This window comes from Petaurus breviceps, unplaced genomic scaffold, assembly GCF_028583685.1.
Source record: "Petaurus breviceps papuanus isolate PSGF00001 unplaced genomic scaffold, PetGlider_PUasm1.0 125, whole genome shotgun sequence".
NCBI lineage: Eukaryota > Metazoa > Chordata > Mammalia > Diprotodontia > Petauridae > Petaurus > Petaurus breviceps.
Window position 1 is genome coordinate 4,144,094 of NW_027185653.1, and position 72,089 is coordinate 4,216,182.

At 36.8% G+C, this 72,089-nt stretch overlaps 1 protein-coding gene and 1 long non-coding RNA gene across 2 annotated transcripts; both read left to right on the forward strand.

The window, feature by feature from the left end:
* The first annotated feature begins 25,523 nt into the window (after positions 1-25,523).
* Positions 25,524-27,196, forward strand: LOC138162832 (uncharacterized). The gene is made up of 2 exons (XR_011168727.1): positions 25,524-25,607; positions 26,296-27,196. It is a non-coding gene; the product is annotated as an uncharacterized lncRNA (long non-coding RNA).
* LOC138162826 (transmembrane emp24 domain-containing protein 9) lies at positions 25,615-27,196 on the forward strand. Its single transcript, XM_069090295.1, has one exon. The coding sequence runs from the start codon at positions 25,735-25,737 to the stop codon at positions 26,266-26,268; it is 534 nt and encodes a 177-aa protein (XP_068946396.1). The 5' UTR covers positions 25,615-25,734; the 3' UTR covers positions 26,269-27,196.
* Positions 27,197-72,089: the final 44,893 nt, after the last annotated feature.

Consider the following 72,089-nt stretch of genomic DNA (forward strand, 5'->3'; position numbering starts at 1 on the left):
TATTCTGGACCATTTTTTTTTCCAAATGAATTTTTAAATGATTTTTTCTAGCTCTAGAAAGTAGTTTTTTGGTAAAGTAATTGGTATGGAACTAAATATATACTTTAATTTAGATAAAATTGTCATTTTTATTATATTAGCTCGACACAGCGATGAATAATAGATATTTTTCCAATTATTTAGATCTGACTTTATTTGTGAGAAAAGTGTTTTGTAGTGGTGGTCATATAGGTCCTGGGTTTGTTTTGGCAGGTAGATTCCCAAATATTTTATAATGTCTACAGTAACTTTAAGTGGGATTTCTCTTTCTAACTCTTGCTGTTGAATTTCATTGGAAATATATAGGAATGACGAGGATTTATGTGGATTTATTTTATACCCTGCAACTTTTCCAAATTTATTTATTTTCTCAAGTAGTTTTTTACTTGATTCTCTAGGATTCTCTAAGTATATCATTATATCATCTGGAAAGAGTGATAGCTTGGTCTCTTGTTTGCCTAATTTGATTCCTTTGATTTCTTTTTCTTCTCTACTTGCTACTGCTAAAATTTCTAGTACCAGATTGAATAAGAGGGGTGATAGTGGACACCCTTGTTTCACCCCTGGTCTCATGGGGAATGCTTCTAGCTTCACCCCATTACATATTATACTTGCTGGTGGCTTTAAATAGATGCTACCTATTATTTTAAGAAAGACTCCATTTATTCCTATTCTTTCTAATGTTTTTAATAGGAATGGATCTTGTATTTTGTCAAAAGCCTTTTCTGAATCTATTGAGATGATCATGTGGTTTCTGCTAGTTTTATTGTTGATATGATCAATTATACTGTTGGTTTTTCGAATATTAAACCATCCTTGCATTCCTGGAATAAATCCTACCTGATCAAAATGTATTATTTTTGAGATAAGTTGCTGTAGTTTTTTTTTTTTACTAGTATTTTATTTAGAATTTTTGCAGATGTATTCATGAGGGAGATTGGTCTATAATTTTCTTTCTCTGTTTTATCTCTTCCTGATTTAGGTATCAGTACCATATTTGTGTCATAAAAAGAATTTGGTAGGACTCTTTCTTCACTAATTTTCCCAAATAGTTTGTAGAGTATTGGAATCAATTGTTTTTTAAATGTTTGATAGAATTCACTAATGAATCCATCTAGCCCTGGAAATTTTTTCCTAGGGAGCTGACTGATGGCTTGTTCAGTTTATTTTTCTGAGATGGGATTATTTAAGTAATTTACTTCTTATTCAGTTTATCTGGCAACTTGTATGTTTGTAAATATTCATCCATTTCCCTAAGATTGTCAAATTTATGTGCATACAATTGGGAAAAATAATTCCTAATTATTGTTTTGATTTCCTCTTCATTGGAGGCAGATTCACCCTTTTCATTTTTGACACTCATAATTTGGTTTTCTACTTTCTTTTGGTCATATTGACTAAGGGTTTATCAATTTTGTTGGTTTTTTCATAAAACCAGCTCTTGGTTTTATTTATTAATTCAATAGTTTTCTTAATTTAAATTTTATTAATCTCTCCTTTTGTTTTCAATATTTCTAATTGAGTATTTAATTGGGGATTTTGAATTTGTTCTTTTTCTAGGTTTTTCAATTGCATTCCCAATTCGTTGAGCTCCCTTTTCTCTAATTTAATCATGTATGCACTCAGGGATATAAAACTTCCCCTAAGAACTGCCTCTAATATATTTCACAAATTTTTGTATGTTGTCTCATTATTATCATTCTCTTCAATGAAATTACTGATTGTTTCTATAATTTCTTGTTTGACCCACTCAATCTTTTGTATTAAATTGTTAAATTTCCAATTAGAATTTAGTCTGTCTTTCCCTGGCCCTTTATTGCATATAATTTTTTTTTTTTGCATCATGATCTGAGAAGGATGCATTTAATATTTCTGCCTTATTGCATAGAAATGTGAGGTATTTGTGCCTTAGAATGTGGTCAATTTTTGAGTATGTGCCATGAACCGCTGAGAAGAAAGTATATTCCTTTTTATCCCCATTCAGTTTTCTCCAGAGATCTCTCATACCTATCCTCTCTAAAATCCTGTTCACCTCCTTAACTCCTTTCTTGTTTATGTCGAGGTTGGATTTATCAAGTTCAGATAGGGGGAGATTAAGGTCTCCCACTAGTATAGTTTTGTTATTTCTTCCTCTAATTCCTTTACCTTCTCCTCTAGTAATTTGGAAGCTACACCATTTGGTGCATATATATTAAGTAATGATATTGCTTCATTCTCTATGGTGTCTTTTAACAGGATATAGTTTCCTTCCTTATCTCTTTTAATTTGGTCAATTTTGCTTTTGCTTTATCTGAGATAAGGATTGCTACCCCTGATTTTTTTATTTTAGCTGAGGCATGATATATTTTACTCCAGCCTTTTACCTTTACCCTGTGTGTATCCCTCTATTTCAGATGTGTTTCTTGTAAACAGCATATTGTAGGATTATGGTTGTTAATCCATTCTGCTGTCCATCTCCTTTTTATGGGAGAGTTCATTCCATTCACATTTACAGTTATGATTGTTATCTGTTTCTTTCCCTCCTTCCTATTCCCGCCCCTGTTAATATTCATATTTCCCCCTGCTTCTTATTCCCCCCCTGTAATTGTTTTCCTTTTGGCCACTGCCTCCCTCAGTATTCTCTTATCAGCCCCCCTCTCTTTTCTTCTCCTTTCTCCTTACTTCTTCCCTCCCTACAAACCACTCCCACCCCCCTTTCGTTGTCCTTTCCCCCTCCTACTGCCTATGGGATATTTTTATACTTAATGAAGTATGTTATTTCTTCTTTGCACCAAGAGTGACAAGAACAAATCTCATGCAAAGCTCCTCTCCCTCCCCTCTTTCCCTCTAAAATGATACATTTCGCCATTTTTTCTCCATAGAGTCCTATGCTTAACTGGTTGTTATTCCCTCCTTGTAACAGAACCAATTAGGGAAAATCTCATATGATTCCCATCTCCCTCCCTTCTTTTCCTTTGCTATACAGTTTTTATGCCTCTTTGTGTGGTATAATTTACACTTTTCCACTTCATTCATTCTCTTTCTTCCATTGCAGTCCCTTTGTAGCCCTTAATAAGATTTTTTTTATCGTCATTTTGTGTATTTTATACTCATTCCCTCTACTTGTCTATACCAGTTTGCTCTCATCAAATAGTAGGGTGTGTGTGTGTGTGTGTGTGTGTGTGTGTTTTCCTTGTTTACCTTTCTAAGTCACTGTGGCATCTTGTAATTGGAGGTTGAATTTTCCATAGAGTTCTGGCTTTTTTATCAAGAAGGTCTGGAACTCTGTTATATTGTTGAATGACCGTCTCTTTGCCTGGAAGTATATGCTCTGTCGCACTGGGTATGTGATCCTTGGTTGTAACCTGAGCTCTTTTGCCTTCCAGAAAATTGTATTCCACTGCCTCCAATCTTTCATTGTAGACGCTGCCAAATCCTGTGCAATCCTCACTGTGGACCCTCGATATTTGATTTTTTTTTTCTTTCTGGCCACTTGAAGTATTTTCTCTTTTATCTGGTAGTTCTGGAGTTTGGACACAATATTTCGAGGACTTTTCAGTTTGGGATCTCCTTCAGCAGGTGTCCGGTGGATTCTCTTAATTTATATCTTACCCTCAGGTTCTAGTAGCTTAGGGGAGTTTTCCTTAACAAGCTCTCGGAGAATGTTGTCCAGGCTCACTTTTTCATCATGGTTTTCTGCTAGGCCTATGATTCTCAGATTATCTCTCCTGAATCTGTTTTCCAGGTCAGTTATTTTTTCTTTAAGGTATTTTACCTCTTTTTCTAATTTTTCATTCTTGTTTTTTACTTGACTAATTCTTGGTTCCTCATAGAGTTATTTGTTTCCCTTTGGTTAATTCTGGTTTTTAGCAAATCATTTTCCTTGGTTAATTTTTGGAGCTCCTTTTCCATATCACATGTTTTTCTTTTTAGAGAGATGTTTTCCTCATTATAATGGTTTTCTAATTCTGCTATTTTGAGAGAATTATTCATTTGTCTTCTATCTCTCTCATTTTGTTTTCAAAATTCCTTTTGATCTCATCTAGGAGACCTTCCTGTGCTTGGGACTAATTCCCTGTTGAAGTTTCAGCTGTGGGTGTGGAGTCCACATTGTCTCCCTCTGAGTTTGGTTCCTCCCTCTGAGGATAGTAGGACTCCAGAGTCTTTGTCTTTGTGGTTGCTTTCTACCCATTTTGTGGCAGGGTCCTAGCCATGCCCTTCCTCTAGGATCCCAAGCCTTTACTGTAGAGGGTTTTGCCCTGGGGCAAGAGCTACTATGTTTTCAGGGTCAGAGGGGGGTTTTGGAGCAAATGAGGTTCACTCTGTCATCCTGTTCTTTGGAGGTCCTGGAAGGGGCTTTTTTTTTTCTTTTAATTTCTGGGATATGAAGTGGTAGCTCCAGGGGTGTTTGCTGACCAGGACAGGGGCCCCTGTATTTGCTTCTTACCTTGCTCTTTCCAGTCTCAACCCTTTGGTGATAGGCCTGGTAGTGTCCCTTGTGGTTGGTGGGAAGACTTGCCCTATGAGTTGATCAGGCCCCTTCTGGGCCTGCCTCTGCAGGCTGCGCCTTCCAGGACTGCCTCTGTTTCTCTGAGGAAATTATTTTAATGACACAACTTCTTCCTGAAATAAAGCTTCTTCCTTCATATGGTGTACCATCAATATCCCTCTGATCATGTTGTGTGCATGTATGTCATGGAATGCTACAGTCTCTGGAGAACTAAAGGTGAGGTTCACCCAAAAGAATAGTTCAAAGTGAAGAAGAGGCAGTTATATCACTAAAAAATATCTGACATCAATATATATATATAAGATCAGAAATAAAGTTGATCTAGACATGTGAAGAGACTGATGGAGGAGAGAATTACAAGATAATATGTATACAGATTTTGATATGTGTCTAATGATTAGAGGGAGTATTCATGTATATGAAATTATAGAATCATAAAATGTTGAGCAATAACATAAAATAAAATATTTAATTAATATCAGTAACCAAAAACTCAAATAACTTGTTTTTTGCTTTTTTATCCATCTTTCTAATTATATAATTAATTGACCTTATTTTTCAAGTCATAGATGTCCTTGATAGATACCAATACTATCATGCAAGTAATTATCAGTAATATGCTGCAACCAACCCAATTTGTGATTTTTCCTTTGCTAGACTTTTGAATCACCTATAATTCTAACTCTTCTCTAATGACATCCTTCTTCACTAACAGAATACCAGTGAATTCAAAGATGTTTTTTTCCACTTAGTAGGATTTTTTTTTCTAATTACATGTAAAGATAATTTTCAACATTCATTTTTGTAAGATTTTGAGTTCTAGATTTTTCTCCTTCCCTCCCTTCCCTCCCCACTTCCCAATACAACAAGAAATAGGATATGTTATAGATGTACAATTATGTTAAACATATTTCCACATTAGACATGTTTTGAAAGAAGAAGAATAATTAAAGTGAAAAAAAGAGAAAGGAAGCTTGTCCAGAATATTAGTGGACTACTTCAAGGAGCTCTTTGCCAAAACAAAACAAAAAGTGAAAACAGTATGTTTTGATATGCATTCAGACTCCATAGGTTCTTTTTTCTGGATATGGATAGCATTTTCTAGCATGAGTCTTTTGAAAGTGTCCTGGATCCCTGCATTACTGAGAAGAATTATGTCTATCCTAGGTGATCATTGCACAGTGTTGGAATGTCTTCCTGATTCTGTTCATTTCACTCAGTATCATTTCATGTAAGTCTTTCTAGGTTTTTCTGAAATCTGCCTACTCACTCTTTCTTATAAGAGTATTCCATTATATTCATATACCCCAACTTGTTCAACCATTGCCCAACTGATGGGGATGCCCTCAATTTTCAATTTTTATCACCAGAAAAAGAGCTGCTATAGCTTGGTATATGTGGGTACTTTTACCTTTTTTATGATTTCTGTGATATAGACTTAGTGGTGGTATCGTTGGATCAAAGGGTATGCACAGTTTTCTAGTCCTCTGGGCATAGTTACAAATTGCGCTCCAGACTGGTTGAATCAGTTCACAACTCAACCAATATCTTCTCAAACATTTATCATTTTAATTTTTGTCTTCTTAAGCTAGTCTGGTAAGTGTGAAGTGGTGCCTCAGAGTTGTTTTTATTTACATTTCTTTAATAAATAGTGATTTAGGATATTTTTCATATAACTATAGATAGCTTTAATTTCTTCATAAGAAAACTTCATATACTTTGACAATTTTAAATTGGGAAAAAGATGAGCATTTGTAGCAACGAGTAGTTTGGGATCCTAGAAATCACTGCATGGCTTACCAAATTTTATACATCCTCATGGTTTTATATTAAATTCTTAGCCCTACTTTCTCTCCATCTTTCTGAAATGAATTGAAGCTTGTCCATAATACTGTTGGACTACTTCAAGGACCTCTTTGCTTAACTGCATGTCAATACCTGTACAGTATGTGTTTCTACTCTATTTTTTCCAGTGTGGATGGTTACATTTATCTTATTTAAATTATTGAGTTTGTATAGCATTCCAGGGTTCTGTGTAATTCAGACATTTTTAGTGAGAATGGGAACATTTGGAAATACTTATCACTGAGAGGGAATCCTTTTGTATATACTCAGTATAGGACATCCTGAATGACAAAACAGGCAAACATCTCTGTTTTATATCTTACCTGGGGTGGATTCTGACTATATCATTGAACAAAGTTACTTTTCTGTTGTGAATTCAACACGTTAAAGAAAAATATACTAGCAAAGTACTGCCTGGAAAAGATCTTTAGGTGACCTACTTTAAGGAATTTATCATAATGATTTGTCAGTAGCACATCGTTTATTCATATGGACAAAAAATAATACTTTAAAGGGGCTGGAAAACAGTTTGCTCTCATACATAGGTTAAATGTACCACTCTTACCTACATTCTTATTTACATCATTCACCTATCTATACTATAAATATGGCATCAGTTTATATATGACTTAATCTATCCTCTGTGCCAATTTATCACAAAGCTACAATTAGAAGAGGGACCAAATTAAGGCCGTTCTACTATATTATTTCCATGAGAACATTCATGGTCCAATATTCTGTCTTTTATTCTTCTCCATACTGTGAACCTAATCCACAGAAATCCATAAAAAGGATATAAAAGGTACCTCCTAACTAATTCATCTTTCAAGTTTTGTGAGGAATATTCCCTCAAATCATGCATGCCTTACTCCTTTATTCTTTCCTCAAATACTGATTTCTTTAAACTTTTCCTCAAAGCTCACTTTAGTTTGAATGGGAACTTCATTCACCCTTAGTTATCATTTAGAAAAAAAAAACTTAAATAAGCATTATTGCTGATTGGGGGAAGAGAAAAACTTTAGTATGTAAGATGTAAAACACAGATTACAGATGTACAATTAAATCAGGTTTTAAACACATGGGTGATTATTCAAGCTACATATTTGAAGGCTCATAAGATCTTTTCCCATGATGATTTACATCATTTAACTCTAGCTTTACCATTCCTGTACAACATATACATATGAAAGGATTATGCATGTTTAAGTAAGACATCTGCAACAAATAAAAGACTTTGGCTGGGCATATCTTAGTGGATATGAAACACAATGATTTATTTCTGAATATTGACACTACTTGCAAAATAAAATAGAATATCGGATTGATTAAGAACTTTTTAATTCAATCACAACAAAATTTTGTCTGAAATGTTTTTTTTAGGGCAGGGACTGTATTCTATGAATAAATTTCATAATCCTTCAGCTGACTTTGCACTTATAGATAAAGTCATAGTTTTCTTACTATGAGATACATTTGCACCTGTAAATTTAAATTTACAGGCAAAGGAGATTGAATAACTAATGTGTTATTGGTATTATTCATCAGGAATTCTCAAATTGATTAAAACGCTAAAGCTATAAGTCCATTTCTAAGTCGAGGGCTATCGCATAGTTCAGGGGCTATAGTAACCTATCATTCTTATAGTCAGTTTGGCTAGAATGAAGCATATGTATAGGGAAACGATGTGTGATAATGGTGGAATAGTAGTATAGTGTCAGTTTGTGATGGCCTAGGATTCTATGCTATGAAATATTAATATCGGTATATCTATAATAAGGAACAGTTGAAGGTTCTTGATCACAGGGACTATATGATCAGATCTGTCTGTAAGATAAATTAACAGTATGGAAGAAAGGTTGGAGTGAAGATAGACACTAGATGAGACGATCAGGTGAGGCTAAATACATTTCCTTGGCAGGAGGTAGAGTCAATATTAAGGTACCAGTAGTACGAAAAGAAAAGACAGGGTATATTTGAGAATCATTTTGAAAGTATAATAATAGGCCTTGATAACTGACTAGATGTGGGGGATTAGAAAGAAGAAAAGTCTAATATCATACCAAGGTTTCAAATACAGGTGATTAGATGAATGGTGGTGCCACTGATTGAAATCCAGAAATCAGACTGGGCATTCAGTTTCTAAAAGAAGATATTACTTGTATCATTCCACATGTAGGAAAGGTACACATAAAACATAGCATGTAAGCACACGGAGGGATCAGTTTAATCAGTGTTTTAATTAACACAACAAATTGAGACTAAGGCTTTAGGATGTCCCTTAACACCATTAAGGATCATCATAGACATTTTTTTTGTCCTGAAAGGACTTTCAAATTTATGTTTAGAACTGATTTGGTCTGATTTGACTCCAACACCAGAAATAGTTTAGTATTTCTAGAGACACCCTAAACAAAAACAACTTCCTCTGTTCCAGATCCAGATGTGTTTCTGAACACGGGCGTTTGTATTGTTCACTCCAGATTTACCTAAGGCAGTGTCTCCTGGTAGGTGTGGTGGAGCTGCTTTTCATAATTGCAGGGCAGGGGAAGAAGGTGAACAAGGATTGGCAGAAATGAAAAGAGGAGCCTGGGCTTATTGACTTTCCAAAGAACCAAAGGCAAAAGTCTTTTTTTTTTTTTGCTAAATGTAAGCATAGATCAAAAGAATAATACACCAGTGTCCTGAGGTTTTCCTTTAGAGTAAGGCTTAGGCTAAATCAGGGTCAGGGTACAGAGTGACAAAGTGACATGTCAATGTACAGGAGATAAAGAGCGTACAGGATAAAAGGGTAAGGATTACTGAATTCTGCAGGTTTCGGCACTATTATCCACTCATAGTAGCTCCAGATGGATTCTTTGGATCATAAGCTGATAATAGTTACACCTCCCTATCTTGCTGGATGGGCTACAGCTGTTATTAAGGGCATGGGTAGAGAAGACCTTGACCTAAGCATTCATCGTTGTGTATTTACCTCACTGTTGGACCTTAACTGGAGGGCTAGAGTCCACTCTAGTATTAGGTATTGATTCTATTCACTGAAGGGGGAGAAGGAAAATAATCCAATATTCTATTTTCTCCTAGAATTCTTTCTTTAATAGAAAGAAAGTATCAATTTCATTTTTCCCTTTGAACAGGGCACTAAAGTTCTTACCTGAAAAGGCACCTTCCTGAATCTCAGATCCCTTCAGCAATTGTCACCTAATTCTATCCCCAGGGAGGCCCATAAATTTTTTATTGGAGGCTTTAAAGACTTGCATTTTCCCATTAGTAGCTACTGTCTTAACTTGCAATATTACAGTTTGCAGATTACTCAGCCTTTAAAACAATTGTCATCCCCCTTTTCCCAAACCTAATGAATAAATTAGGAAATATTGGAGCCTTTAAATTAACAAAAGGTTAAATAAAATTTTATGATCTCCCTCACTGATTTTCTGGCTGGCACCACATTTTCAGTAATACATCATTATATAAATAGCCCTCTGATGCATTATTGTAATATTATTATGAGAGAGTTGTTGCTTGGAGGCATCTATTTAAATAAGACTTCCAGGCCCCAAGAGCCTGAAAACAGCCATTTAAATTGTGTGTTTTCCAGGCTTGCTCTACTAGAGGCCACAGTAGTTGAAACAAAGCAGGTGGCTTTAGGGATCCTTTTTCATTGAGTTACCAAGCCTGAGGCATCAAAAGCAAGTCCTTGGATTGTCAGGTTATATCATTATTACTAGTCAATGTATTTGAATGGCTGTAGTGTGGTTAAAGTTCTTAATTGTCACTACTCATCACTGTTGGAACTAGGAATTATAAGAATGGAGAGGAAAAAAATGGAGACTCATGAAGTTTTATTTTTTTCTAAGTCAAAGCACTTTTAGTATTTAGAGATGAAATTAAATATAAAGAACAAAAGATTCATTTTCCAACTTAGTTTCCTCTTAGTAAAAATGCCAAAGGATTCTTGAAAACTTAGTTTAAAGTTTTGATTGCATTAGCATAGGCAAAATGAAAAGTTAAGAAATGATCTAATGACTCTGTTACTGTAGTTAGTATGGACAATCCTGTTTAACCACCCCCTCTCCTTGCATGTATTAACGATTCCTGTGGCTTCAGTTTCCTGTGCAATTATTTCCATTTCCAACTACTCTTTTATTATATGGATGTAGACTACTAATAAATTTAGCCCCCAATAAAGAGATTTAAGTCAGTTTTCTCCATCCTGCACCATTCTCTAAAAAGCCTTCTCTATTGACTTATATGGAATAAATGTGTATGGAGCTGTTCCTGGGTTCTCTAAAGTTGTCAGTTCACACTGTGATTTATCCTAGTGAGATGGAAAAGCTTCAAGTATAAGCATGTGATAGAGCACATGCCTGTTTTTTGAGACTAAAACTAACCCTATTTGGAGAAGCTTATCATCATGTAAAAACATAATACTGAGACCTCATCTGTATTACAAAAATTTTATAATATAGTATTTTTTCTAAAGTCTTTGTTCTTTCTTAAATCAAAGGTCAAAATTTTCCTCAAATAGAAATCTCAGTCAAAATAAGGAGAGTACTTAAATCCCCAAAGGAAAAAAAAATTAAAATGGCACAATAAACACATAATGCCCCTTTGGGTTCCTCCCTCATTCTGTCCTAATAGTGAACCATTGCAACTTTCTGTGTATTTACTGGAATGCTGATTGAGTATGATGGAAGGGGACAAGGAGCTCAAAAAACAGGGTAACCATGGTAATCTCAGAGAAGAACGACTAGCTATCCAAGGTAGGGTTTTAGGTGCATCTTCAAAGAAGTCCAAGAAGCTGACAGTCATAGGTGAGAAGAACATTCTAGAAATAGGGGAGAGTCAGTGCAAAAGCACAGAGATGAGAGATGGATTAAGACTTTTGAAGCACAACAAATTGGCCATTGTATCTGGATTATAGAATGAATAGAGGAGAGTAAAGTAAAAAAAAAGAATGGAAAGGCAGAAAGGGCCCATGTTAGGGATGTCTTTAAATGTCAAACAGAGGAGATTATATATGATCCCAGAGGGAATATGAAAACACTGGAGTTTACTGAGTGGGGAATTGACATGGTCAGACTTCCGCTTTAGGGGGGAAAAAGGTAACAATTGAGTAGAGGACAGATTGAAGAGGGAAGATACAGGAAGGAGATTAATCAGAAAGCCATTTCAGTAATACAGGGGAAACTTGATAAGGACCTAAACTAGGATGGTGGTTTAGTGCCTCTGCTGCATCAATAGAAGTGCAAGACAATAAGATCAGGAAGAATTGTTTGCCTGGGAGGACACAAAAAGGATTTTTAATGTTATACATCCAACCTACCCGAGTTTTAGTAATGCTTTTGCTAACAACTCTGCCAACAACAAAGAGTTGATGATTACAGGATCCCACATGCCATTTTTATTGTACTTGTATCTTGTTTCACATTCAGAAACCAATAGAAATGGGATTGAGGGAGATCAAAATGGAGCTGTGGCCAAGTAGGGGAAGGGGTGCATAGAAGTCTGTATTTAACACTTAGTGATATATATATATATATATATATATATATATATATATATATATATATATATATATATATATCCCAGTAATATGTTAGGTATTTAAAGAAAAAAAAGCCTTCTTTTTCTAGGTCAGATTAGTCTTTTCCATGCCCTTCTCTCTTCTGTTCTGGCATAATTGTATTACTCATTATTATCACTATCTGGAGAGGTAAAAGAGAGGCCAACCATCCTCCCAGAGAAAAAGAGGAATGGAAAAGTATTGAGTCCAAGTTCATGTGGATTGGATGAGATAGCTAATTGAATAAAGGAGGATTATAGTTTTAGGAGTCAAATCCTCCCTTACTCTCGATCCCTTCTTCAAGAGACTACAAGAATATGCAAACCAATAGGGTATAGCATTTATATTTGCATAAAATGAATGAAAGGCTCTTTTTTAAAACAAAGTTCAAACTTTATTTTACAGCTAAATTTGAATTTTAAAGTTAGTAAACAGATTATTTTCCTTTTTCTTTTTATTCTAAAAGTAGCTAAGTGGAAAAATTCCCACCACCCCACATGCTTGTTAATTTGATTTTATCCCACATTCCACATGCTTGTTAATTTGATTTTATCCCACATTGTTTATTACATTTTTAATGTAACTTGTCTTTTTGTAAACTCAACACATATCAATAGACATGAACATTTCAATATGCAAAGAACAGAAAAGACAACTTTATATGAAACTACAAATCTTTCTAATGCACAGTTTTAAAATACATATATTAAATGTAACATGGCACACACAAAACTTCCCTACTTGACTGTATCCTGTCTTCCAACTACCTTCTGCTCTCTTTTTCTTTCAAATGCTTTATTAACTTCTGTTTTACATCATTTATTTCCGCCAGATTTTGAATTATGATTTTTCCCTGTTTTTCCCCTACCTACCACCCCAAAATAGCAGTCCCACAGGGTATCCCCTTCTCCAATCTGCTCCTTCCCATATCTTCTCCCATACCCCTTTCGACTTTTCCAGTAGAGCCTGGTGGATCTCTATGCCTCAATGCCTGTATATCTTATTTCCCAATTACTTGCAAAATGGTATTAATAATTGTATTTATATATTTTTAAACATTTGAATTTAAAACTTTGAATTCAAGATTCATTCCCTTCCTCCCTTGTCACCCACCCTTACTGGGAAGATAAGCAATTCAGTATAGGTTGTACATGAGTAGCTATGCAAAACATTACCATAGAACATAGATTGTAAAACACTGACAATATTTTCCTCCCTCCTCTCCCACCTCCAACTTCTACTCTGTATTTTGATGCTGTCCCTTTTCAAAAGGGGTGCTTCCAATTTCCCTCCCCCCGCCCAGCTTGCCCTCCCTTCCATAATCCCACCTCTCATCCCCTTCCCCCCTACTCTCTTGTAGGGTGAAATACCCTATTTAGTGTGCATGTTATTCCCTCCCTAAGCCAAATTCAATGAGAATAAGGTTTTGCTTTTTGTCCTTCCTGTTCTTCCCCTTCATTGTAACCATTTCCCTTGCCTCTTCTATATGAGATAGTTTACCCCATTCTGTCTCTCCCCATAGCCTCTCGTTATATTCCTCTCTCACCTATTAATTTCCCCTTTTAAGTATCATCCCTTCCTATTAAATTGGTCCTGTGCCCTCTATATATGTATAACTGTAAACATATATATATATATACATATTCACATATGTATTCATATGCCCCTATACCCTCATATATATATATATATATATATATATATATATATATATATATATTTCTTTCAACTATTTTCATACTGACAAAAGTTTCATCAGCTACAATTATCACTTTTCCATGTAGAAATATAAATAGTTCAACTTTGATAAGTTTCTTATGATTTCTTTTCCCTGTTTACCCTCTCAAGCTCCTCTTGCTTCTTGTATCTGAATGTCAAATTTTCTATTGAACTCTGGCTTTTTCATCAAGAATGCTTGAAAGTCCTCTATTCCACTGAATGACCATATTTTCCCCTGAAACATGTTACTCAGTTTTGCCGAGTAGGTGATTCTTGGTTTTAATCGCGGTTCCTTTGCCCTCCAGAATATTATATTCCAAGCCCTTCAATCCCTCAGTGTAGAAGCTGCCAGATGCTTTGTTATCCTGATTGTGTTTCCACAATATTCAAAATATTTCTTCCTACCTTATAACATTCTCTCCTTGATCTGGGAATTTCAGAACCTGGCTACAATATTCCTAGGAGTTTTCTTTTTTGCTTCTTTTTCATAAAGTGATCAGTGGATTCTTTCAACCTCAATTGTGCCCTCTGGTTCTAAAATATCAGGGCAGTTTTCCTTGAGAATTTCTTGGAGGATCATTTCTAGGTTCTTTCTTTGATCGTGGCTTTCAGGTAGTCCAAAAAATTTTAAATTATCTCTCCAGCATCTATTTTCTAGGTCAGTGGTTTGCCCATGAGATATTTCACATCGCCTTTTATTCTTTCATTTGTTTGGATCCGTTTAACAGCATCTTGATTTCTTAAAAAGTCACTAGTTTCCATTTGCTCCAATCTAATTCTGAAGGAATGATTCTCTTCAGTGAGCTTTTGAGATTCTTTTTCCATTTGGCAAATTCGGGTTTTTAAGGCATTCTTCTCCTCATTGCCTTTTTGACCTTCTTTTGCCATTTGAGTTAGTCTATTTTTTAAGGTGTTATTTTCCCCAGTCAGGCTGTTGACTCTCATTTCATAATTTTCTTGCATCATTCTCATTCCTCTTCCCAATTTTTCCTCCACTTCTCTTATTTGCTTCTTAAGGTCCTCTATGGCCTGTAACCCACTCGTATTTTACTTGGAAGCTTTTGCTGCAGGAATTCTGACTTCACTGTCTTCCTCCTGTTGCATGCTTTGATCCTTTTTGTCCCCAAAATACACATCAAGTTTTGGATTGCTTGCTTGCTTTGCTTCCTTTGCCTGCTCATTTTGCCACTTAATTCCTTGACTTTTGGGCTTTTTGCCACAGTAGGACACTGCTACCAGACAGGGTAGCTTTGTACCAAATGCTGGGGCATTCTCAGCTGCTGAAGATATTAGTTGGGTGGCCAATTTGAAAGCTCCACACACTCTGGCATTTGGTCACACACCCCAGGATCTCCACCCTAGATTGCAATCCAGATCCAAGCAGATTAAAACAAAAATGAAAACCCCGCAGACTGGTCGCTTGGTCCCCCTACACTCTGCAGGCCAGGAGCTGAAGCTGCCACATGGGGGTGGCTGCACTGCCATGGCTCCTTAATGGCTTCTTGCCCCAGGGGAAGTTGACAAAGCACTACCAACTATTGGATCCCAAAGTCTACCCTGCACTGACCTCTCACTTTTTCCTTAGCATCTATGTGTTGATAAGTCTGGAAATGACCACAGCTGCTGGTGATCTCTTTTCCCTCCATCAGGTGGCTTGTCAGGCCCGCCTTGGGGCTAAAACCTTGGCCTGGGGCTAGGCTCGGCTCCCAGAGACCTGAGCTGGCCAATTCCTGCAGGCCTGCCAGCCTGTTCTCAGCCAGAGGTTATGTTCTTTGTGTCATTTTGTGGGTTCTGTAGCTCCAACGTTTGTTCAGAGTACCCTTTTACATCCATTGGGGGAGGTGGATCCTGGATTCCCACAGAAGTTCTGTTTCTAGTCCCTGCTCTCTTTTTCAATATTTCATTGATGTATTTTTTTCCCTTTCTCTTCATCACTACATCTACCCTCCAATACCTGCTTAGATCCAACTAGAAGCTCTCTATTATAATAAACATATGTAATCAAACAAAATAAATCAGCACTTTGGCTAAATCAGAAAATGTTTCTGTATTCTATCATCTTTCTACCAAGAAGCTGGAAGACATTCTTAAGTCCTTATTGGTCACTTTTTTATTCAAAGTTCTGAAATCTTTCAGAGTTGTTTTCTCATATATTGTGCCAATTTTGTAATTTGTTTTCCTGGTTCCTCTCACTTCTTTATGTAACAGTTCTTGAAACTCTTCTAAGGTTTCTCTGTCATATCCATCATTTCTTTTATCAGAACAATATTTATGTACATTCATACACTACAAGATGTTTAGCCACTATCCAAGTGATTGATTTTGTTCCTTCTTTTTTTGGAGAAAATAACTTGATACTTCTTTGCTATAAATGCATATGGAGACCACTGAGTATTTTGTATGAAGAGATTTGCATCTCTTGTTGATATTAAATCATTCTAAATTAAGAACAGCAATTTAACATGTGCACCAAGGTTGAAAGAGATAAACTTTGTATATTGGATGAAGGATTTACTATAGAACTAGGCATATAGTATATTAAGGCCATTATATATAACTAATGTTCATTCTATTAAGTTATGAAATTTAGTTGAACAAGTCAGCTACTGAATATTTTTGCTTTAATATTAACTGAAGAAAACGAACAATGTCCTGTGCCCAGAACTGAATGATAAGATTAGTCTGTAATGAATTTTTGACAATTATTCAGTACTTTCAATTATTGCAACCACAAATTTCCGTCATCTTAACACTAATATTATTCTCATGGTGACATAGATTTGTGAAGTTTAGAGTCAAGTCAGCAAGCATTTGAAACCAATGTCCCCCACTATGTGCTATCCACTAGGCTAGATGAAAGACAGTCACTGCTCTTGAGGAGGGACAAAGTGCATATGATACAAAAAGCAACTAAAAGGAATAATTGTGGGTATAAATAGTCTGTAGAATAGTACTACGAGGCAGGTGGTACAACAGATAGGTCACTGGAGTGGAAGTCCAGAAGATCTATCTGGCCTTAGACATTTACATTGTGTGGGACCCCTGGGCAATTCATTTAACAGTTTTCTGTCAACATTCTCTAAATTTTAAAATAGGGACAATAATGTCTACTTCACAAGTTTATTCTGAGGATCAAACTAAATCACACGCATGCATATACATATGTATGTATGTATGTGTGGAGAGGGTGGGAGAGAGAGAGAAAGAGAGAGAGGGAAAGAGAGAGAGAGACAGAGAGAGAGAGAGACAGAGAGAGAGACAGACAGAGACAGAGAGACAGAGACAGACAGAGAGAGAAAGAGAGAGAGAGAGACAGACAGAGACAGAGAGAGAGAGACAGAGACAGAGAGAGACAGAGAGACAGAGACAGAGAGACAGAGAGAGAGAGAGAGAGACAGAGAGAGAGAGAGAGAGAGAGAGAGAGAGAGAGAGAGAGAGAGAAACAGCACAGTTCCTGGCATATAGTAAGTGATTAACAAATGCTCATTCCCATCCTGTCTCAAGAATTACTGGAGTACAAGTATGTCAGTGGGAAAAGTTGGTCATATAGCATGAATGAGGAATAACAAAAAGAGAACTCAGATACGACATTATTTTCCACAAAATTAGAATCAAAGTTCTCCTGTACGTTGAATAGATACTTTATGGAATATTCCTACACGGATAGAAATTATTGGTATGAGAATGTAGTATGATCTGCCCTGGAGAAAGGATTATCCATACCAACAATGTTACAAATTCACTGAAGTATCAACGAAGTATTAGTATCTTAAGTTATATACAATAGAAAATGCACACATAGACAGTAAGCAGAAAGTGTAAATTAGGCATTCAATGTTCTATTGCAACCTAACACTTTCTAGAACTATTTCCATTTCATTGGTGACTTCTCTGGAGATAAACTTTTTTATCCAGAGTTTTATGAAAAATACGTCTTAATATAATGCATGTTCCTATCTTGGACTCAAAATTTGGTATGAGGGTATCAATAAGGACATGAGCATAATATTATGAACAAAATCCAGATAGTTGTCAATAAAAGGTCATGACTTTGGTATTCTGCATTTCTTTGATTCCTGTCATTGCATTTCTATGTACTGTTCACTGGACACGAGTTATTGTCATGTTACTGTCTACCTGAAAATTACAAGAAGGACAAAATTACACTGTGCCTAATAGAGTGGAGTAGATGAGACCTCTCCACCCCTCTGCTTGAGAACTGATTTCATGCTTCAAATATATTTTATGATTGAAGATAGTGTACCTTAGAGGTTAGAAGACAAAGAGATTTTTATAAAATGTGTCCAGTGGATGCACCACATTAATCCCCACTATATTTATCACTTACTGAATAACACATTCTAGACTATGATCTACTGTAAATGATCAAATCTTTCATCAATATAAGCTCTTGCAAACTCAGTTTGGCCTCAAGCTAAATCTTGACATTTCAAGGTTCTCAAACCCATAGTCAGCAGTGCTGTAATGACTACTAAATGTCTGAATCCTGCCCAGCTTTTGAAAAATGCAGGTGTTTACAGTCTTGAAATAGGAATGGCCAGCTGTACCTGAGACACATAGGGCAAAATTCCATATTTCCTGCATAGATTTTGGCCCTGGCAAGGAAACATTACATTCAGGGTATAATGGGTATCAAACCATTTTCATTTTGTTTCTACCAAAGCAAAGCAAAGTTTGTTAAGAAAGTATAATAATAATAATGATGATGATGATGATGATAATACTGATATAGTCCAGTGACTGTTGCCTTGAGATTAGGTATCAGTGGTTAGCTACCAGGAGACTCCAATTTATGAAACCAGATGTCAGAAGCTCCTAAAATATATAAAATTATAGGAACAAAAGGGCTTAGAAAGATCATCTGGCCCATTTATCTAATAGTTTTAATTGACACTGTGACCTAGAGCAACTTCTGTAGCCATCTTGAGCCTCCTTTTCATCATAACAAAAATCAGGGAGTTAGACTATATAAATCGACTCTAAAGTCCTTTGCATTTCTAATATTCTTCCATTTTCCTTAAAATTGCATTCAATGGGCAGCTAGGTGGTACATTGAATAGAGCACCAGCTTTTGAGTCAGGAGGACCTGGGTTCAAATTTGTCCTCAGACACTTAACACCTACTAACTGTGTGACCTTGGGCAAGTTATTTAACCCCACTTGCCCTGCCTTCTCCCTCAAAAAAGCAAAAAAAAAAAATAATGGGAGATAAAGGTACATCTGAGGGAACACAGGTCTCTATGAAGGCAACAGGCAACAGACCAGTCTGTTTAGAGGGGTGCTGCACTAACCAGGTAAAGACTTCCTACAGTATATCAGGCAGATGAAAACTATTTGTTCCAATGGCCACGGAGGTGACTGAAGCAGGCACAGTGGAATACTTAGACCTTGCTCAGAAGTTGAAGACACCAAGATCATCTGTCACATCCCAGTAGTCCTGGCTTTTTTCTAGCCCCTTGACTTCCATGACTGGAAGAGAGGGTGATGCTCAATACTTTGTTCAACTCTGCCCCTCTTATGAGCAAGTCAAGACATCACCCTGTAAATGTCATTGGTCCTCTTCAAAAACAAATTGAATTTGTTTTTTTTTTAATTATTTCATTATATACACAAATCTATTATAAGGAAACAAACATTTTCTTTTATAATTAGGGTAAAATTTAAATTTTAAAATTTAAAATACAGTTGTGCTTGTTGAAGGAACAATGACTTAAGAAAAATAAAATTAATAACTAACATTTCTAAAAGGCTAACCTAAATAGTGCTTGGGAGGGAAAGAGGAAGAATCAATTGATCAAAAATCACTAATTGCCTGCTACATTGCAGGTACTTTGCTATCACTGGGGATGCAAATACCAGTTTTTTAAAAACTTATTCTGGAGGAGCTTATATTTAAAATATACATGCATGTGTGCATACACATATGCTTGTATATAGAAATACGATAAATATAAACAGAAAAAATAGGAAATAAATTCACTCTAGAGAAATATTTTAGTTAGAGAGGCAAGGGCCTTGTAGTTGGGAGGAATAAGAAAGGCTCATGTAAAAGAAAAAAAAAAGATAAGGTGCTTGAAGTGGAGAGAGAGTGGGGGATAGGAGAAGTGAATGGTATAGAGGGAGGGGGAAAAACAGAAATGCATCCTATACCATTTTGCATTTTGTCCAATTTTGGTCTTTGGATAAGATAACCACTACTGAGAGGCAATGGGTCCAGGGTGAATTTTGCCTACTCAATAAAACTTTATGTGGCACATAGTTTTTTCAAGGAGACTATACCATATTTGCAAGAGTTGCCTATTATCCTGAAAGAGGTTAAGAATGAACTCAAATTGCTGAGAATCAAGCTTATTATCTGATTAAATTTGACAACACATCTATGAAAGTAACTAAGAAGGAAAAATATTTATTCCTATTTTATGAACTGGTAACCCTGAAAGATAGGGACAGGTTAATTTTATTGAGTCTAAAACATTTAAGCACTACCCTTTTAAATTGATGAGAATACTTTTCTCATCTAGGGTTGATAGAGTATAGAGAACTCCCCATGATCCTGACAAATCTGGGAGCATTTGCTACTAAGAAAATGTTTCAGATAGCTTCTCACTTTTTATTTAAAGATCTGCTTTTTCAGTACTCTTCAAGTAATTCTAAAGACTACAGAGACAGGTTTAATTAGGTCCTGATATATCTGTCACACCTCTCCCAACATATGTCTGACCAGAAGGCAATAGAATTATTATTCTAACAGTAGTAGCAGTAGAAACCCAGAGGCTACTAGGGAATTAGACAAAGGAGTGACAGGGAGCAAGGTAAAGTTGAAACTATTGGCGCATAGTGAATATTAGTAACCCAAATCTTGGATCCTTAAACACAAACTACTTCCTAGATGAAATAATCTGTAAAATACTTCAAGATCACTGATTGAAATTTACTTCAACCTAATTCTCTCTTTTTAAATAAGTAGCTATAGGTGTGTATATATCTATTAAACAATTTGCTAACCTTGATGGTGCCTTCTACTTGCCAGGCATTATACTAAACACTTTACAAATATTAGCCACTCATTTTTCTTTATAAATAACTTTGGAGGTAGGTGTTGTTATCCTCATTTTCCAGATAAAGAAACTTGGGCAGATAGAGGTTAAGTAACTTGCTCAGGGTCACAAAGCTATGAAGTATTCGAGATTTGAACTCAGGTCTTCTTGAATCCAGGCCCAGGACTATATTTGCAATGGATAGTCATTGCTCTCTGTATCCCTCTTCCTGTCTCTGTATCTCTCTGTGACTCTCTGTCTCTGTCTATCTCTCTGTCTCTATCTCTCTGTGTCTCTCTGTCTCTGTCTCTCTGTCTGTCTCTCTCTTTCTCTCCTGATCTGCTTACAGATAAAATTATAGACTCTCTTAACCATACATTAAAGATCTTCCACAGTAGGGACCTCACCTACATTTCTGACCTTACTTCATATGATTCCATTAAGAACTTTATATTACAGGCAATTGATGATTAAACACAATTAACCATTCACTATTCTCAGTGCCCATTCTCGTATCACTATATTTTTATGCAAGCATTCTCTCAAGATCTCAACTTTCTGAAATATTTTATCTTCAAGGTCAAGATCAATTGCAGCCTCCCCTAAGAAAACGTTCTTGATTTTCCAAAACTGAAAATGATTTTTCTAATTTTTTATCTGACCACTGAACCCAGATGACTTCTGAGGGGAAAATAAGACTGGTGACTTCGCAAAACCCTCCCTCACTTAAATCCAATTCATTTTTAAATTATGGCATAATCTTCCTGATGTCATGAAGGACAAATCACAACCACACAACCACCACAGATCCTCTATTTAAGTTTCCATCATAAACTATCTTATAAGAATACTTTTTTAAAGAACATGGCATATATATCTTTCTAATTAGGCTATAAGTTTCTTCAGTATATTATGTAGGAGCTAAGGAATGTAATGGATAGTGTATGGCAAGGAATCAGGAAGACTTGAGCTGAAATTCTGCCCTAGGCACGTTTTACTTCTACGACCCTGCAAAAGTCACTTAAGCCCTGTATGCCTTAGGGTTTTTTTCCACTGCAAAATGTGGATAATAATAGCAACTACTTGTTAGAGTTTTTGTCAAGATCAAATGAAATAATATTTGTAAAGTGCTAAGCACCGTGTTGGGTCTATAGTGGGAACTTTAAAAAATGCTTGTTTCTCTCCTTTTTCTTCATCTTTGTATCCCATATGTGTATCTACAGTTGCAAAAATGTTTCTTATATCAATAAAATCATGCATTTACACTATACTCCTTTTTCCCCTAACGCATCCTCCCCCCAAAAAATCCCCAGCATCATTCAGATTGTGTTAATTTATATTTTCCTTCTATATTCATAGAAATATCTTTGTAGGAAATCCTCAATTTCTTTAAAATTTTGAGCATGTAGGAGAATCTGTTCATTATTTTGTATTGCTGTGACAATTTTTTTATTTTATAATTTTATTATATATTATTTTGTTAATTTGATATTCTTCTCTCTTCTTTTTGATTACATTAGCTAAATTTTATCATTTTGTTAGCCTTTGCAAATGACTACTCAATGATCTTGTGAAATACATAGTATTAATATGATACTTCCAATGAAAAGATGAAGAAACTGGCTTACAAAAGTGAAGTGACTGTGCTAGGATCAATCAACAACCAGCCACAGTTCCAGAGGACTGATGATGAAATGACCACCTACAGCTAGTGAAGTTTGTAGCTGACATGAATCCACTTTAGATGATCACACTAATCAAGCAGAAATTCTCTAGTGGTGATTCTTTTTTTTTTTTTGGGGGGGGGTTGTTTATTTTGATTTGTTTTGTTAACAAATGTATTATCCCTGACCTCTAGGTTTCTGTTCCTAAGAAAGGTATTTTTACAATAATAGTAGAGTGACTGATTCATTTGTTCTTTTGTTACCCTCCCCCTAGTTGTCACAGTTGTCTCAGAATGAAAAATTATTTCCCACTACAGTCACTCCTGATAGTTACTGTGTATTTATTATAGAAGATACCCTTGGTTCACAGGAAAAAATGAATCTGAGTTTTTGTTTCCAAAAAATAACTTGACAAATCAATGGCTAATACAGATAAATGAACAAATGAGGGGGAATAACCATCAAGGGGGGCAGAGCCAATATGGTGGAGAAAAGGCAGAAACTTGCTTGAGCTCATCCCCCAATCATCTTCAAATTACAGGAAAAAAATTACTTTAAACAAATTTTAGAGCTACCAAACCCACAAAATGACAGAGTTAAACAGCTGAAGATAGCCTGGCAGGCCAACAGGAAGTATCTAGCAACCAGGCTGGGAGCAGAGTGCAATCCCACAAGGGCCACGCTGGCATGGACCAGGCCTTTAAAGGCCTCAGGGGACTGAATCGCTGGAAGCTATGCCAGTTTCCAGACTTCTCAACCCAGAAACACCACAGACAAAGTAAAAGGTCAGTGGGGGGGACTCAGAGGCAGGGCCGGAAGTCACAGCCAGCAGAGGCAGGCCTGGAAGGAGCCTGATGAACTTGGAGGGCAAGTCGTCCCACCAACCACAAGGCCACTACCAGACCTATTACCAAAGGGCAGGGACTGGAAAGAGGAAGGTAAGACCCAAATAGAGGGGCCCCTGTCCTGGACAGCAAATACTCCTGGGGCTACCACTTCATAGACGAGAATTTTTTTTTAAAAAGCCCCTATAAGGACCTCCAAAAACCAGGATGACAGAGTGAACCTCACCTGCTCCAACCCTGCCCCCCTGACCCTGAAAAAATAGTAACTATTGCCCCAGGGCAAAACCCTCTGCAGTAAAGGCTTGGGATCCCTAGAGGAAGGGTGTGGTGAGGGCCCTGCTCAAAAAGGGTAGAAAGCAGACTACAAAGACAAAGACTTTGCAATCCTACTTTTCCCAGAGGGAGGAACCAAACTCAGAAGGAGACAATGTGGACTGCACAACCACACCTGAAACATCGACAGGGAATTAGTCCCAAGCACAGAAGGCTCTCGTAGTTGGGATCAAAAGGAACTTTGAAAACTGAATGAGAGAAAATAAAAGTGCATGATATGGAAAAGGAGCTCCAAAACCTAACCAAGGAAATGATTGCTAAATTGTTAAAACTAGAATCAACCAAATTGAAACAAATAACTCTGTGAGGAACCAAGAATTAATCAAACAAAACAAGAATGAAAAATTAGAAAAAGAGGTAAAATACTTCAAAGAAAAAAATAACTGACCTGGAAAACAGTTCAAGGAAAGACAATCTGAGAATCATAGGCCTACCAGAAAATCATGATGAAAAAAATGAGCCTGGACAACATTCTCCAAGAGCTCGTTAAAGGAAAACTGCCCTGAGATACCAGAACCTGAGGGTAAAATAGAAATCGAGAGAATCCACCAGACACATGCTGAAAGAGATCCCAAACTGAAAAGTCCTCGAAATGTTGTGGCTAAACTCCAGAACTACAAGATAAAAGTGAAAATACTTCAAGCAGCCAGAAAGAAACAATTCAAATATCAAGGGTCCACAGTGAGGATCGCACAGGATTTGGCAGCCTCTACACTGAAAGATCGGAGGCAGTGGAATACAATTTTCTGGAAGGCAAAAGAGCTTAGGTTACAAACAAGGATCACATACCCAGTGAGACTAAGTATATTCTTCCAGGCAAAGAGATGGCCATTCAATGATATTACAGAGTTCCAGAACTTCCTGATAAAAAAGCCAGAACTCAAAGGAAAGTTCAACCTCCAATTATGAGATGCAACAGTGACTTAGAAAGGTAAACAAGGAAAACACACACACACACACACACACGCTGCTATTTGATAAGAGATAACTGGTTATAGACAAGTTGAGGATTTGAGTATAAAATACACAAAATTAGAATAAAAAAATCTTATTAAGGACTACAAAGAGACTGCAATGGAATAAAGGGAATGAATGAAATGGAAAAGTGTAAATTATGCCACACAAAGAGGCATAAAAACTGTATAGCAGAGGAAAAGAAGGGAGGGAAATGGGAAACATATGAGCTTTTCCCTCACTGGTTCTGGTGCAAGGAGGGAATAACGAGCAGTTAAGCATAGGACTCTATGGAGAAGAAACACAAAAAGTATCATTTTAGAGGGTAAGAGGGGAGGGAGAGGAGCTTCGCATAATATTTGTTCCTGTTACTGTTGGTGCAAAGAAGAAACAACATACTTCATTAAGTGTAAAAGTATCCTACAGGCAGTAAGAGGGGGAAAGGGCTGCAAATGGGGGGGGGGGTATTTAGTAGAGAGGGAAGCAGTAAGGGGAAATGGGAGAAAAAGGGAGGGGGCTTATAAGGGAATACTGAGGGAGGCGGTGGTCAAAAGGAAAACTATTAAGGGGGGAAGGAAGAAGGGGTGAAAATATGAACATTAAAAGGGGCAGGAATGGGATGGAGGGAAAGAAAGAGATAACAATCATAACTGTAAATGTGAATGGAATGAACTCTCCCATAAAACTGACACGGATAGCAGAATGGATTAGAAATCACAATCTTACAGTATGCTTGTTTACAAGAAACATCTGAAAGAGAGGGATACACACAGGGTAAAGGTAAAAGGCTGGAGTAAAATATATCATGCCTCAAATAAAGTAAAAAAAAAGCATGGGTAGCAATCCTTATCTTGTAATGGGTAATTGAGAGTAAGACAGCAAATTCAATTATAATTTGATAGGAGTATTTATTAACCAGTCGGTGACTGCCTCTGAAAGAGAAAGACAGTCCAGAGCTTTCTGTTAGACATAATTTTATAGACAATGTGATTGTTAGCAACAGAATATGGGAGCAAGAGAGCGGCCGGCTGGTAGGGGAAGATGGTGGCAGAGGGGAGAGTGCTCTGTGACAGAGCCGGGGTCTGGATCGGGGTGAGAGGTGGAAGCCGGCCCGCTTGTTCGTGCTGTTGCTTCTGGTCGGGTTGGCAGCCCCTGGCTCCGCTCTCTACTTCCACACCGGGGAGACGGAGAAGAAATGCTTTATTGAGGAGATCCCAGATGAGACCATGGTCATAGGGAACTACCGGACCCAGCTGTATGACAAGCAACGGGAGGAGTACCAGCCTGCCACCCCTGGCCTGGGCATGTTCGTGGAAGTTAAAGACCCAGATGACAAGGTTATTCTTTCCAGGCAATATGGCTCAGAGGGCAGATTCACTTTCACTTCTCACACTCCTGGAGAGCACCAGATCTGCTTGCACTCCAATTCCACCAAGTTTTCCCTCTTTGCTGGAGGCATGCTGAGGGTTCACCTGGACATTCAGGTAGGTGAACATGCCAACGACTATGCAGAGATTGCTGCCAAAGACAAGTTGAGTGAGCTGCAGCTTCCGGTACGGCAGCTAGTGGAGCAAGTAGAACAGATCCAGAAGGAGCAGAATTACCAGAGGTGGCGAGAAGAGCGGTTTCGCCAGACCAGTGAAAGCACAAATCAGCGAGTTCTGTGGTGGTCCATTGTCCAGACTCTCATCCTTGTGGCCATTGGTGTTTGGCAGATGAGGCACCTCAAGAGTTTCTTCGAAGCCAAGAAGCTGGTGTGAAGGGCCTGGGACACAGGCAAGTGAGAGTTTCTTCCCAGATTGCAGGACTAATGGGACTGTCTTTGGCTTATCCTGCCCCTACATCCAGCCACAGCTGATCCCCCTCTGCTGGCTCTGATGGGAAGTGAAAAGCCTGGGATATCTTCCTGCCTTCCAGGGCAGCTCCCTTGCTCCCATTTAAAGTAACAGGGCTTGGGGATTGGTTTCTTTCTGTCAATGCAGGGAAGAGGATGAGTTTCCAACCAAAAGGAAACTCATTCTCCTCCCTGGCTAACTTTGCCTCTGCCTTTGACTGACTCTTTGGAGAGAGTCAGAAGGCAGCTGGTATCCTCACCCTGGAGGATGCTTGCAAATAGCTTTATTGTCTTGCTGAGTGGTGCCTGGACTTGGGCTAGCCCTTCAAACTGGGGCTCTTTGCAGTAATGCCCCTGGGGAATGGGCCTAGGAGAAATCACTGCTGGTGAAAGGGACTACAGGCCTTCAGCACTTCACAAACACCAGTGTTAACTTTTCAGGGATTGAAAGTTGGCTTTTGATTTCCTTTTGTCTTCCTTTGTTGGCTTGAGTCTTTGAAATTGGGCAGGACCTCAGACAGCTTGGGGTCTTTCTTATTCTCTCACCTTGTCCTGTTGGGTCTGGGCTCTCCCTAGTGGGATATCCCTCAGGTAGAGTTTGACCCCAGTGAAATGCATAATGGGGAAATGGAACTGTGGCATGAGTGAATTAATTTCATTCAGCTCCTTTCAGAATGTATTTTGTCCTCTCTGGGTTTGGAGCCAGAGGGAATGGAATTGGGCAAAGTGGCTGTAAGCACTGGGTAGAAGGGGATGGGGTTACAGGAATTTTAGTTACAGGTTTCATTGTGAATACCTCTTGGTTTGTTACATGTGCCCAATAAAAACATTTTTGGCCAGGTAAAAAAAAAAAAGGGCAACCTTTTTTGGGGTGCAATGCCTTTAGCATTGTTTCTATTGAAGTGAAGCTTTCTCACTATTATTCTTATTGAAGCAAAACATTCTCAGTATTATTCCTATTGAAGCAAAACAGACCTGAATTTGTGGGAATCTGTGGCATGTTTCTAGAAACAGAGGTGAAACATTTCTTTACTATTGGGGCCTATTAGGTGGTTTCCAGGGAGCCTATTAGGGGTCCCCTCTAGCAGGTTTAAGGGGGCTTTAGTGTATAATTTCTGGTGGGCACTTCAATCTCAGATAAATCAAAAGCAAAAATTGACCTAATTAAAAGAGATAATGAAGGAAACTATATCCTGTTAAAAGGCACCATCAAAAATGAAGCAATGTCATTACTTAACATATATGCACCAAGTGGTATAGCATGCAAATCCCTAGAGGAGAAGGTAAGGGAATTAGAGGAAGAAATACATAGCAAAACTATACTAGTGGGACACCTTAATCTCCCCCTCTCTGAACTTGATAAATCTAACCTCAAAATAAACAAGAAAGAAGTTAAGGAGGTGAATAGGATTTTGGAGGGGATAGATTTGATAGATCTCTAGAGAAAACTGAATGGGGATAAAAAGGACTATACTTTCTTCTCAGCGGTTCATGGCACATACTCAAAAATTGACCATGTTCTAGGGCATAAAAACCTCACAATTCTATACAGTAAGGTAGAAATATTAAACGGATCCTTTTCAGATCATGATGCAATAATAATTATATGCAATTAAGGGCCATGGAAAGACAGACTGAAAACTAATTGGAAATTAAACATAATCCTGAAGAATGAGTGGGTCAAACAAGAAATTATGGAAAAAAGCAGTAATTTCATTCAAGAGAATGATAATAATGAGACAACATACCAAAATTTGTGGGAAGCATTAGAGGTAGTTCTTAGGGGAAGTTTTATATCCCTGAGTGCATACATGATTAAATTAGATAAAAGGGAAATCAGCGAATTGGGCATGCAATTGAAAAACCTAGACAAAGAACAAATTCAAAATCCCCAATTAAATACTAAATTAGAAATATTGAAAACTGAAGGAGAGATTAATAAAATTGAAATTACAGAAACTATTGAATTAATAAATACAACTAAGAGCTGTTTTTTTTTTAAATTGATAGACCCTTGGTCAATATGATAAGAAAAAAAAGAAAGAAGAAAACCAAATTATGAGTATCAAAAATGAAAAGGCTGAATCCACCTCCAATAAAGAGGAAATCAAAACAATAATTAGAATGATTTTCCCCAAGTGTATGCACGTAAATTCGACAATCTTAGGGAAATGGATGAATATTTTTAAAAAGTACATGATGCCCAGATTTTTTGAAGAGGAAGTAAATTACTTAAATAACCCCATTTCAGAAAAAGAAGTTTACAAGACATCAGTCAACTACCTAGGAAAAAATATCCAGGGCCGAATGGATTTACTAGTGAATTCTATCAAACATTTAAAGAACAATTGTTTCCAAAACTCTACAAACTATTTCAGAAAATTGGTGAAGGAGTCTTACCAAATTCTTTTTATGACAAAAATATGGTACTGATGCCTAAATCATGAAGAGATAAAAGAGAGAAAGAAAATTATAAACCAATCTCCTTCATGAATATCAAAGCAAAAAATCGAAATAAAATACTAGCAAAAAGACTACAGCAACTCATCTCAAGAATAATACACTTTGATCAGGTAGGATTTATTCCAGGAATGCAAGGATGGTTTAATATTAGGAAAACCATCAGTATAAATGATCATATCAATAATAAAACTAGCAGAAACCACATGATCATCTCAATGGATGCAGAAAAGGCTTTTGACAAAATACAAGATCCATTCCTATTAAAAACATTAGAAAGTATAGGAATAAATGGAGCCTTCCCTAAAATAATAGGTAGCATCAACTTAAAGCCATCAGCAAGTATTATATGTAATGGAGAGAAGCTAGAAGCTTTTCCCATAAGATCAGGGATGAAACAAGGGTGTCCACTATCACCCCTCTTATTCAATCTGGTACTGGAAATGTTAGCAGTAACAATTAGAGAAGAAAAGGAAGCCAAAGGAATCAAATTAGGCAAAGAAGAGACAAAGCTATTACTCTTTACAGATGATATGATGTTATACTTAGAAAATCCTAGATAATAAAGGAAAAAAAAAACTTCTTGAGACAATAAATAAATTTGGCAAAGTTGCAGGATATAAAATAAACCCACATAAATCTTCGGCATTCCTATACATTTCCAGTGAAATTCAACAGCAAGTGATAGAAAGAGAAATCCCATTTAAATTTACTGTAGACATTATAAAATATTTCGGAATCTACCTGCCAAAACAAACCCAAGACCTATATGACCACAACTACAAAACACTTTTCACACAAATAAAGTCAGATCCAACTAATTGGAAAAATATCAATTTCTCATGGCTGGGTCGAGCTAATATAATAAAAAAGACAATTTTACCTAAATTAAAGTATATATTTAGTGCCATACCAATTATTTTACCAAAAAAAAACTACTTTACACAGCTAGAAAAAAATAGTAACAAAATTCATTTGGAAGAATAAATGGTCCTGAATATCAAGGGAATTAATGGAAAGAAATACTAGGGAAGGTGGACTAGCTATACCAGATTTCAATCTGTATTATAAAGCAGCAGTCATCAAAACTACTTCAAACTGGCTGAGGAACAGAGGAGTGGATCAATGGAATAGATTAGGCACACAAGAGTCAGAAGTCAATGACTATAGTAATCTATTGTTTGATAAACCCCAAGACACTAGTTTTTAGGATAAGAACTCACTATTTGACAAAAACTGCTGGCGAAACTGGAATATAATATGAAAGAAACTGGGCATAGACCATTATCTAACACCATATAACAAAATCAAGTCTAAATGGGTGTATGATCTAGGTATAAAGTTTGATATCAGTCTTGGAAAATAAGGAATAGTTGATCTTTCAGATTTGTGGAGAGGGAAATACTTTATGACTAAACAAGAATTAGAAAAGATTATAAAATGTAAAATGGATAATTTTGACTCAATGAAATTGAAAAGCTTCTGTACAAACAAAGCCAATGTAACCAAGATTAAGTGGGAGGTTGGAAATTGGGAAAGAATTTTTACAACCTATGTCTCTGACAAAGGACTCATTTCTAAAATATACAGAGAATTGAGTCAAATCTATAAGAATACAAGTCATTCCCCAATTGATAAATTGTCAAAGGATATGAACAGGCAGTTTTCAGAGAAAGAAATTAAAGATAACTAGAATCACATGAAGAAATGCTCTAAATCACTATTGATTAAAGAAATGCAAATCAAAACAACTCTGAGATACCACATCTCACCAGTCAGATTTGCTAAGATGACACAACAGGAAAATGACAAATGTTGGAGAGGACGTGGGCAAATTGAAACACTAATGCATTGCTGGTGGAGTTGTGAACTGATCCAGCCTTTGTGGAGTATAATCTGGAATTATGCCAAAAGGGCTATAAATACTGTCATATCCTTTGACTCAGAAATACCACTCATAGAGTTATATCCCAAAGAGATCATAGAAGTGGGAGGAAAACCCATATGTACAAAAATGTTTATAGCAGCTCTTTTTGTGGTGGCAAAAATTGGAAATTAAGGGGATGCCCATCAATTGGGGAATGGCTGAACAAGTTGTGGTATATTCATGTTATGGAATACTATTGCACTATAAGAAACGAGGAGCATAAGGTTTTCATATTTACCTGGAGAGGCTTATAGTAACTGATGCTGAGTGAGAAGAGTAGAACCAGGAGAAATTTGTACACAATTACAGACACAACCTACGTGTGATGACCAACTTTGATAGACTGGACTCTTCTCAGCAATGCAGTGATATAAGTCAATCCCAAAAGACTCATGATGGAGAGAAATGTGTGCATCCAGAGAAAGAACTAGAAATAACTGAGTTTATATGCAGATGGAAGCAAAATAACTGATCTTTTTCCTTTTCTTGTTTGGTTTTATGTCCTCTTTACCATTTTTCATTCCATGTGATACAATCCAACTTTATAACTTGGCTAATGTATAATGTGAAAGTATTTACAGATCCTATACTTGTCTATATGCTGCCATGTGGGTGAGGGGAGGGAGGGGGACAAAATGTGAAACTCAAGGAATTGTGGAATTGAATCCTGTAAACTAAAAGGAAACAAACAAATTAATTAACAATAAAAAAGGTCAATGGGGAGAGAAGAGCACAGTCTGTCCCCAGCCCTGGGGTAGTAGAGGTGGTGGTGGCAGCAGTGACAGCAGCACCAGGAGCAGATGCTTCTGGAGCTCCAGGTCCAGGAGCAAGAAGCTGATAAGAGGGAAATTGCAGGGATCTCTTTGCTGGCTCTGAGGGAGTATTCACTTTCTTTGCCCTACTTGGATATAAGTTGAAGTCTTGGGTGGTTGAACTGGAGGGAGAGGGAGAGCTGGAGTGGCAGAGCTTGTACCGTCTGTGGACAAAGAGTCCCTCTCATAGATCTGAGGAAGAAAAGACTACCTATGGTCATTCAAAGACCAGACCATGGACCAGGAGAGGAGTAAACACTTCTTTAATCACATCACTTTAGAAGAACTGAAAATTTGCAGGTGCTCAGAAGTATCCGCCATTTAGTAATTCACTTCAGGATTCTATGGTCCTTGGGGTCACGAAGAGTCTGACATGACTGAATGAATGAACAACAGTTTCACTCCATGGTCAGATCTTATCTAGAGTATTGTGTTGAGATACGAATGACACATTACAGAAAGGATTTAGACATGTTGGAAAAGACTAAACAAGGATCAATTGAAAGAATTAGTGATATTGGGGGAGTTGAGGGGAAAGATACAACTTCAAGTGTTTGAATGCCTGTGGTATGGCAGGATTGTTTGCTCTGCTCCTACATTTTTACCCTTATTTCATACAACTCTCATTATATATCCCAGTCAAATCAAATCCCTTCATTTAATAGGAAATCAGTCACCTACATGTTTTGGCACAAGCCATCCTTTCTCCTTGAAATATATTTCCTCTTTCTCTCTACCACTAAGAGGTAGACCTCTTTCAAGGATGTTGATACCTGTTCCATGAATATTTCTCCTATCTCCAGTTAATTTTCTCTACCACCAGAGGTTTTTTTCCCAAGTGATTCTTTGGTTCCCACTGTTTAAAAGTCAAATTTGTTACAATTTTGTCTTCCCAGTTACAGAAACTGTGAAGGACCTGAAGTAAGCTAATATATATTAATATATATATATAGTATACTTTCCCGGCAGTAACTTCTCAATTCACTTTCTGCCTGTGAAAGCAAAGCAAGTCAACAGACAGGGTGCTTCTGTCACAATCAACAGACAGAATGCTTCTGTCTGACAAAGTGACACAATCACAAATCAGCACAGTACTTCTCTCTGACAAAGTAACACAAACACAAATCAACACAGACAGAACAGACTGAGTGCTGACACCACAAATTTTCTCTTCTCCTTCTCAGTTCTGCTTGGTATTGGTTTGGGCTCCTACTTTTATAGGCTCTGCTCCTTCCTGTTCCACCTTGCATCAGCAAGTTCCTCTCCAAATCACAGGTGGGCTCAAAGACACTTGAAAAGCTGAAACAAGGAGCAGAGTACTCCTTTGCTTGCCATTACACTCCTGAGCATGTCTATGGCTATACTTCAGCAACTTTAGTCATTTTTTTCATCTATGTTCAGCATTAACCAAGGTCTTTCTTGATGACATTTTGATTCAACAGTGCAAAATGACAGTCAAACATAAATGCTCAAGAAGCATTAGGAAACATCTTATTCAGAAAAAAGATAAGCAATTGTACCAGTCTTCACTTCCCTATTTTAATACTGTCCATGGGGTTTTCTTGGCAAAGATACTGGAATTGTTTGCCATTTCCTTCAGAGTGGATCACCTTTTGTTAGAACTCTCTACTATAACTTGTCTGTCTTGGGTAACCCTGCACAACATAGCCCATAGTTTCATACCCCATTGAAATAAGCAAGCTCCTCCACCACAATAAGGCAGTGATCCAGGAGAGGATTAAGGATTCATTGGAAAAGACCATAATGTTGGGAATGATTGAAATCAAAAGGAAAAAAGGATGACACAGGATAAGGAGGATGAGGTAGTGTTGTGGAAACATTGAACAGGAACTTGGAAAGAGATGGTGAAAGATTGAAGGGCCTAGGATTCTATGGTCCTGAAGTGAACTAATCACTGTCAGCTTCTATATGGAATGGGAGTTGGAACAGGAGTTGAGAGCTGCCTACTTGTGAATCCAGGTGACAGTTGGGTGAATTCAAAGAAGAGCTGGGAGCATGGAACAGGAGCCATGGAGTTTGGAAGTCAACTTTGGGGCAAGATGAAAGGACTTTTACTTGGGTACTTAGTGCTGACTGATGAGATTATGACTAAATGTGGCCTACTGTGGGAGACCTTTGTACCCCTTAAGGTTGATTGCTCCTTAAAGATAATTGAGTTAAGGAAGCCAGTCTCCAATCAAGATAAAAGACTTCTTTTCAGGGCTGTTCATTGTATCACCTTTCACCCAACTCTCACCTGTGGCTACAAGAAGAAATAGCATGCACAGTAGCCACATGTCAGTAAAACTGTCTGGGCAGATGGGCTAAACCAGGCTGGAGATATCTGATGAGCCACAAACACATTGGTGAGCTAGGGGAATGTCTACCCCAAGAATGTGAAGATTTCTCCTGGCAGAATGGGTGGATGAGAGCAATTTGTTCCAATAGGACATGAAGGCAGAGGAAGGAGGCTGTGTGACACACTTAGAGTTTGGTCAATCATTGCCTTCTGATAAACATTTTCAATGATCAAAAAAGAAAGATTGTTTTTCAAATAATCCAAACTAACATGTTATACTTTATCAAGAAATATATGTATATGTACATATGTATGTATATTTCTATATTTGTTCAAGAAAAACATCCAGTGGACAAGTATAGGATGGGGAAAACCTTTCTTTGATAGAAATTAATCAGAAAAAATGTTCTTCCAAATGGGTCAGTATGATATTTTAAAAAAACAAATAAAATGAAAAGTAAATGCTCCTTTAGCATATACTAATAGAAACTCTATATCCAGATCAAAGGGCATAATGGTCCCACTACATTTTATGCTGATTCAATCTCATTTGGACTACTAGTTTCAGTATGGAGGAGGTGGTCACTAGCACTGTAACTGGCTAATTTCGGTCCTGAGGCAACAATATAAAATTGCACAAAACATGCACATCCAGAGGCATTGGCATAGATGAATAAGTGAAGGAGGTGGATTAAAATAGCCCCAGGTTATATGAGAGAATTTTCCTAAACAATCCCATAGAAGAATGTAAAGTATTCCCCCCCCCCCCAAAAGAAAAACTACCTTAAAAACATTGGAAACAATCTGAAATGACACATATGGACACATCATTTTATTACAGTATATTACATATTGCCACCGACATTGCCACACCCATCAGATATGTCTTGCCATCAAGGAGATACGTGAGCACATTGCAAAAAAAAATCAGAGGAGGAGCATTGTTTGGAAGGACCATTCACATTTATTCCCTACGTGGACAGCCTTCATGATCAGTCTCTGTTTCTGATCACTTTTGCCTTTGATAGTATATACTTTCGTTAGAATATGCCCTAAGTTTATGAAGGAATGTCCTAATATGTTTTCAAACTATGCTTCTGCAGCAAATGCCTTTACTCTAATTGTACCTTCTGAGTTACTTTGAAAGATAAACCTATTATTGGGGGATCATTGCCTAGAGTTACAGGAGCATAGACAGAAAGAGAGAGTATGAGAAAGCGCCTTGAACTTGATGCCATCATCCTCAAGTTGATGCACCTTCAACCAGCTGGGGCAAGGTGAGGACTATATAGTTCAAAGAGGTGTCACATAAGTAATGTGAAAGTTATGTTGTTAGAAACTTCCCTAGGTCACTGGAAGGTTGAGTAAACTGTGCCCAGGGTGACCACACAGCTCTCACATGTCAAAGGTGTAACTTGAACCCAGGTCTTCTTGACTTCAAGGAAGATTCTGCATCCACTACATCAGTTAGCCTTACACATTCATACCCATTTGTACAAATGAACGCACGTATACATGCATATATGTACACACACATACATAAGAACAATCACATACACAGCACATGTTATACTTGTGTGTTCATATCAACACATGCATTTGTTCATCTATGTGCATATATATGTACACGTGTATATAGATTTATTTTCTGTGCTCTTCAGTTTTGTATAACCAATTCAAGTAAACCCTTCCTATGTGGTTCTGTTGGGCTCTACATTCTAATATGATCACCAGCAGCCAAGTGAGAGGTCAGAGTACAGCCAGGATGGTCACCTATCTTGAAACTATGTCATGAGAACAATAATTAAGGGGAAATAGAGTATATTTAGCCTTGGTGTTAGGTGGGGGGAGAGCAGGAACAAAGGATGGAAGACATGATTGTGGCATTTTCCTTAGCTGAGGACTTCAATGGGATGTATATACAAAGACAGCTTCTCTCTGTTACATCTTATGTAACATTGATCTCACATGTCTCCACAGAGATTTAAGGAAAAGTTTCTCTGTTTTCTTAAACTTTTATAGCTCAAGTGTTTTCCTCTGCATTAAGCTATTTATAATAAAGAGAAAACTAAAGTGCATTAAACAGCAGATAACCATTATGTAAGCAAGCTAGAAATAGGAACCAGACAAAATATACCCAGTCATCAGTACAAACAATCCGATAATGACAACAATTAAAAGAAGTAAATAAAAGGTTTGTTGTCTATAAATGCTGGGCAAACAGTTTCTCTGGCCTGGGAGCAGCAGTTCTGTCAAACAAAGAGGATTCTGTGAAGTAAATTAATAAATACATTTCTTTTTTGTGATGCCTAAGGCTCTACAGGATTAATCTCCAGTATATCTAAAATGTTTAGCCAAATACCAGAAATGTGTCCCCTAAGCTCCAAGTAAAGGTACCTAATCTATTTTGGAGGAAAATACTTTAGAAAACAACATTCCTTATTAATGTCCTATTCATTTGAATTTATTTCTCCATTCACCAAAAAGTACACTAATTCAAAAGACAACATTCTCAATAGAATATGGTAAATGATGAAAGATATCGGACTTTGGTTCTATAAATAGACAGAAAAAGCTTTATTTTTAAAAGAGAAGAGACATTCTTAAAGAACAACCCCACTGCTTGTCATGCTTGGGATGATTTCAGGATTTTTTCAGCAACCAGTATTGGTCTCCTCTTCCCCTGTGATCACTGAAATTCTATCTGGGAAAGTCTCATTCTCCATTTGGGGATGAGGAAACCAAGGGTCAGAGAATCCAGCTACTTAGGGAAAGCCGTTAGAAGGCATTTGACATTGGAAAGGCAGGAAAGAACTACCATGAGAGATTAGAAGACTAAAGACAAATTTCACCTATGTCAGAATTTTGATAAGAGCTATTCCTAATGCTTTCCTTACACTATGATGCCATTTAGAACATAACTGTTATATTGCACCAACTTACACACTAAGTTTCAATACTTTATTTAGAATAAATGACATTTATTTAAAGATCTGGTTTACCAGAGTATGTTTATCATAATCTATAGCTTGAGCATCATATTTATAAGGTTAAAAACTTTTTGGCAAAATGACAAAAAGTCATTACTGGCTCAGACAAGATTGCTACCTCTACACATTTAGAAAGCAAGCTTCTTAAGATGTCTCATACAGACTTACCCCTATACAATGTTCTCACCTTTCTTTCACTCCTAACTTGTGCACTAACCCTTCATGCCTATAGCATGGGCCTTGGAACCTTTTCCTTAGGAAATACAGTGTACTCACTGGGTAATCATTTTTCAAGACCATTTCAAGGACTGGTAACAGGACTTGATGAACACAAGCTAATAAAATTCCTCTCTCTTCCTCTAGGAAGCCTATCTGGAATTGTGGTTATGTTCTAGTAGTCCATTAAAAAATTCTTATTTATTCCTACAACGGAAGAATTTGATTCTTTTTAGCACCTCATCACTACTGAACAATATTTGCAAGTTACATATTTTAACATGACCAAAATGTGTGAATTACTTTTGAGACCCCTAACAGGCAGCATTACTTAATTATGGGTAATATATACCCATACTCCATGGGTAATAGACACACATACTCCAATATGGTCATTAGAGCTATGTAGGGAAAGAAAATAGGCAATGCAAACTTTGGAAGCTGCTTGATTCACTTTGTGTTTTTATAGTTTCTAGTAAAGAATAACTGAAAAGTTTCTGTTATGATATTTTGGATGCACATATACATAATTTTATGGGTGTAAACTTTTACTGAAATATGATATTAATGGAAATACTGTCATTAGTCATGGCAGAGAGGAAAGGTAGAGTAATGGGAATATGATAAATCAATCAATAAATTGTGTGTGTGTGTGTCTTTCGTGTGCCAGTCACATAAATATTGGGAATATGAAAAAAGACAAAAAATTACAGGCCTTAAGTAGCTTAGTATATGATGGAGAGAAAATGTGCAAATATTTATACTGAAAAAAGAGGAAATAATCAACATAGGGAAGGCACTTAAAATCAAGAGGGTGTGGGGAATTATTTTTATGGAAAATTAGATTTTAGTTGAGACTTAAAGGAAGCCAGGAGATGTAGTAGGCATAAATGAGGGAGGAGATCATTCTCAACATGGGAGGTAGCCAGAGAGAATACCTGGACCTGAGTGATTAGGCAGTGGTGGGGAACCTGCAGCCTCGAGTTCACATGTGTGCTTCTGGGTCCTTAAGTTTGGTCCCTTGCCTGAAAACAAACTTAATAAAATCCTACATAAAAGGATGTGTTCTGTGAAGTTTGGATTCAGTCAAAGGGATGCACTTTAGGACTCACAGGACCACATGCAGCCTTGAGGTCACAGGTTCCACACCCCTATGTTAGAGTGTCTTGATTGTGGAAAAGCCTGGGACCAATGTCACCAGTGTCGAAAAGTATATAGCAAGAAGTAAGGTGCAAGAAGGCTGAAAACAAAGGAGGGCGCTAGGTTATAAAATGTTTTGAATGCCAAGAAAAGTGTTATTTGATCATGGAGGTGACAAAGAGGACCTAGAGCTTATTGAGAAGAGAGGTGATATGGTCATACCTTTGCTTTAGGAAAATCACCTTTTTTCTGAATGGAGGATAGGTTGGAGTGGGAATGTGACTTGAGTCAGAGCCACCTGAAGGCTATTATAATGGGAAGGGAAGGGAAGGGAAGGGAAGGGTTGCAAGCCTGAGGGACTGGGAAGATGTTGGTGCCCTCTACAGAAATAAGAAAGGTAGAAAAAAAGGAAAAGTTTAAGGGAAAAGTTAGTGTGTTCCATTTTGAACATTTTGAGTTTAAGGATGAGTCTTAAATTCAGTAAGACCTGGGTTCAAGCCCTGTTTTTGATAGGTGCTAGCTCTATGTCTTTGGGAAATCATTTAACTCTGTCATCCCAAGATAACTTCTTTTAAATATCAATTTCAGTCAAGTTACTGATCTTAATCAGAAGAGAATATTTTCACACTAGGGTCTCCCATAACAATAAAATTACCCATCTCAACCAAAATAAAACAAGATCATTATACCTTCTTATTGTCTATTAAAGGACATTTCTTTGCATTTAAGTTAGTAGTTAAATAGTATTATAAAGCCTTAGAGATATTTTCATTTTATCACTTTCATTCTAATGCACTGAATTAAGGAATTTTAAGAGAAACCAGTTTGTGGTAGAACATTATTATCCATATTTCATTCATTCATTCATTCATTCATTCATTCATTCATTCATTCATTCATTCATCCGTTCAAGCAAGCAGTTATTGTCTACCATGCTCAAGGCACAAAGATAAAAATGAAAATATCTCTGCTCTTAAAGAGCTTATATTCTACTAATGGTATGAAGAGACAATGGGCAACAGAGAACACACACACACACACACACACACATATATATATATATATATATATTAATTAGAAGGAAGATCAAAACATGAACAACGGAGGGAAGAGACAGGTAAGGTAAGGCCTCATGTAAGAGATTAGCTCTGAGTTGAGTACTAAAGGGACCTAGGGATTTCTATTTTTTCCCTCACATTGCATTTCACCATAATAAGACTCTATTCCTCATCTCTACCCTTTACCTTGTTACCCAGGGAAATTTTTTTTCCCTTTCTTTATTCCTTTGACTGCTTTATTATTTCATTCTTCTTACTCCAATGACTGCAATAACTAGATGTTTATTGAGCATCAATAATTAGCAACTGTTTCTAGAGCATTAGTACTAATTAGCCCTAAAAATAAGGCTTAAGTTATTTTAAACAATAAAGTCATCATTAATATTGATTACCATACTAATTAGCCCTACAAGTAAAAGTAGACTATTTGTTCTATTGCATTTAATACTCTGCCCACTGCAATTACATGAAGTTTTGTTTTAGCATAAAGTTAAGATCAAGTGTATTTCTGAAATTTGGATTTTTTTCTTTTATAATTCAAGTCAGTCTGGTCTAGACTCTTTAATATGGTTAGATGCTATTTGCTAGGCATATTTTTCAGATAGAGACTTTCTAGCGATGTGACAAATGTCTGTAAGCAAATATTGCTGTCTTCATTCATAGAAATCATGACTTAACCCCTCAATCAAGGGCCCTTTTCAGTCAAACAGTTATTACATGATAATCATAATACCTAAATCCATCAGGCCATTATGTTCTTATCCAGAACAAAATGGGGCTAAGTGGAAATCATCAATCTTCTGAGCTGAAGTGAATCTCTCGTTGTTGAAATGACAATAAGTACATCATACACTTTCCAATTGGTTTTGTTCTTGTTCAGTCCTTTTAGTTCTGTCTGACTTTTCCTGATACCATTTGGGTTTTCTTGACAAAGATAACGGAGTCATCTGCATGTCTTTCTCCTGCTCATTTTACACATTAAGAGCTGAGTAAAACAGGGTTAAGTGACTTGTACAGGCTCTCACAGCTGGTAAGTGCCTGAGGTCACATTTGAACTCAGGTCTTTTTGACTCCAGGCTCAGTGCTCTCTCCCTTGTGCCACCTAGGTTCCCCTTGCCAACTGATAAATGTAGGATAATTGATTGAGAGCCCAAACTTTTGTTCTCCCATTTTATAGGTGAGAAACTGAGATGAGAGGTTAAGTGACAGTGTCAAATAGCTAGTAAGTGCCTTGAATACAAGTTTTCCTGACTGTACATGCAGCATTCGAGCCACAACTTCCAAAGGACCCTAACTTAGCATCATTTAGTCCAATCCATTATTCCACAGGCTTTGAAACTGAAACTAAAGTAACTTGGCCAAAGTTAGGAATGAACATGGCTAAGTCGGGGCTCCAATCCAGGTGTTGACTCCAAACAGAACTTCTTTCCTGTTGCCTGCACTAGAAACAATTTGTACCAGTAACTTTTGTTAGGTTAATACACACTTTCCTTGCCCTTCCTCTAGTCAGGAATAATAAAGTGATTAGTGAGTAGGGATGCAATTCAATTGTTTATTATCTATGGTTGCCCATAAATTTAATGGTTGATGCAGGCATTTAAAAACCTTCACAATGAGCCTCCAACCTAGGTTTCCAAGCTAATTATACATTCCCTTTCAAACACTCACTCTTGGTCCAGTCAAGCTGACCTTGCTGTGACCTATATGTAAGATTCCATCCATGTGCTCAGTCTTCACTTGTATGTATTCCAATTCCTAGTTTCCTTCAAAGTCCAGGCCAACTGCCAGCTCCTAAGTGAAAGGTCTTCGATTACCAGGGCCATTTCATTTTTGTCTTTGTCTTCCCAGGCCCGAGCACAATGTTTGGCATGTAAAAGGTATATAACAGGTGCTTATTTATTGACACTTATAACAAAATATTTTTTTTAACAATCCCAATTGTTTTCCTGATGGCATCCTGATTTTCATTGTGGTTAACTTAATGTTATGGTATGGTGGGATTCTTGAGAGGCACCATTCTTATTGTTATAGTGCCCTAATAAATACCATAGTTCATGTAGTGGTAGGAACTAAGTAACTATATCTGGATCAGGACCTTTTTCATTCAAAGTGACAGCTGAGTAAGATTAATCCCTACTTTGTTATTCATGGGTTTTCACAAAGTTATTGGTTGATTGCAACTCTGGATGATGAGACTGAAACACCTGGCATGGTAATCTGTGAGGCCAGTTAAAATAATTAAGCTGATTATTTTACATAAGTACAGAACTCAGATGTAATCACAATTCCTTTTCATTGGGACTGTTTGACTTGGCTAATCCCTTGAGTTCTCAAAGTTCCTACAGCTCATACTCAAAATTCAGAGTTAAGAAAAACTCAAGGACACCTTTAATCAGCATTAACTTTTAAAGGATAACATAACTGACATCCCATGCAACATTTCAGAAGATATAGCTCGTCCTCAGGAGCTCAGGCCTAACATAAGGATATACTAAGGCTTACTAGGTTTCAGTGAGTGTCACATACATAAATCACAAAGTCTGGATATTCAATAACACCAAGTAAAGACTTATTGACAAAGTCCCCACCATCACAGGTTTGTGGATGAAAGGAGCATGGTTGTAGATACAAAAAGTCTTGAACAACTAGGCGGTGAAGTGAACAGAGTTTTGGTCTTGTGAGGAAGGTGTAATTTCAAATTCTACCTCAGATACTTCCTAGACATATGACACTAGAAAAATCACTTAATTTTTCTCAGTGCTGGTTAAACTCATCATTAAATGGTTTTAATAATAGGATCTATGTTGCAAGCTTTTTATGGAAGATCAAATGAAATGACATGTAAAATGCTACACAAACCTAAGAGTATTATTATTGATATTATTTTATTAACCATTCATACACATAGTCCAATATTTCCCATTAACTATCAATCACGTCTAATCAGAAACCATTTGACTAGGGGCACTATGCAATAATGTATAAAGAGTTAAACTAAGAAGCAAAAGACCTAGGTTTGACTCACTGTTAGTGATGTGATCTTAGGCAAGTAATTACCTCTGAGAACCACAGTTTCCCCATTTGTTAAAAAAGCTAAAATAGTAGCACCTGACTGCTCAGAAGTATTGAATTTTTTGTGAAGACCAAATGGGATTTTGCATATATATGCATATATACATGTATATGTACTTATGTTGTGTCATGAACATCTTAAAGCATTTTTCTAAGTGACAGGCATCACCATTATTAGATAACTTTTACTCTATATTAGGAAAGAATCTGACACTGGGAATATCTTTCCATTTTTTCTCTCCCCTTCCCAAACTCTTTTACCAGATTAATGGGAGGCATTCTCTCTACTTGATAAAGTGACAGGTCACTATGTTTCTATTATATTTATGCAGAGATTTGTACCCTGATTCCAAAGGAGTTAAATCACTACACTGTTTAGGATTCTTCAGTTGAAGCTTGGCTTTAGTTTATGTGTCTCCCTCTAAGTCAATACCTTAAAGTATTCGCAAAGAGAGACAGGATGTACTGTTGTTTCCATAGGTCCCTGAGAGTTTGTATCCCTGAGGGTTAGGAGAGTGGTGATGTTAGTTTGTGGCTAAGGGTTATCAGAGATAATCGTAGGATTGGGAAATGGTTGGTTTGTGAGGACAGGAAAGAAAGGGAAAGTGAATAAGCATTTACTAAGTGTCTAGAAGGTGCCAGTTACTGTGCTAAACTTTTTACAAATATCTCAATTGATTATTGAGAAGTGGATTTTGCTATGAATAACTGGTCCTACACTATAACAATTAAAATATCATCCAAACAGGTGGTTCTGAGGCCTCTCTTTCCTATCAATAAAGGAACACTTTGGAAATATGCTGATACAAGCTCAGGAAGCACTTATTTAGAGACAACTTTCTCATTGTTTTTTTTTCTGATGCTTTTAAATAGTCCAGTGGGATGGCTGACATTTTGGAAAGATGATAAAATTTATACACTGAGCATTTTACACCCTGGTTCTATTTTTGCTACCGTAGCCCAGGGCAATCTATATTTCAGTACTTGAAAGCTTTCAGTTCTACTGCTGCTAACTGATCTATGTCTCTATTCTGCATAGCATCTAGTTGAATTAGCTGTCTAAATAGAACTGATGTATATTAGCATTTGATAAATGTTTGTGGAAACTACAGCATCCGATCGAGTGAGTTAGCAAAATATAGACAGATGGCAATAGATTAACTAAAACTAAAATGAACTCTTGGAGACTTTTTCAGCATACTCATTTGAAAGAGAATTTTAGTCAATTTCTCTTATACAATTGTTCATGTAGTGCTATATCATATAACAAGTAATTATAATCCTATATGTATACATTTACCATGGACTTGTCTCAAAACTGTAGAGGAGGGAGGAGTCAAGATGGAAGAGTAGAAACAGGACTTCCACAGGGCTCCCACTCCTTCAATTCATGTAAAAAATGACTCTAAACAAACTTTGGAGATACATAACCCACAAAATGACACAGAGAAGCTAACCTCACAATGAAGACATTCCAGTAGGCCAGCAGGAAGGAGACAGTGCAGCGTTCTGAACGCTGAGCCCATCCCTGCACAAGCCCAAGGTTTTAGCCTCAGGGTGGCCACAATAAGCCACAGGCTGGAGGGACTTCAGATCACCAGCATCCCTTGTGGTTTCCAGAATTATCAGCCCATACATTATAAGGACAAAGTAAGAGGTCAGTACAGTGTGGACTTTGGCATCTGGGAGTTCAGGAGTGTGGTCTGGCTTTTGCCACCAGGGCAAGAAGTGCCTAAGGAGTGGCAGTCTTCAAGCAACTGCCATGTGGATGCTCAAGAGATCCAGGCCTGCAGAGTGTAGGGAGACTAAGTGACCAGTCTGGTGGGTAATCACTCTTGCTTTAACCTGCTTGGATCTGGATCACTGTGTAGGGTGAAGTCCTGGAGTGCATGAGCAGTGTGCCAGAGCATGTGGAGGTTTCAAAGAGAACAGCCAACTAATAGCTCCAGCAGCTGAGAAAATCCCAGCAATTTGGAACAAGCTCTCCTTTCTGGAAGCAGTTCTACTGAGGAAAAAGCTCAAAAGTCAAGTAATTGAGTGGCAACATGAGCAAGCTAGAGAAGCAAGGCAAAAACAGTGGTCCAACTTTGGATTTCTTTTTTGGGGACAAAAAGGATCAAAGCATGGAACAGGAAGAAGACAGCAAATTCAGAACTCATGCACCAAAAGCTTCCAAGGAAAATATGAGCTGGTAAAAGGCCATAGAAGAGCTTAAAAAGGATTTTGAAAAACAAAAGAGAAGTGGAATAAAAATTAGGAATAGAAATGAGAATGACGCAAGAAGATTATGAAATGAGAGTCAACAACCTGACTAAAGAAAATTACACCTTAACAACAGATGAACTCAAATGACAAAAGAGGCTCAAAAAGCCAATGAGGAGAGGAATGCCTTAAAAAGTAAAATTTTCCAGATGGAAAAAGAATTAGAAAAACTCACTGAATGGAATCATTCCTTCAGAATTAGATTGGAGCAAATGGAAGCAAGTGATTTTATGAGAAATCAAGATTCTATTAAATAGATTCAAATAAATGAAAACAATGTGAAGGCAATGTGAAGACAATGTGAAATATCTCATTGGAAAAACCACTGACCTGGAAAATAGGTCCATGAGAGATAATTCAAAAATTATTGGACTACCCAAAAGCCATGATGAAAAAAAGAACCTAGAAATCATCCTGCAAGAAATTCTCAAGGATAATTACCCTGATGTTCTAGAACCAGAGGGCAAAATAGAGGTTGAAATAATCCACCAACCACCTTTTGAAAAACATCCGCAAAAGAAAACTCTTAGGAATATGATAGCCATGTCCTGTAGTTCCCATATCAAGGAAATATATTACAAGCAGCCAGGAAGATACAAATTGAATACTTTGGAAACACAGTCAGGATAACACAGGATCTGGCAGCTTCTACACTGAGAGATCAAAGGGCTTGGAATATGATATTCTGGAGGTCAAAGGATCTGGGATTAAAACCAAGAATAACCTACCCAGAAAAATTGAGTATCATGTTTCAGGGGAAAATATGGTCATTCAATGGAAAAGATGACTTTGAAGCATTCTTGATGAAAAAACCATAGTGGAATAGAAAATTTTACATTCAGATATAAGAAGCAAGAGAAGCAGGAGGAGGTAAAGAGGGAAAAGAAATTACCCATGGACCTCTTCAAAGAATAATGTTTTAAATACTTGAAGGAAATGCAAAATTTAAGTTAGAGGTTAGTGGAAATATCTATATTATGTTTTCTCCATTCAAGTTCACTGACTCTCTGGAATCTGTCTAAATTCAGAGATCTAGACCTCCTGTTTTAAGGGATTACAGAGAATAAATTCAACCTGCTTTTTAACAGAAGTGTTTATTTAAAACATCAGCAACAAAAAGTATTTCTCTCCCCAAAATTGCCCCTGTCACCACTGGGAAAACGTAATAAAATAAAAATAGAAATCCAAAATAAGTATTCATAATCAAACAAAGTAAATTTACTCATTGACCAAGTTCCAGTGACCCAGTCTGCATTTTGAATCCACCTCTCTCTCAGGAGATAGGAAAAATGATTCATCTTAGGCCTTCTGTAATTATAGTTTGTCGTATTGATCTTAAATTCTCAAGGCTTTCAAAGCGTTTCTCCCTCTATAATGTTATTTAAAATCGTTCTCCCACTTATTCTCACTTCACTCTCCACAAATTTACATACAGGTCTTCACAATCTTCTCTAAAACCATCTGTAAAGCCAGGAACAAACAGCTCTCCAGAAGACTGCTGATGTGAATAACTTTAAGGATCTGATCACATAGTATAGGGAACTCTCTCTTTATTCATCAATAAACTAAGGCAAAACATTCACAGAAACCCAAGTACAGCATTCACAATGATATAACATAATAACTTATTACTAAAGTGGTCACATAGTTTTAAACAAAAGATATCATTCAATAAGTCCTTAACTCAATCATCCTTAAGGAACAATCCTCCTTAAGGGACTCAAAGTACAAAGATCAAAGTTTCCCACCGCTAGCTCACTTTGTCTTAATCTCTCAAGCAAAAAGTCTTGCTTCTTCTTGATTGGAGATTAGTTTCCAATCATCCTTAAGGGGTAAAAGGCACTATGTACAAAGTTATCCCACCCTCAGGTCACTGTAAATCATTATCTTCTGTCAGCACTAAGTACCCCAGGGGAGGTATTTTCATCTTCGCTCAAGGCTGGCTCCTAAATTCCATGGTTTCTCTTCCATGGACCAGCTCTTGTTTGAATCTACCCAACTGTCACCTGAATTCCCAAGTAGGCAGCTCTCAGTTCCTCATCCAGCTCCTCATCCAGTTCCCATTGCATATTGAGGCTCACAGTGCCCAGTCCACCTCAAGTCCTTCAACGTTTCTTTTTCTGGGAAGACAAAGCTTAACAGAGCCAAAATAACGTTCATGCCCATTACCAGCCCCATCATCAATTCACTATCTGTGGAATCAACACAGACCCACAAACAAGGTCTGAGAACTCAACACAAAGTGTCAGTATATTTCCAGGACCTCTGAAACCTTCCTCCAGGACTTCTGTAAACAGACAACAAGAAAAGTCTCTTTCAGGTCCTCCAGTAAAGTCCCAGGGCTTATCTACAAAGTATTGCAAACACAAATCAACACAGAAAGAAGAGACAAACAGAGTGCTGGCCACCACGAGTGCTCCTTTTTCATAGGATGATATAGCTAATAATTATATAGTATTTATATAACATTTATAAAGCACTTACTATGTTCCAGGCACCATGCTAATCGCTTTATATTTATTATCTCATTTGATCCTCACAACTGCGTTGGGTGATATTTGATATAATTAATCACATTTTATAGATGAGGAAACTGAGGCAAACAGGTTAAATGACTGAAGCAGCAATGCAATATTTACAGTGCCCATGATCACTATAAATATACTTGCATGGTGCTCAATCACAAAACATAACAGACTCTCCATATATAAGACATCAGAGAAACATTTATTAGACAACAGAAAACCAAATCTCAAAACCAGTAAGTTGATTCCATCATAGTATCTAAGAAGTTAATAAGCCATAGCAGCACAGAGAGCCACGTCATTCTTTAACCTTCCCACAAACCAATATTTTTACTCACAAGACTTACCTTACTGACTCCCTGGGACACTTGCTCCCCTCCTCCCAGTCTACCTAGCTCTGACTCACAGCTTCCTGTGGGCTCTGCTCTACCCTTCAGCAAACTTCTCCCACCACAGGTCCCATGTGACTACATTCAACCTATTAGGAGGCAGAGTTTATTTTCAAAGCATGAACGTCTTCAAATGACCTTAAGCCTATTAAGGGGCAGGGAAGATTTTCAAATTTCTATTCTCATTACATCACTTACTCAGGGTCACACAGCTTGTGTCTGAGGACAGATCTAAACTTATGTCTTCATCATGCTAGGTCTAGCAAGGTATACACTGTACCACTAAGATGCCTCCTTAGTTGCCTCTTCACATTATTTTCTCACATTGAGGTGACTGCAACTCTTCAATATTTTTCACATGGGCTCTTAACTTGATTTGTCTTCCCCATCATACATTTATGACAGTTGACTTTTTGAACCTAATAAAAGGACTTCACACTTAGCTATCTTTAATTTCATGTATTAGATTTATTTGATCATTCTAAGCTATCCAGATCTTTCTAGATCTTGACATATCATATTGCATGTTATCTATTGCTCTCAATCTTATATCAAATGCACATTTGTTAAGAATACTGGCTCAGGAGGCTCACTGAAGACCATTAAGAGGAACACTAAAGGTAGTTCTTCAAGCTATAGCTGGTTTATCTCAGAAATTTTATAAAATGAACCCATTATTTGAAATAGACTAGATTCAGTTGCCTCTGAGCACTATTGAAACTCTTGGGTGCTGTGATTCTATGATTGTCAATTGATATAAAACAATTTGGAAACACAATGTGGTGCAATGGAAAGAATACTGACCTCAGAATCACCAAACAAAAGTTTGAATCCTCAGTCTGCTCCTTACTATCTTCCTCATCTATAAAATGAGAGTGTTGAATTTGATGGTGTCTACAAACTTTTGTAGCATGGAAAATAAGCAGGATCCTAGAATTACTAGAACATTTCCTTTTGTAGATGAGGAGAATCATCCCCAGAGTAGATGAGTTACTTGCTCAAAGTCATATACTTAGTAAGTGACTAGGCTGGATTCAAACACAGCTATTCTAGATGTCATGACCAGTGTCCTATACACCATGCCACACTCAAGTTCCTTTATTGAGATGGCATAATCTAGGAACTATTATTATTTGTCAGAGAAATTCTACCCAAGATGTCCTTCTGTTGCACAGTTGTCAATATATTGAGCCAATGTGATAATGTATGTGCAGTGTTTCGCAAACCTTAATGTTCTATATAAATATTAATTATTATTAAGATATACACTAATATAAAGAGGTTCATCACTCTTTGAGAGACTCAGATGCTTTGCGGGGGACAATAAATATGTATTGAAAAGAATAGCTAATAAATCTATTTCATTATATTTGTAAATGTTTGTCTTTACTTTTATTATTAATTTATTAATTTACTTTTAGTGTGAAACATTCAGTTTCACAATCCCTTGAGTTTCAAATTTTCTCCTCCACCCTCTCCTCCCACCTCCCTTCCCCCCCATGTTGGCATGCAATCAATAGGAACTACAAATACCTTCACATTAAACATTAGTCTGGTTGTAAAGGATTATAACCAATGGAATGAACAATGGGAAAGAGGAAACAAAACAAGAAAAAGAAAGAGGGCAAATAGTTTGCTTCAATCTGCATTCGGACTCTTCAGCTCTTTCTCTGGATCTGGATACCTCTTTTCATCATGAGTCTTTTGGAGTTGTCTTATAATTTTACATTGCTGAGAGGAGCCCAGTCTACCAAAGTTAGTAGTCACATATATGTTGTGTCTGTGTTTGTGAACAAATTTCTTCTGGTTCTGCTCTTCTCACACATCAATTTATACAAGTCTCTCCAGGTTATTATGAAGTCTCTCTGCTCCTCATTTCTTATAGCACAATAGTTTTCCATTACATTCATATAGCACAATTTGTTCAACCAATTCCCAATTGATGAACATGCCTTTAATTTCCAGTTCTTTAGCACTACAAAAAAAAGTCTGCTATAAATATTTTTGTATATACGGGGCCTGTTCCCCCTTCTATGATCTCTTTGAGATACAAATCTAGAAGTTATAAGGCTGGGTCAAAGGGTATGCAATTATTTATAGCCCTTTGGGCATAGTTTCAGATTGCTCTCCAGAATGACTGCATCAGTTCACAACTCCAATAACAATCATCAGTGTTCCAATTTTTCCACAACCTCTTCAGCATTTATCATTTTCCTGTTTTGTCATGATAGTCAATCTGACTGGTGAGATGTGGTACCTCAGAGTTGTTTTGATTTGCATTTCTCTAATCAATAGGGATTTAGAGCATTTTTTCATATGATTATAGATATCTTTAATCTCTTCCTCTAAAAACTGCTTGTTCATATCCTTTGACCATTTATTAATTGAGGAATGACTTGTATTCTTACAGAGTTGAGTCAATTCTCTGTATATTTTAGAAATGAGGCCTCTATCAGAAAAACTGGTTGTAATTTTTTTCCCCAATTTTCCACTTCCCACTTTAACTTGGTTATGTTGGCTTTATTTGTAGAGAAACTTTTTAATTTAACATAATCAAAATTTTTCAGTTTGAATTTTATAGTGGTCTTTACCTCTTATTTCATCATAAAATCTCCCCTTCTCCACAAATATGACAGGTGAACTATTTCTTGCTATCTTTGCATACAGTATCAGCCTTTATACCTAGATCATGCACCCATTTAGATTTGATTTTGGTATATGGTGTTAGATATTGGTCTATGCCCAGTTTATGCCATACTATATTACAGTTTTCCCAGCAGTTTTGTCAAATAGTGACTTCTTATCCCCAAAACTGGGGTCCTTGGGTTTATCAAACAGTGACTACTATAGTCGTTGATTGCTGAGTTTCGTGTACCCAATTTACTCCATTGATCTACTAGTCAATTCCTCAGCCAGTATCAAATAGTTTTGATGACTGCCACTTTATAATACAGATTGAAATCTGGTATGGCGAGGCCACCTTCCTAGCATTGCTTTTCATTAATTCCCTTGATATTCTGGACATTTTGTTTTTCCAAATGAATTTCATTATTATTTTTTCTAGCTCTATAAATTAATTTTAGTAGATTGATTGGTATGGCATTAAATATGTAAATTAATTTAGGTAAAATTGTCAATTTTATTATATTAGCTCAACCCAGCCATGATCAACTGATGTTTTTTTTTTTTTCCAATTAGTTTAGCATTTTGCTATCTCTGTCTTCCTCTAATTACCTTAACTTCTCCTCTAGGAATTTGGATGCTTTGCCGCTTGGTGCATATATGTTAAGTAATGATATTGCTTCATTTGTGATGGTGTCCTTTACCAGTATATAATTTCCCTCCTTATCTCTTTTAATTAGATGTATTTTTGCTTTTGCTATATCTGAGATAAGGGTTGCTACCCCTGCTTTTTTTTTTTTTTACTTTATCTGAAGCATAATATATTCTACTCCAGCCTTTTACCTTTACTCTATGCATATCCCCTTGTTTCAAATGTGTTTCTTGTAGACAGCCTATTGTAGGATTATGGTTTTTAATCAATTCTGTTATCAGCCTCTTTCATGGGAGAGTTCATCCCATTCACACGCGAAGTTATGATTACTATTTGTGTCTTTCCTTCCATCCTATGTCCTGCCCTGTTTGTTTTTATTTCTTCCTTCTCCCTTGCCCTCCTTAATAGTTTTCTGTTTGACCACTGCCTCTGTCAGTATTCCCTCCCTATGCACCTCCCTCCCTTTACCTACCCTTCACACTTACTACTACTTCCTTCCCTTCTAATTCCTTCATTTTCCCCCCTTTCACCTACTATTGTAGGGTACAATAGATTTTTATACTTAATGGAGTATGTTATTCCCTCCTTGAACCCAAAATGATGAGAGTAAATTTCATATACTATTCCTCTCTCTCCCTCCTTTCCCTCTGCTATAATGAGTTTTTGTGTCTTTTTAGGCTAGAAACCATGTTGATCCCTCCTTGAACCAGAAACAATGAAAATAAAGTTTATATGATGTTTACCTTTCTCCCTTCTTTCCCTGTACTATTGTATGTTTTTATGCCACTTCATGTAGCATAATTCACCCTTTTCTGACTCTTCCTTTCCTTTTCTCCCATTACAATCCCTTTGTACCTCTTAATAACGTTTTGTATCTTCATATTAGTTCATTTATACCCACACCCTCTATCAGTTTTAAATGTTGCCATAATTATAAAAATCTCAATATTGACAGGAATCAACTTCCCATATAGGGATGTAAAAAGTTTGCTCTTATTGAATGACAAGTTATATGTGTGTGTTTGTGTGTATGTTTTCCTTTTTATTACTCTCTTGAATTTTGTATTTCAATATCAGATTTTCCATTGAGCTGTGGCTTTTTCATCAGGAAACTTTGGAACTCCCTTATTTCATTAAAGGACCATATCCTGAAAGATTATGCTCAGTTTTGCTGGGTAGTTGATCCTTGATTGCAGTCCAAGCTCTTCTGCCTTACAAAATATCAAATTCCAATCCCTCTGATCTTTTAATGTAGAAGGTCCTGTCTGATCCTGACTGTAGTTCCATGATATTTGATTTTTTTTTTCTTTCTGTCTGCTTGCAGCATTTTCTCCTTGACCTTATAATTCTGGAATTTGGCTACTATATTTCTTGGAGTTTTCAATTTGGTATCTCTTTCAGGAGGAATCCAGTGAATTCTTTTGATAATTCTTTTACCCTCTGAGTCTCAGACCTCAGGAGAGTTTCCTTTGACCATCTCTTGGAGGATGTTGTACAGGCTGCTTTTTTCATAATGGCTTTCTGGTAGACCAATAATTCCTAGGTTATCTCTCCTGGATCTGTTCTCCACATCAGTTGTTTTTCCAGTGAGATATTTTAGACTTTCTTCTAATTTTTCTATCTTTATGTTTTGTTTCACTGATTCTTGATGCGTCATAGAGTCATTAACTTTTATTTTGACTAATCCTAATTTTTAGTGAATTATTTTCCTTGGTTAGTTTTTGAAGCTCCTTTTCTGTACGTTCAGATTTCATTTTTAGGGAGGTATTTTCTCCAGCTACGTTTTGAACCTCCTGTCCCAGTTCACAAATTTTACTTTTTCATGATTTATTTTCTTCAGTGATATTTTTTCCCCATTTTGGCCCTTGTAATTTTAAAAGAATTGGTCAATTTATCTTCCACCTCTCTAATATGACTTTTAAAATCTTTTTTGAGCTCTTCCAAGAATACTTTTTAGTCTTGAGACCAGTTCACATTTCCTTCAATGGTCTCAGGTGTGAGTATAGAGTCAGTGTTGTCCTCTGATTTTGTTTGTTCTTGCTTTCTGTAATAGGGTTGGATCCTTTTTGTATTTGATTTCCCACCTTCCTTCTTGTCCATCATGATTGACTATTTCCTGACCTTTAAAGTGGATTTCTGCTTCTGGGGTACAGAGTGTCCTGACCCATTCTTCTCTATCTGGGAGCTAGGCGTCTGGTTGCTGGCTTTGTGGGCTGCAGCCTCTGGGTGTCTCCACTGAGTTCATGGCCAGGCCTTTAAGTGTTTCCCCTGGACGGAGGACGAGTGGTCTGGACATTTCAGGTTTCTGCCTCTGTGCCCCTTGGCTATAGCTTGGGCAGGCTCAGCAGTTGGCCACCTTCCACGCTGGTGTCTGCAGATTTCTTTGATTGTGCTAAGGCACACCTAGGTTTCAGGTTTCAGCCCTTGCAGGCCCCACCCCCCTGAATTCAGGATCTCCTGCTGGTCAGCTGAGATAGGGCTTGTTGGAATGCCTCCCACCCTTCACTTCAGGTTCTGCACAGCCTCAGTTAACACCCTTCCTCTGGGATTCCTAAGCCTACTGTTCTTTCCACTATTTGAGGACTTTACACTGGGGCACTGGTTTTTTTTTTGGGGGGGGGAGGGGGGGATTAGAGCAGCTAGGGTTTACCCTGCCATCTTGACCCAGGAAGTTCAGGTAGGTGATTTTTTAAACATCCCGATTGTGGGCTGATAGCCCCAGGAGAAGCTGCTATCACTGCCACAGGCCCTGCACTTTTTCTTACCCAGCTCCAACAGATCCTTTGTGCCATTGGGAGATGTCTGCGAATTGCCCTTGTGGTGGGTGAATATGATGGCCAGGGCTCACTATCACTCTTCTGTGGTCTACTCTCAGTTCTGCACTGGTACAGCTCCTGCATACTCCACACTCCCCCTGCCCAGCCCTACATAGGCACTTTCTTGGATGGGGAATCTGCCACACTCCATTTCCCAATGGATTCTGCACCTCTAAAATTCATTCAGATTCACTTTTTAAAGGTTACTCTGTAAATCTTTTTCTTCACGTATTTTTCATATGTTTCTGTATGGATTAACATTTTTTCCTCTTTATTTTGTGTTGACGAATGTGTGAACATATTGTATTTCCCCTCATAGATTAGAATCTGGGTTCAGGAAATGCCTCAATTTTGTCTTCTTATACAGGGATTTATCATAGTACTTGGAACATGTTGGGTAATTAATAAGTGTTTTTTATTGATTCAGTTGCTGCCAAGATAAAAGTAGTGAACATATTTATTAAGTTCTTACTACGTGTCAGGAACAGTGCTAAGAGCTGGGAATTCAAAGAACAGCAAAACATAGCCCCTGCAATTGAGGAACTCACAATCTAATGTGGGACACAACATGAGAAAACACACACATATGTTTATATATAAATGTGCTGTCAACTGGACCAGAACCAGTCTCTAACCTGTGAGTCACTGGAGTTGAATATAACACACCAGAGACAGGAGAATCAGGAATCTAACAGAAGTTTAGTTTATTTCAGAGTGAGGAAAATGCTTGCAAGTTGAAGCCTCCCCTCCAGAGAAGGAGGGTTTAACATGCCAGGGCAAAATTAATGCTTATTCACTCAACAGGTACTGGACCACAATACAATCATTCTTGGATCTTGAGTAAGCAGTTCCCTTGATTGAAATTTCTTAGGTTTGGGTCCCATGGGAATAGTATCTCAAGTCTTAAGGGTTGTTGAGCCTTGTGATCATTCAGTATGGTACAAAACCAGAGTTAGCAAGGTAGAAACAAGAGTGCAGTACCTGGTTTGGTTCACTACGAAGTTCCAAGAAACAGGGATTGTGAGCATGTCAAGAGATGTGATGGATGGCTTTAGGCTGCAGCATGTTGGTTTCCTGGGAAATGGGGAAGTTCCAAAAAATCTAAACCATATTATTGATTTATATAAAAATCATAAATTCCTCAGTAAATACCTGGTGTAGGTCAAAGTAATACACTTTTCCAGAGGGTGAGATAATCCAGAGTGAAAAATATTGTTGTTATGCCAAGCTCAGGGCATAGCCTGCTTGTCAGCCCTTAGTTCTGGGAAACAGGGTATCTCCAAATACCTTGACAATACAAATATGCACATATAGTTGCTATTATATATATGCTCATACATAAACACATATATACATGCACATACATGTGCATGCATGTATATATAAATATATACACAAAAAAGAGCAAAGAGAGACATTTTCTTCCTTCAAAGAGCTTATAATCTATGAGAGAAATATAATAACTTCATACATTTACAAATACAAAATAAAAAATAATCTGTATGAAAAATTTTGAAAGGTAAAGAATGATTTACATTTTTTAAATCCCACTTTCCTAAGAAAAAACTATGTTACATAAGAAATGAACTATTTCAGACTCTACTGTGCCCTGGTAGCCTTAATTCAATGGCTCTCAGTTACTTATTTTAAAGTCTACCTCTCTCTTGTAAAGCAATAAGTGCTACATTGGCTGAGTTTAAGGGGCAAGTAGGTGACTTGGGAGTGAGTGGTTTCAAGTGCTCTGAGATATTTGCATATACATATACACAATATGTGTGTATACACATGTGCATACATACACATATACAGAATAAATTGGAGATAACCTCAGAATCTTCAGAGAGAAGACAGAAAGATTAAGGAAGATTGGGGAAGGATTAGTAAGGAAGTTAATACTCCAACTGGAACTTGAAGAAAGTGAAGGGAAAACAAGAGGGAAAGATGGAAATGTTGAGAATTCTAGGTAGTGAAAATGTAGTACTATTTTCAAGAAACAGTAAAGAGGTTTGAACCATATCCCTCTCACTAGCTATTCTCTTAGGGAGAAGAAGTGCTCTGCCTCCCCTTTATTCTGTCTTCTTACCTATGACCTGTAGCATCTCTCCCTTGCTCACTTCCAGGACTCACCTTTCCCACCTTTGCCCCAACTCTTGCTTTCCCTGTCACATCTCTGATACACTCTAAAAAATGAAAGACTTTGACATATTGGCATTTGTAGTGCCAATGTGATATTCACAGTGCCTACATTGATTATGAATATGCTGGTGTAATTCTGAACTGCAAAATATAACACACTCTCCACATGGAAGACAGAGCCAAAATATTTCTTCTAACACCAGAAAGTTGAATCCCGATGCCAGAAAACCAAATCCATAATAGCAACAAAGAAATCTATACACAATGACATTGCAGAGGGCACTGCCATTGCCAAGCCTTCCCCATTCTCGGGCCTTTCACAAACAAACACTTACAGCTCACTGCCTGCTTCTTCTTTCTCCCTCAGCTCTAATTAGTCTCACCAGTTCTGTTGCAGCTCCACCTCTTCCTGTTCCATTCTTCCTGCTCTACCCATTCAGCAGGCTCTTTCCACCACACACTCATGGGACTCATGCTTCCATATGACTTGAGGAGGACACATGAGCCTGTTAACAGATAGGAAATATCTTCCCATTAAGAAAAAATATATTAATACAAAAATACAGCATTACAGACTACTGATCAAAGAAACTGCCTCTTTCCCTCATCTCCTAGGCATCTTCCTAGTCAAAGTCTCATCTGTCCTGTCTTACTTTTAGCTCTGCCTTTATCCCTTTTTAAAAATAAAACCTTGATTTTCCTCAATGTTGAGGGAGTATCGTGTCTTGTTTGTCTAATTTTGAGGACTATGCAGAATACTTGTTTTTCCCCAAATCTTACATCTGAAAGTATTTCTAAAATCTGTTAGTTCACTTTATTCTCAAAGTGAGAACATTGTCCCTGGCATGTTTTGTATATAACTAAAATTTTTGTTAGTGCTTCAAGGTTATTTTACTTAATATCAACTCTATTTTTTAATTGATGTTGATATGGGAGGCTTAATAACAAAAACATTTATGTAGTGTTTTAGGGATTGCAAAATATTTTACATTTGTTACATATAGTTATTACGACAGCTCTGTAAGATAGGTTACATTAGTATCCCCATTTTATAAGAGATTAAACCAAGATTCTTTTTTTTAATTAATTAATTAATTTATTTATTTTTATAAAGCAATCGGGGTTAAGCAACTTGCTCAAGGTTACACAGCCAGTTATTTCTGGGTGTGGTGCTGTGTCTGAGCCCAGGATTTGATCTCCAGGTCATCCCAACACTGGAGCCGGTGCTCTTACTCGCTGAGCCACCTGGCCGCCCCTTAAACCAAGACGCTTAAAAGATTCTGTGTTCCCAGTACCAGCTGTTAAGAATTCAAGGCAGAATGTGAACTAAGGTGTTCCTGACTTATAGTCTTGCACTCTAATCACTGAACTATTTCCCCTTTAAGGAAAGTCTCCTACTCTCAAGCTCATACCCATTAATGTTACCGGGAAGTTTATTTATTTTAAACTGAATATTTGATAAGGCATTGTTTTCTCCTTTTTAAAGTTGATTATCATGCCCTAACCAGAGGAACTGGGGTGGGGGTTGGTAGAATTGAAGGAATTCCAATGAGTTTGGTCCTAGTTAAGTTTTTACTATATCTTGATCTGTGACTATTGCTGAATATGATGCAATCGTAAAGAGAGAATCTGATTTAGATTTCTTTGAAAATGTCAAATGAATATCTCATGTGTATGTTCATTCCAATGGCAAATATATCCTTCTTGCTGATTCTATCAGAGTGATAGTATTTTACATCTGTACATGTACACTTGGCTTGTTTCTATGTTTGATAGTAAAAAGACATTCATCGGGTTGATTGGCAAAGGAATTTTACTGAAGAAAGACTTGTATTTCATCTCCCAGTATGTTCCCCTAAAAATTCACCATATCAGACGTTTTCTCTGCTGTGAGAATTGGTATAGGCCATAAATATTCTTTTTGGTGCCAAACATATCTAATTCTGCTTTGGAGGCTTTTTTTTGTTTTGGTTTTGGATTTTAAATTCACTATTATAATCTTTATTTTGCTTTTTTTTTTCATAACTATGTTAGGATGTATATCCTGACACAATAAGTAAAATGTAGGTAAGCTAATGGTGCCTGTCTGTAGTCCCTGCTGCAGGAGAGGCTGAGTTCTAGAACTCTAAGATGAAATAGAACAAAAGGTGAACTCACACAGTCTGTCATCAATATAGGAATTCCATGCTGGGGGCCAGCAGACTGCATGAGGCAGTGTGAGCAGCAATTGTCAAAAAGTGAGCAGGTCAAAGCACCACTGCTGACAAGCAATGGGTTTGGCCCAGTAACAAACCTCCTCACATCATCCCTCACCTGATTATCCCCGGAGAGTTTTGGATAAGAATGATTAAGGGTCATTCATTATCATGGTACTAGAAGAAAGATTCTTTTACATGACTCTCTTTCTAAATAGTCTCCCAAATTCCCAAGTGCCAATTATCAACATTGTCTTTGTCATTCTTTCTAAAGATTAATTCAGTAACCTTTAAGAGCCAGTATACAGACTAGAGATCAGAGGTCTCAGTGACAGAAGTACAGTCCCAATGTACATAGCAGTTCTTGGAAAACATTAACAAAATTTATAGTACTTTATTAGCCCTTAGTAATACATTATATGTTTATTCCCTAAATGTCTCTTTTGCTTAATATGCAATATTGGATAATATTCAAAATTGCATAATTGGACAATTTTATTAGGACATGGTGCCAATATTTCACCAGTTTCTAAGATTCCCACAAATGACAGAAGCAAAAAGCCTTCATTTCTACTCACTAAACTGAAAGAAGAGCAAAGTTATAGGACCATAGTCAATTCCCTGACTTTCTGGACTGGAACAATTAGCCCTGCAAGACAATTGCGTCCACTCTATGCTCCCCATCACTGAAAATTATTCAGCAACAGATCACTCCTCTACTCTGTCACTGGGCATCTAGACTTTCTCCATTCCTCCAATTGAAAGAAAATTTTTGTCACAGCTTTATCCTAAAGAAACATCAGGCAGGCTCAAGAAAGATGTAACAAAAGTTTACTATTAAATGCAAGGCAAATAAATACATTGTGTAGGCCTGGTCCTGAAATCAAGCCACAATTAAGTATTTAAATACAAACTTTGGCCAAAAAAAGGAGTTAGTTCTGATAGGTTAAAATAGAAAAAGATGGGTTAGTATTATAACAGTGATGAATCCAGGTAGATTACTGGTTGCTAAGGGGGAATCAAGACACATGTGTCTATTATCATCTGCCTGGCACATAGGGCTGGTAACCTAGAAGAGGCTTTCATGTTTACCTGTGCAACCCCCCTTCTGTCACATATGTAGCCTCTGCAGTTCTGTCACTTTATATCGCTAAAAGAAATGGAAATCATGGGTATGCAGTCATAGTGGATAAGTTTTTCAGTTCTTTTCTCAGACACCTAGAAGCTAGGCTTCAAATATGACACAGAGAATAAATCTTTTTATTTATTTCTTTATTTATTGCTAAATCCATGATGATCTATTTAGGGGAAACCTCTTCCTTTACCTTCCTCAGTGTCCTTCTGTGTTTTCAACAAAAGAGAGAGCTGAAGGAAAGGGAAACAAATATGATGCTTTATGTGTTGGTGGGAAAATGCACCCCAAGTTAATGAGGGGAATGTTTCACATTTACTGTTCTTACTTTGACCACTTAGTAAAAGCCTTAGTAAGAGCTAATTGTGTCTGCCTGATCACTGTTAATAGGAAACATCCCAGTGGAGACTTGTGAGCTACAATGTTAAGTGTACAGACTCACTAGTTTACTCCTAAAACTGAGGATCATGAAGTATTTATAAATTAATTAAACCCAATATTGCATCCTATAATTTCAAAGCTAGAAGGCCAAACATCTCATCCAACTTTCTAACTTTACTGATAAGGAAACTATTACCCAAAGAGACTAAGAGATTTCTTCAAAGTCACAGGGAGCAAGTGATACATAAATGAAAACTTTTTGGAATATTTTCCCCCTATGATCGAGGATCACAATTAATCTGTCACATGATTCTTATATCCTTCTGTAATTCTCCTCTTTCTATAAAGGTGTGGTTATATGATAAAAGGTGGATTCAGTATGAATAAAACCGTTCTGGATGAATTTAATTCCTTGACTGTTCCTTTTTAGGACACAACTACTACCTAGTGGTAGGGGACAGTATAATAATCACTAATCACTCACTTTTCTAAGGATCTATCCCTGCCATTCCTGGGTACTAAATTCAGTGAATGTCTGATATCCAAAAGCAATCACTTGTTTAATTAATTGTTAGAAAGAAAGGGAAACGGAACTAAAATTAGTACTTGAGGGAGGAGGAAAGGACAAAAACTAACAAAAAGAATCAGCTGAAATGATATTTGTTGGAGAATTGTTAATAATGAATGAATCCTTGCTATCTTTACAGAGTGTGAACTGGATCAGGAAACAGAAAACCTTCTAGGAGTAATGCTAATTTTAGGTGATGGAGGGAAGAAAGAAGGAAAGCACTGGAAATTATTTAGCTAGTTAGTTAGATCTTAGTAAGTCACTTTCTACCATACTTCCTTAATGGAAAAGGCAATACAAAAGAGGTTTTAAAAACCTGTTGAAAGAACAGAGTGAAGGATGGAATTCCAAGAGTAGCAATGACTGGAAACATGTCAGCTTGCAGAAGACCAGTTTTTTGATTGAAGCAAAAACTAGTGTTAAAGTTCTTTTGATTAAACACTTAGTGATTTGAAATGCAGACATATTCAGTTTCAGGAAGATAATTGGGAAGTTATAAAGGAAAAAATAAATAGGAACAATAGTGGACAGAAAATTAAATATGAGCTTATAAAATAAGGCAGAAAAAAACTGCAAATGTAACTTTGTGTTCCCTACAGAAAAGCATCTCATTATAGACCACAGATATGAGAACCTTTCTGTGTCAAGCATAAGTGATATTTTGTATACCTTTATGTCTTTTTCAGACAAATGCAGACAATTGATTTAGAAATAAGAAGACTATAATTTAGGATGATTAAACAATCTGGAAAAAATCACTTTAAAAAGACATACTCGAATCTATGTAGAGAGAGACAGAGAGGAAAGAGAAGACAGTAAGAGAGAGCTTGATAAGGTGGCTGCAATATTATGACAGGAGAAATAATTAGCAAATAATAAAATGATTACTTAAAATGTGTAAAATCCCAGGATGTTAATGGTGAAGACTGAATGTTTAGTTTTAATAATACCTCAAGTTAAGGAGATAATAGTAATAACAACAGCAATAACTTAGATAGTGCTTTTCAGAGGAATTTCGAAGAAGCACATTGAACAAGCTGAGTGAATGACAAAAATACAACAATAAAAATGACTGTCAAGGTGTCAACCTCCAGAAGTCCAATTTTTAATTGGAATAAAAATCAGTGGTAAAGTTATTTTGATAAAATAGTCAATCATGGTTTAGATGAAAGTGTGAAGAATGCTTTAAAATCATGGTAAGTACTAAATAAGAGGCACCACTGAAAATGAAGCAACTCTACAAAAGGATCAAAGGTTAGAAATAAAATTTTGCATATACACAATACTTTACATATGGTATCTAATTTTATAATCACAACAACCCTCTGAGGTAGGTATTATTATCCCCATTTTATAAATGAAGAAAAGAAGACTGAAGGAACTCAATGACTTTCCTACTGTCTCATTAGTTAGTTAAGCATACCTATCAGGATTTGAACTCACGTTCTATTGACTCAAACACTAGACTATTCACCTTATCACACTACCTCCACAACACAGCAAACGCCTCTAAAAATCCCTTATTGATCCAAGACTATAGAAAAAAAGATTCTCTTCCCCAAAACTTCATGCTCCAGGTGGTAGAGTCAGGATGACGACAGGATAAAGGCAAGCACTTGCCTGAGCTCTCCCCTAAACCCTTCCAAATGCCTTTTTAAAAAGACTCTAAACGAATTCTATAGCAACAAAACACAAGAAAAGATGGAATGAAACAAATTTTCAGGGCAATACAATTTGAAAGGTCAGCAGTGTCTGAGGGGAAGTGAAAACTTCTCAGAACTTCCATCTCCCTTTCCCCATCCCTCCTTTTGCTGTTAATCAGCAGAAAGCCCTTTCAGGGGGCTTTCAGATTTCCTGCCTCTGCGGGCCCCTCCTCCTGGCCAGTGGGGGTCAGGGACATCCCCAGCTCACTCCTCCCCATTGTTTGGGACCTTTCCCCTGCTTTCCCTTGCTGTCAATCAGCATCCTTATTCTTTGTAAGCCATAGTGGCAGGCTCCTCTGTTGTTTACCACTTGGGAAGATTTTTGCAACAAGACTTGAGCCCACCTCTCAGCCAATGTGAGCAGGGATAGCCAGGGAAAGGGTCTGATTACATTAGGGTATAAATTCTTGTTCTGCCTTTTGTAGCTTGCTGCGTCCTCATGATGGGTCATGGGGAAGACCACCCTCTTCACCCCAGGGGAAGAGAATAAATTCCTATTCTTATCCTAAGAGATTTCTGTGCTCTTGATTAAATTTTGGAAGAGGTTTTTCATCACAAACATCAGGAAAGGTCTGTTGCACTGGCCATTCCAGATCAGACTGCTTCCGTGGCAGACCTGGCGCTGGCAATCTCGGAGCAGGCCTGGGGGAGGGAGAGGGGCACTGAATCACTGGCAGCAGTAGTGCTTTCCAGACCTATCAGACAGCTAGCTGACCTCAAAGCCAGAAGGACTTACATTCAAGTCCTGCCTCTGAAATATATTCGCTATGTCACCCTGGGTCAGTCACTTAATTTCTCAGTGCTTTGAGTCAGGATATGGTTTGAGAAGCAAGACTACTTAGTTCAGTCTCTACAAAAAAAAAAAAAAAAACCCGCAAATTTGGCTCTCAAGTCATCATTACTCAGTCCCTCCCTCTAAGCAACTAAGATTAGAGTTTAAAAAGAAAGTTTGAACTTGCATTTGTAGAGAGAGTTTCGTTAACTTGGGAGTTCTTTATTCCAATGAAATTATAGCTAAATCCCTATTCTCTATAGTACATGAACAAATTAATATATATCCTTTATTATACTGATGATGTTGGGAAAAGATGTTTCAAATTGCTACTGAGATAAATATCGCTGCATTTTTCAGCTCTTTAGGTGAAACCCATATATTTCTGCATGATTTACTGAATTCTTTTTATTAATATAAGACCCAATAGAGGCTTTTTTCTGCACTTTTTGTTCTAGATTTCTTTACTAATGCAAATCAGCACTAAACTGCGATCTTTTGGCAATGAGTAAAGACCTATACCCACTAAGGAAGAGCTCAATCACATGGGACTGCCATTTCCAACTGAGCAACAGAATCAGCCTTGATAACAAATGTTCTTTGGGGCCACTTTTTCCTAATGTGAGTGACAGCTCATATCCTAGAAGCTGACAAATTAATTGGACAAGAGTAGGTATGATTTAAAATAACACCATTTTATTTACTCTTAGAATGAGTTTAAAATACAAAAGACCTCTCAGATCATGTTGCTCCATTCTTAAACCACTGGCCTTGCAGATGATGGAACCCTCCTGTTTCATCATCTCTCAACCCTACTTATTTTACTGTAGTCTCTCCATTGACTGTAAATCTTACTCTCTTCTTGAAGCAGAAAGAAATTCCCCAACAGAGCTTCTGAAGGGGATCACTTCTTCAGCAGTTCTAAAGTATGTTTGATTTTTCCTGGGGGGAAGACAAACTTTGGAATGTTTTGAGTCTAAGAAAGACAATGTAAGCCCTTTGGAAGGGCTAGGAATCCATTAGAATATAAATTGGTTTTCCCAATGGCAAGCAAAAGTAAAATTTCTTTCTTAGGGACACCAATTGGTAATTTGTTCAACTTTGTGTGGTTTTGATATATGTTTAAAGATTATTATAAATGCTTTGAGTCTCCTGCATTTTCCCTCAGGCAAAATAAAAGTAAGAAGGAAGGAAGGAAGGACGGAAGGAAAGAAGGAAGGAGCACAGGAACAAAGCAACAGAGAGAAAAAATGAACATCATTACTCTTGAAAACATGAGACATGAGTTGGAGCCCTTTCTATATCATAATTCTTTAGACTATGGGCAAGTGGCTTTACTTCTCTGGACTCAATTCCCTCATCTGAAAAAAAATGGGAATTATATGACCTCTTCTGCCCTGTCTACCCCAGAGAGAATTTGTGAGGATCAAATGAACTGATATAGATGAAAATTCTTTCTAGTCATATAGTGGCATATGCATATCTAGTACTCCTTCATATCTAGCATATCTTCAGGTTTAATCTGGACATGGAATAGATATTGTCAATTCAGGTGGAGAAGTCAGATAAGACGTGGAAAGATCTATATTTTTTCCTTAATCTCAGTAACTCTTCACTATTGAATAATAATAAAGGAAACCTACACACTTTGAACAATTCCTACATATTTTGTTTTGCCTTTTATATATTTCTTGATTTAAAAATGTTAAGTAGAGTACTCAATAGACTTTTTTTAAGGTAGGTATACCCTTTATGTGGTTTATTCAAATAGTAACTCAAGAAATTATAGAGTACTAAAAAATAAAGACCCTGATGTAGTTAGTAAGTAATCTGTGAGTCTTAAGAAATACATATCCTGTGAAGCCCTGATATCAGTCTTATGGATACAGTAGGGGGCAATAGAATGAGAGCTGAACATGAAGCCATAGGATCAGATTCCAAATAGTGGCTCAACAATTAACCATCCATACGAGCTTGGACAACATCTATGGGACCTGTGGGAGCTTGGGTGAATGACATAACATTTATGGATCTCAGTTTCTTAATCTTTAATATGAATATAGATTAGATGAATTCTAAAGATACTCCAGGAGTGGCTAGGTAGTGCAGTGAATAGAGCACCAGCCCTGGAGTCAGGAGGACCTGAGTTCAAATCCGGCCTCAGACACTTAACACTTACTAGCCATGTGACCTTGGGAAAGTCAACTAACCCCAATCTGCCTTTCCATCTCCAAAAAGTAAAAAAAAAAAATAAAATAAAGATACTCCAACATTAGGTTAATGATCTATAATTCTAGAAGACAAATGATAAAAATTCAAATAAAATTACTTAAAGGAAATTGTGCCAGAGGAAAAGTACCATGTTATGGAAGTAAGGAAGATTGTATCATGCAGGAAGATACAGAAAAGGTGCTTTTAATATGGGGGCATACAACAAGGAAAGAGAGAAATAAAAGATAATAACAAAACCAGGTAAAACATAAGAAAGCAGAAGGAACTGGATAAATGAAGATAAAAAAATGGACAGAAAAAAGTAAAATCTATATTGACTGACTTAGAATATCCAAATTACTAAAGAGTGGGAGGTTTAAACTTCATGTCATTTTTGTAAACAAGAGATTTTTTAAAAGCTATTAGTTGTTATACTGTTGTCCAGTTAGTTTTGAGGGTATCAGAACTGATACAGAAGAGCATAATCCAATTTCTTTTTTTCCCTGAAGTCTAATTTTAGGAGAAAAAAAAATAGAAATCGTCCCTAATATATGCTGCCAATTGGGGTAAGTGGCTATCATTCCTCTTATATTAGCAATCCTCTACTGCCCTGCAGTGTACGGTTTGATTACCTTTTTAATATGCACTCTACTACATCATGATTTATACAAGGTAATAAAATTATGCAGCAATGGCATTGGGCAGTATAACTATTCAAGAGAGAATATTATACCTGCTGACTACTGGCTATTTGACACATAATTCCATCATGGAATTACCTATTGTTCTAATACCATACATTTGCACTTAAAATGTTGGAGGGGAGGGAGGGCTTAGAGGGGAAGTACGAAGATATAATAGGATGAAAATTGTAATCATAAGTAGTGTATTTGTTTTTCTTCATATGTGTTATTCTGAATAAAACTTAAAAACAAATACAACCACATACCAGCCCATCCCGCCCCACTGCCAGTAGCAATAATTTCAGGTTTGAATGGAGTCCCATTATGCCAAATTTGCTTGATGGGTACTTAGGAATTACAGCTACTAAGGGAAAAGATTTTGTTGTTAGGCCCTCTTCCCCTTTTGTTTCACTATATTAATTTCACTACATCCGCCTTTGACCAAAAGGCAACTTAAAGTGGCAGGTTGGGGAGAAGTGTCTGAAATAACTTTATTAGTTTTACAGCCTCTGCACCTGTCCATCCCTTTGGAAAGAGAGATGTGGATGGAAAAAAATAGGAGGTTGTATATTTATTATAAAGGTAACTGTATATCTGTGACTCCTTTTACCCTCCCATCATATCTGTTGGCTAGAACTCCTAGCTTTCACATTGTGGCTACGTTCCCAGAATTGTATGTAAAGTGTTTTCTTGAAATATTGAAAATGAATCTACACTTTAACTTTATCATCTTGCTACTTGAAAAGTACCTTTTTCTTTTTAATGTTGAGATTACACTTTTCTTGGGCTTTATTCTGACTTTCAAACTGAATCACCCATAAATCAAATGTCATGACAGAAAAAAGGATGCACTGGGAAAGGGACAATGAAATAAGATATCTGGCATTGCTTATTAATATTGTTTAATTTCTATATTCAAATAGAATCATATTTAATATCTGGATACAATTTATAAACAATGATAAAATTATTTCCTAGTTGACAAATTTGTTGTTAATAAACAAATAGCAATCTCCTCCCACTCCACCTCAGCCACTTTCCACCATATACAGCCCTAAGTCCTAAGTGGAAAACAAAAACCTGAGACAGAAATGAAAATTAAGATTTCATCTAATTATTTGGATAAGATAGTGTGGGGACCTTAATTAAGTAGCCCAATTCAGTTGATTAAATAACTGAATGGTAGCAGGTATGATAGATCTCTTAATTGATTTATTAAGTTAAATTCATTCGAGGTGTCTAGTGCTTAACTACAGGTGTTATCTAGTTGCTTCATGCAGATGCTGGTGTTCTCTAAGCCTTGGAATTTGTGGTTGTGGAGAGAGAGGTACTAAGGTAGAGGGCTGTTAAGAAAAAAGAGGCCATTAATAAAGACACATAAACAATACTTGCATTACACATACACACAGAGGACTAATGATTTCTCAAGATCACTTAAGAAGCTAAGGTCTTTGAAATAAATGGTCTCCAATGTAAAATTCTAAATTCCTATCAACTTTTGATTTTTCATATAAGTTCATCAAAAATTCCAATGATTTAAAAGAAAAAAGTGACCACAAAGCAATAATCTGTGTCTAGGGAATCTTTCAAGTTACTGGAAAGATGTCTTATTGTGTCTTTTCTATTGCCCCAATGTAAATTCAAAACAAAGGCATTAGTTGGGTGTGTCCTTACATAAGAAAAAGGAGAGATACAATGGTGATATTAGCACTAGATGATCCAGAGACTTTACATTTATTATTAATATGATTTAATAGTATTTTATTTTCCAATTACATGTAAAGATAGTTTTTAACATTCACTTTTGTAAGATTTTGAGTTCCAAATTTTTCTCCCTCCATCATTTCGCTCCCCACTCCCCAAAACAGCAAGCTATCTAATATAGGTTATACATGAACAATTATGTTAAAAAATATTTCCATATTAGTCATATTGTGAAAGAAGAATCAGAATAAAAGGAAAAAAAACACAAGAAAGCAAGAACAACAAAGAAAAAAAAGTGAAAAGAGCATGCTTTAATCTGTATTCAGGCACAATAGTGCTTTCTCTGCATGTGGATAGTATTTTCCTTCCTGAGTCTTTTAGAATTATCTTGGATTATTGTATTGCTTTGGAAAAGATTAGTATATAACAATCAATCATTGCAATGTTGCTATTGCTGTGCATAATATTCTCCTAGTTCTGATCAATTCACTCAACAAAAATGTATGCAAGTCTTTCCAGGTTTTTCTAAAATAATTTCTTATAATCATTTGTACAATTTGTACAATACAATAGTATTCCATTACATTTATATACAACAACCTGTTCATCCATTACCCAGTTGATGGACAACACCTCAATTTTGAATTATTTGTTACCACAAAAAGAGCTGCTATGACTATATATATATATATTATAACATATAAAATAATTGTTATATATAAATTATATATATTATATACACATATATTCAAAATATATATGACTATATATATATCTATATATAGAGGGAGAGAGAGAGAGAGAGAGAGATTGCTCTTTTTTCTGGTCTTTTTTTTAAGGACCCACATGTACATATATATATACACACACACACACACACACACATATATATTACCTTTTTTGTCATCTCTTTGGGATACAAACCTAGTAAAGGTATTGTTGGATCAGAGGGAGTGCACAATTTTAAAGCTCTTTGAGCATAGTTCCAAATTCCTCTCCAGAATGGTTGGCTCACCTTACAACTTTGCCAACAATGCATTAGTATTCCAATTTTGCCACATTTTTTAATTGCTTTAATTTGCATTTCTCTAATCCATAGTGACTTAGCTGCTCTGATCTTTGACCTTTACTCTGCTTCAAATGTGTTTCTTATAAACAACATATTGTAGGATTTTGGTTTTTAATCCACTCTGCTATCCACTTCCATTTTATGGTGGAATGCATTCTAATCACATTCACAATTATGATTACGGTGTGTTTTCCTCCCTCCTGTTTTGTTCCCTTTCTGCCTTCCCCATTCTTGCTGTGCCTCCTCACCAGTGTTTTGCTTCTCCCTCAATCTGTCCTCTATTCTATCAGTTCTTCTCCTTTTCTTTTCTCTTTCCCCTCCTACTTCTGCCTTTCTTCCTGCCATCCATCCTCCCAATTTCCCTCTTTTCCCTCCAACTTCCCTATTCTGTAAGAAAAATTTCTAACCCCAACTGAGTGGGTATATGTTACTCCCTCTTTAAGCCAAATCTGGCGAGAATAATGTTCAAACAATGCTCACACTCTCCTTTCTTTCCCTCTACTGTAATAGGTCTTTTATGCCTTTCTTGTGATAGAATTTGCTGCGTTGCAGCCTCCGCCTTTCCTCTTCTCCCAGTATGATATTTTTTCATCTCTTAATATTTTTTATCATTGCATCAAAGTCAACTTCTACCCACACCCTCTGTCTATGCATATTCCTTGTAACTGCCTGAATAGAGAGACAATTCTCCACAGTTTTAAGTATCGTCTTCCCACATAGATATGTAAATAGTTTAGTCTTATTGAGTAACATTATTTTATTTTCTTCCCTGTTTATCTTTTTATATGCTTCTCTTGAGTCTCATATTTGAAGAGCACATTTTTTGTTTACCTCTGGCCTTTTCATTAGGCAAGTTTGAAAGGCCCCTATTTCATTTAACATCCAACATTTTCCCTGAAAGATTATGCTCAGTCTCAGTTTTGCTGCATAAGTGATTCCAATTCCTGTTTGTAATCCAAGCTCCTTTGCCTTCTGGAATATCATATTCCAAGCCATCCAGTCCTTTCATGTAAAAGCTGCTGAGTCCTCTCTAATCCTGACTATGGAACCTTTATATTTGAATTGTTTATTTCTGGCTGCTTACAGTATTTTCTCCTTGATCAGACAGTTCTGGAATTCGGTTACAATATTTCTTTGAATTGTCATTTTTGGGGTTTCTTTCAAGAGGTGATTGGGGGATTCTTTAAATTTAATCCTCCGGTTCTAGTATATTGGGGCAGTTTTCCATAACAATTTCTTGAAAGATGCTGTCCAGGCTCTATTTTTGATCATTTTTCCCCCAGATAACCCAATAAGTCTTAAATTATCTCTCCTGGATATAAAGTCCAGGTCAGCTCATTTTTAATGAGTTATTTTACATTTTCTTCTATTTTTTTATTTTTAAAATTTTGGTTGACTGATTCTTGATTTTTTATAGTATTTTGCTTCCACTTGCCCAATTCTAATTTTGAAGGAATTATTTTCTTCAGTTACCTTTCGTACCTCCTTTTCCATATGGCCAATACTACTTTTAAAGGAGTTTTCATCAGTGATTTTTTTCCCGATTTATCCAAATTCATTTTTTAAGGAGTTGTTTTCTTCAAATAATTTCCTGTGCTTCCTATCCCAAGCTGACTCTTTTATTTTTTTAATAATCCTCTTACACAACTCTCATTCTTTTTCTCATTTTTCTTCTACCTCTTTTACTTGATTATTAAAATCTCTTTGGAGCTCTTCCAACAGAACTTTTTGGATTTGAGACCCATTCGTATTCCCATCTGAGACTTCACACGTAGGTATTTCGACCTTGCTGTCCTCTTCTGCATTCGTGTTTTGATCTTCCCTGTCACTATAGTAGTTTTCTATTCTCAGGGTTGTTTTGGTTTTTTTGCTCATTTTTTTTTAAGTTGAACTCTGCTCCTGGGGTATGGCAGGGATTGCCCCAAGCTTCTTCTGTTGGCAACCAAGGCTATGGGACACTATCTTTCTGTGATGGGGCTTCTAGTGCTTGTGGCTTGTCCACTGTGTTGCGGTGGCCTGGTCTAGTTGCATCTATTGTGCTGTGGTTCTGGGGCTGACAATTTGACTGGTGTGCTAGGGCTGGAGGCTTTACAGTTGGCTTGCTATACGACTTGACTACTGAGCCAGGTCAAAAAGACCTAGGTTGCAGAAATATGATGTGTCTAAGAGCCTCCTGAGCTAAATTGTGCTCCCCTTTTACCCAAGTGAGATAAACATTTCCTGAAGTCCTCAGTTATTTTAAACTGGAAAATTTTTTTCACTACATCGTTCTGTAGGTTCTGTCACTCCAAAATCCATTTAGAGACTTGAGGGAAACTGAGGACATCTCGAGAAACTTCCTAGTTTCTCTCTGCCATCTTGGCTCTCTACCTTGCCTTTATGTTTGCCTATGTTCACAAATCATTTGTTTGGCCATAGTTCTAGTTGAATATTCATTTTTTAAAAAGTTTTATCTCTAGAATTATTTTTTTAATTATTGACTAAACTGAGAAATTCTTTCTTATTATTGAGAATTTTTATAAAGCATATTATTTATTATATGCAATCCCATAATAGTAGGTAGGTGGAGCAGTGTCACACCTGGATTCAGGAAGACTCATCTTTCTGAGTTCAAATCCAGCCTCAGGCACTTACTAGATAGGTGACCCTGGGTGAGTCACTTAACTCTGTTTGCCATGGTTTCCTCATCTGTAAAATGAGCTGGAGAAGGAAATAGCAAACTACTCCAGTGTCCTTGCCAAAAAAATCCCAAATGGGATCAGGAATGTTCAGATGCTATTGAAACAACTGAACAACAACAGCAACAACAACAAATAATCTGACCCCAGAAGAAGGGACATGTGGCAGCTACCACCCACAAAGCAGTAGAGAAGACATATATAAAGTATAGGATAATTTGACTCTATAATGAGAGTCAGTAATTATGGTAGTCACATACCACAGTATTGATCAGGGTCCATCATTATTACTCAGGACACACCCTGACTGCCACCACACTTAATGGTAACTTTTGACATGTGGATCTACTATTCCGGGAAAGTAGGCTATCATTATAAGAGCAAATACTTGTCATTTGGGTCTAGTCTCTATTTAGCAAGATCATGAATTTCCAAATTAAGCCATATGATGCCTTGCTTTATACAAAGACATTCATGCTTTTGATCACAAGCACTTTTTTCCTTTCATGAATATCGTTCGGATATTCATTCTAGGTTGTATAAAATGAGTATACCTTTTAAATGAATAAATATGGGAGAGTGGATGAATAGCTGCCTCACAGTCAGAAAACCTGATTTCAATGACCACTTCTAATGCATATTATCTACCTGTATGATTCTGGGCAAGTAATTTAAATTCTAGGTGCTCTAGACCATCATATAAGATTATATACTGTTTAACTTTTTAAAATTTTATTTTGCTGATAGAGAAATTTCCTCTGGAGTTGCCAATACCAAATCACAAATCCAGATCCCTCCATATATATATATATATATATGTGTGTGTGTGTGTGTGTGTGTGTGTGTGTGTGTGTGTGTGTGTGTGCGTGCGCACATATCAATGCATATATACATACACATACATTATTTTTATATGTACATATATAAATTCAACTTTTCTATAATATATATTTAATAAAGAACTTCTACAAAGTCCCAATTCTAATGTCTCATGGATATTTGAAGGTTTTGTGCGTTGTTAAGGGTATATCATCAAAGAACAACTTTTAAAACTACTGGATGAGTTTGTAGTATAGTCTTAGAAACAGGCTATACTTTCTTTTCTTTCACCCCTAACTTAAGGTTATAAACAAATTCATTACTAATGGGCTGTCAATGAATATTTTGGCCATGGCAAACAATGAAGAAAGTAAAAAATGAAAAATCATACTCATTCCTGGGCTACCCATTGTAATAGGAATGTAAATTTTAAAGATCTTCCCTGCCCCTGGGCTA

What these genes read in the sequence shown, in the direction of transcription:
- LOC138162826 (XM_069090295.1), top strand. Translation starts at nt 25,735, where the DNA reads ATGGTCATAGGGAACTACCGGACCCAGCTGTATGACAAGCAACGGGAG.